The 72,089-nt window shown below is 37.8% G+C and overlaps 3 protein-coding genes across 3 annotated transcripts in view; 1 reads left to right on the forward strand and 2 right to left on the reverse strand.

The window, feature by feature from the left end:
• The window catches only part of LOC109820552 (temperature-induced lipocalin-1), a 2,314-nt gene extending 1,887 nt beyond the window's left edge, over nt 1–427 (reverse strand). Inside the window, exon 1 of the mRNA XM_020386712.1 lies at nt 1–427. This exon is cut by the window's left edge and continues 14 nt beyond it. Within this exon, the coding sequence (XP_020242301.1) occupies nt 1–367 (367 nt within the window). The 5' untranslated portion in view covers nt 368–427.
• LOC109820553 lies at nt 7,700–17,464 on the forward strand. Its single transcript, XM_020386713.1, has 3 exons — nt 7,700–8,065; nt 15,511–15,534; nt 16,859–17,464. The coding sequence occupies exons 1-3, from the start codon at nt 7,855–7,857 to the stop codon at nt 17,158–17,160; spliced, it is 537 nt and encodes a 178-aa protein (XP_020242302.1). The 5' UTR covers nt 7,700–7,854; the 3' UTR covers nt 17,161–17,464.
• On the reverse strand, nt 17,986–25,563 carry LOC109819734 (two-component response regulator ORR22-like). The gene is made up of 6 exons (XM_020385586.1): nt 25,004–25,563; nt 24,328–24,480; nt 23,807–24,187; nt 23,627–23,703; nt 21,434–22,525; nt 17,986–18,412 (listed from the first exon to the last, which is right to left on the reverse strand). The coding sequence occupies exons 1-6, from the start codon at nt 25,128–25,130 to the stop codon at nt 18,380–18,382; spliced, it is 1,863 nt and encodes a 620-aa protein (XP_020241175.1). The 5' UTR covers nt 25,131–25,563; the 3' UTR covers nt 17,986–18,379.

Raw genomic sequence — 72,089 nt, forward strand, 5'->3', positions numbered from 1 at the left:
TCGAGGGCTCCCCAACAAGCGCAACCTGATACCCCTCATCAATATAAAGCACCCAATAGTTTCCGACCACCGGAATCACCGGCAAAAACGGCGGCAGGTAAAACTTCACCTTGAGCTTTGCCTCGTCACTGTTGGGTTCAGCTTTATACGCAGTCCCCTCGATGGAATCCCTCTTCCCATTGCTCCATGTCTCGTTGAGCACGTGCACCGTGGCCTTGTCGGGGTTGAGCGTGTAGGTGGCGCGTGTGTTCTCGCCGTTGCTGGGCTGGAAGAAGGAGGGGAAGGAGGCGATCTCGTACCATCGGCCCATGTATCGCTCTACGTCCAGGCCTTTCACTACTGTCATCTCCTTTGTGTTCTTGCCCATTGTGGATTTATTTTCTTCTTTTTTTTGTCTCTTTTTTTTTCCTTTTTTAATTTATTTGAACAGAGGTTGGATATGGAGTATGTATAGGGAAATGAGGATAAGTTTGGGGAGACGTGGAGGGATTATGAGCGTTTGTGTTGAGAAGTTTGGTGTCGGGATGTTGGTGGTGGGGTTCAGAGAGGAGGTTCTAGAGGTTAATTAAGCATTCAAAAATTACTTATTACCGGCTTTAAAAGGTTTATCTGAGTGGAGTGCTGATGGAATTTGAAGAACACAACACTCTACACAAAGGAAACTTTTATTGATAGAACACTTGAGAATACAACACTTGTTCTTACAAGAACACCTCACTTTCACACAATTCCTTTATTTTGGTGGACACTCACACAAGGCTACACTACACACTCAAGCTCTCAAGCTCACTTCTTGCTTGCTTGCTTGCTTTCCCAAATGAGAGCACAAGACCCCTATTTATAGTTGTTTAAGAGGGCTAGGAAGTGTGTAGAAGAGTTAATCCTAGCCATACATTACTAAGAAGTTTCTAGAAGAATAAATACTAGCCATACACTTGTATCTTCCTAGAAACTTCATGGTAGATATTTTGTAGGATGTTACTAGAAAGAAGTTCTAGAAAGTTGTTCTAGAATAATCTAAGTTGGTGAGGAATTCTAATACTCCCCCTCATCACCAACTTTCATTTCTCTCAAGTCCAAGCTTCTTCTTAAGCTTCAAAAATGTCTCTGTCTTTAGTGGCTTGGTGAAGATGTCAGCGATTTGGTCTTCAGACTTGCAATATGACAGCATCACAGTCTTCTTTTTAACTTGATGTCGGATGAAATGATATCTTGTCTCTATGTGTTTGCTTCGTCCATGTGCTACCGGATTTTTGGCAAGTGCAATAGCTGACTTGTTGTCGATGAGAATCTCTGTCGGTGCTTCTTGTTGGTGTTGCAATTCCTTCATCAGACTCCTGAGCCATATTGCTTGACACGCACATGTCGATGCTGCTATGTATTCTGCTTCGCAACTTGATAGAGCGACGACAGACTGCTTCTTTGATGACCATGAGAATGTTGCTGATCCGATATTGAACATGTAGCCAGATGTGCTCTTTCTTTCATCTAAATCTCCACCATAATCGCTGTCGGTGTAGCCGACTAATCTTGAATCTGCACACTGTGTATAAAATAATCCTTGATCAATACTTCCTCGGACATACCTGAGAATTCTCTTGGCTGCTTTGAAATGCTCCTGTCTTGGCTCCTCCATATATCTGCTCACCAGTCCTACCGCGAACACTATGTCGGGCCTGGTGATGGTTAGGTAGCGCAAGCTCCCGACTAAACTCTTGTATAGAGTTGGATCAATATAGCTTCCTGGTGTGTCTCGCCTCAGCTTCACTCCGACTTCTGCAGGAGTTGCGACTGGATTGCAGTTGCTCATGTTGAACTTCTGAAGGATATCCTTTGCATACTTCTTCTGAGAGATGAAGATTCCTTTCTCTGATTGCGACACTTCTACTCCAAGAAAGTATGACATTTCTCCAATGTCAGTCATCTCGAACTCCTTGATCATATTCTTTTTGAACTCCTCGAACATTTTCGGATTGTTGCCGGTGAAGATCATGTCGTCCACGTAGAGACATACGATCATGATGTCTTCATCCTTCTTCTTGGTATAGAGAGAGTGCTCATACGGGCTCCGATGGAATCCGTTCTTCTGGAAGTATGCATCGATTCTGGCATTCCATGCTCTGGGCGCTTGCTTCAGTCCATACAATGCCTTCTTCAGCTTGTAGACTTTGTCTTCTTGATTCTTCACCTCGTACCCTGGTGGTTGCTTGATGTAGACTTCTTCTTCTAAGTAGCCGTTCAGGAATGCAGACTTCACGTCCATCTGGTAGATCTTCCACCGGTTCTGTGCTGCCAATGCGATAATGAGTCGGATGGTGTCGATCCTCGCGACTGGTGCGAACACTTCTTCATAGTCAACTCCTTCTCGCTGACTATAGCCTTTTGCAACAAGCCTGGCCTTGTACTTCTCGATTCCGCCATCTTGATTTGTCTTTGTCTTGTACACCCACTTTACTCCGATTGGTTTATGGCCTTCAGGTAAGGTAGTGAGCTCCCATGTGTCATTTCTCTTGATTGCCTCGATCTCGTCATCCATGGCTTTTCTCCACTTATCTTCTTGAGCAGCTTCTTCATAGCTGACCGGATCACATTCTGCAAACAAGCAGAATAGTGTGTAGTCATCCATCATCTCGACAGGCTCTGTATCGTCGTACAGATCTCTTAGGCTTCTCATCCTCCTTGTTGCTCCCCCTGAAGAGCTTCCTTCACTTGAGCTGGATGATGTCGGCGTTGATGTTGGGGTTGATGGAGCTGGACTATTAGGTGGACTTTGTTCTGGTCTTCCAACCTCCTGCAAGTCATCATCATTATCTTCAAAGAACATACCTTTAATATTTTTATCTTCATCGGTCCATTTCCAATAATCTTCTTCATCGAACTCCACGTCTCTTGAAATGATCATCTTCTTTGTAACTGGATTGTAGAGCTTGTATGCTTTTGTCCTCCTCTCGTACCCAACGAATATGCACTTTTCTCCTCGATCGTCCAACTTCTTTCTTTTCTGCTCCGGGATGTGTGCATATGCAATACACCCAAACACCTTCAGGTGGTTGACACTTGGCTTGATGTTGCTCCACATCTCCAATGGTGTCTTGAACTTGACGCTCTTTGTCGGACATCTGTTGAGGAGGTAAACTGCACAGTCCACGGCTTCAGCCCAGTAAGTCTTTGGCAGGTACTTGCTCTTCAACATGCTTCTGACCATATCAAGAATGGTACGATTCTTCCGCTCTGCTATGCCATTCTGCTGTGGTGTGTAGGCGGCAGTGAGTTGATGAATTATCCCGTACTGCTTGTTGAAATTGTTGAATGCCTTCGAAGTGTATTCTCCACCTCGATCTGATCGGAGCACTTTGATGTGGTACCCACTTTGCTTTTCTACCATCTCCTTGAATTCTTTGAATTTCTCCAGAGCTTCGGATTTCTCCTTCAGGAAATAAACCCAAGTTTTTCTGCTATAATCATCAATAAATGTGAGAAAATACCTGTTTCCTCCAAGAGAGATGACTTCAAATGGTCCTGCAATATCTGTGTGGACCAATTGTAGCAACTCTGTTGCTCTTCTTGACTTTCCAACTTCGAAACTTCTTCTATGTTGTTTGCCCTTCATACAGCCTTCACATAGCTGGTTCGGATGGTTGATTTGCGGCAATCCTTTTACCATTTTCTCCTTCCATAGAAGATTCAGGCCACTGAAAGCGAGATGCCCGAATCGTAGATGCCAGAGCCAAGTCTCGTCTTTTATGATTGACTTCAAGCACTTGACAGGGTCAGCATGAATATTTAAGGTAAACAGTCTATTTCTAGACATGTTCACCTTTGCAATAACTTCATTTTTATTTTTAATAGTGAGGGCAAGGTCTTTTAGATGTATATCATAGCCTCTTTCAAGGAGCTGGCCTAGGCTCAAAATATTATTTCGTAATGCTGGAACATAGTAGACATCAGAGATGTACCTGTTCTCGCCCGTCTTTGTCTGGATCATTATATTGCCCTTGCCTTTCACTGGAATCTTTGACTGATCTCCAAAGGTGACATCTCCTTGTACCGTCTCGTTCAGCTCGGTAAAAAACTCCTTGATGCCGCACATGTGGTTACTGGCACCTGAATCTAGATACCAGATATCTTTATTCTTGCTTTCGCTCTCCTGGTACGTCAACAGGACTGTTGAAGTGTCTGCCTGCTCCCTTTCTACAAAGTTGCTTCTTTCTGCCACTTGATTTGATTTCTCCCAACATTCGTAGCTGAGATGACCGTATCTCTTACATTTGTAACACTGTGGCTGAGATCTGTCCTCATGGTAACTTCTTCCTTGTCCTCGTCCTCGTGTGCCACGACCTCGTCCTCGATCGAATGATCGTTCACGATCTCTATTTCGATCTTGATTTTCATGGCCTCCTTGGTACTGTCTCCTACGACCTTGCTGGAAGTTTGAGCCACCTCGAAATGAGCCTCTGCCTCTGTAGCCTCCACGTCCTCTTCGACTATCTTCTTTGATAGTCATCTTACTCTGCAAGGCTTGTTCTAGATTCTCCGCTTGATTTGAACTAATGTTTATATCTTGTTCATAAGCTTGCAGAGAACCTTGCAGCTCATCAATAGATACTTCGGAAAGATCTTTAGACTCTTGTATTGCCGGAATAATATATTTGAATTTAGAGTCTAAAGTCCTAAGTATCTTCTCCATAATTCTTACATCATTAATTGCTTCTCCATTTCTCTTCATTTGATTTGTTATTGTCTGAACTCTACTAAAATAATCCGATATTGATTCTGTAGCTTTCATCTTCAAATTTTCAAATTCAACTCTTAATGCTTGGAGGCGTACCTTTTTGGCTCTTTCCGCACCTTGATAGGATTTTTGTAAAATCTCCCATGCTTCTTTAGAGGACAGGGCATTGGAAATCTTCTCAAACGCAGATTCATCTACGCCTTGGAATATTAGGAACAAAGCTTTTTTGTCTCTTTTTCTGACCTCCTTCAACTCACTCTTCTGAGTGGCGGTGAGAGTTGCTTCTGCTGCAGGTGACTCCGGTTCAGTGTAGCCATTCTCTACGAGATCCCACAAGTCTTGCGAGCCGAGCAAGACTTTCATCTGGATACTCCAGTTGTCGTAATTGGTCTTCATCAGCTTCGGAATCTGTGGCTGGATCATGTTCGCCATCTCGTACACGAGCACCTTCGATTGGCCCGGCTAGATCGAACTTTGCTCTGATACCACTTTGATGGAATTTGAAGAACACAACACTCTACACAAAGGAAACTTTTATTGATAGAACACTTGAGAATACAACACTTGTTCTTACAAGAACACCTCACTTTCACACAATTCCTTTATTTTGGTGGACACTCACACAAGGCTACACTACACACTCAAGCTCTCAAGCTCACTTCTTGCTTGCTTGCTTGCTTGCCCAAATGAGAGCACAAGACCCCTATTTATAGTTGTTTAAGAGGGCTAGGAAGTGTGTAGAAGAGTTATTCGGAAAAATTATTGAGAAGAAAGTTATAGGTGCTGTAAAGGTTTTAGATAGCTTCGAGAAGAAAGTTATTCTACCTATGAATATCTTTGTTCAATTACTTGTCCGGTTTAATGTAGTAAGCCCATGAGAGAGATTAATCTAGTTCATCTCCGTTTATTAAACCTCTACGACTATATAATTTTTGAATCGACAAAATGCGAACAATGAAGCGAAACCTTTGATAACTGTGTATTCCTGGATAAAAAAACCAATGAAAATTACAGACTTGGGGTAAAATCACGGACTCGTGTTTCTTGCTTCGATGTGGGTATCTCCACACTCAGGTGCTTTGCTTGATGAGCAAGGAATGCTTTGGGCAACAAGACATATAGTCCACTAGCTAATTTCTTGCAAGTGTGGTTTTCAGTGTTTTTGTGGAACTCTGTAGATCAAGTATCCGTTCTTGTGGAGCAAAGACATTCTAGGGTTGGTGACATATTTTGTTTCTTTTCTGGGTGAAAAAGATTTATGTCTCAAACCTTCACGTTTGAACTATTTTTTTATATCATCTTACCCGCTAAGCTATTTAATTTCGTCCATATTCTATCACCCAAATTATATTTGGTCTCACTTTAGTTGTTGAACCATCACTTTCGTTACCTATTTGGTTCGTCCATATTCTATCACCCAAATTATTTACTAATAAATCTTGAACTATCACTTTCATTACCTAGTTAACTACTTTTTTCATTATTTTGCGGGTATTTTAACTGGATCACGTGTAGTTTAGAGGGTAAGATGGGCTGAAGTAATAACTCAAGAGGTAAGTTGGAACTGAAAATAGTTAATAGGGTAAAAAAAGAACGAATTTATCGGTTCGGGGTATAAAGATGAGACTGAAAATAGTTCAGAGAGTATGGAAGGACAAAACGAATAGTTTATAGGGGCAAGCAAGTTCTGAAGCCAAAGATTTATTAGTAACTATTTGACTATCTGTTACACTCTTAATAAACTTACAATAGATGCTGAGATTGCTTGGGAGTTGGATTTTAAGATGTCCCGGACTACAAGTGAAAACAGACGAATAAGAAGTATCCCCCCCCCCCCCCCAAACCTCGAGAAGAAAAAAAAGCAATAATGTCATAATTTCTCAATCTTAAATAAGTATCTGGTCCCTATTTTATGACTTAAAATTGAACTGCATCCAAACGGCTAGCTTATACTGATTGCTGTTTGTTTTGATGATATAATTGAGAAATGATTCAAATCCATTCCATTTATGTGTTCAAATTACTCCCATTACTAGTACGTTGGGCTCAAGCATGAGCTAGAGTTAGGGGCTGTTTGGTTCTTTTTTTTGGGTGGTAAAAGTGGGGAAATCTGTCAAAAATGTCAGCTTTTTGACAGCTTTCCCCCAAAATCACCCCTTAAAAAGGTGATTTTGGGGGAAAGCTGCCAAAAAGCTGACATTTTTGGCAGCTTTCTTCTCTTTTACCACCCAAAAAAACCTATCCAAACAGCCCCTTAATGACAAAGGTACAAATGGACTCGGGCCTAGAAACAACTAAAAAGGCCCAGTTTTTGTAGCTCGAAATATTTTGAGTTAGAGTTGGAATCAACATTTTAGTACACTTAAAATATTTTTACGCATTCATGACACAGCTGAAAAAAGATGATTATACTTTCTAATGGAGAATAATTGTATTGCTATGGACCCCCTTCTTTATCTACAAACCTATAGTTTTTTCGTATTCAAGTTAGTGGCAAACTACATTATTATTCGTGTAGCTTTCTTGGGCCGAGAAAGAGCCTCAGTGTCCACTAATGTTGGGCTTCAAACCCCTGTATAACTAAAAGATAAGGAGAGAGACAATTTAATTTTGGTCCCACTATAATTTAATTTGCCTGTCGGTGGCCGCAGAGCGCTTATTAGAGAGTTCACATTTAATTGTGAATGGTTCCCTGAAATATGCGAGCTGTTATTCACCAAATTCATAATAATTTATTTAGTTAACTTACTTATCAAGACCAATTATAACTAGACTAACACTAATCTGATTTAGCTTGCAAATTGCCAAGCTCATACTTGTAGTTTTAAGACGAACTTTAAAAAAAAAAAACTACTAGGTATAATTCCCCATCGTTTCAGTAAAAAGTTAGCTGGTTTAAAGTTAGGTCGCACTCCTCAAAGAAGTTAATTAAACATTAAAAAAAAAGGTCTAATAAAGTTTCCACCATATTCTCACTTTATCAGAATTTTCCTGCTCATCAGTCTTCACTTCTCCGCTCTCTGTCTTCTCACTGTAAACTTCTGTTCTAAAAAAAGAGATCAATCAGATCTATCCATCAATCAAATAAGAAAAAAATATAGCAGTAGAGATCAAAGAAAGTGATGACGAGTAGGCGCGCAGACTCTGGTGCTTGTCTGAGATGCTGCCTCGTGATCTTTGCAGTGGCCTCAGCTCTCTGCGTCTCTGGCCCAGCTCTCTACTGGAGATACAAGAAAGGGTTCGGACATAACAGCAAGATTTCTTCATCTTCTTCTTGCGCCCCTTGCATCTGCGATTGCCCTCCTCCTCTCTCCCTCCAGAAGATTGCTCCTGGTAAATTTTACCTTTTCTTGGCCTCTTTTTTCTTGTTGATTCAGCGATTAGATGTAGATCTGAGTCTTTTGAGAGGTACCCATTTTGTGATTTTTTTTTTGGGGGGGCTTGGAATTCGGTTTTTGTTGTGATTGACGAGAAACCCATTATTGGATACGAGGTTATGAGTGGATTTGAGAGAACCCCATTATTGAGTTTTTTTATTTATATTGAATCGATCTGTTTTTAAATTAGATCTTGGAGAACCTGATATGGGTTCTTTTGTTGAGATTGGGGGCTTTGTTTGCTGGCATGGTCCTTATGAAGTACCCTTCTGAATAATTATTGCCTTGTAATGGATAGAAAAATAATGAGAAACCATTTTGGTATTTGACCTTGAATAAAATTGGGGTTTCCGTTTCAGTGGGTTTTGCACTTTGATTCTTTGTTTCTATTATGACTAGAACTTATTAGGATACACGCCAACAAGAACGTGGAATCACAGAATAAAATTAAAATTAGCAGACAAATTCAAACACAGTACTCACAGATATAATAATGTGGTTCACTCTTTCAGAGCTAGTCCACGGTGCAACGACGACGCCTAATTTTTTTATATTCCTTTCCGATGTTGCAAAAAAAAGATCAAAGAGAAAACCCTCTCTTGATCAAAATACTCTCCAAAAATTGTCATACTCTCTCTCTATGTTTTCTCTCTTACTCTTTTGTATTCTCTTACTCTTTTGTATGAGTAATTATTTGTGGGATGAATTTTTTCTTAAAAATTTTGGGCCTATTTATAGTGTTTGGGAAAACACTATACACTAATAAAATAATATTATTTTCATGTGTACTTTTTCCTTTTCAAACTCTACGGCCACTTTTGATGGAATTAATTTAGGTGGGGCCTGCCACTTTTCTTTTATTCAATATTTACGGTTTGACAATCTCTCACTTGAAGATTTGATTGAATATCAATCATATCTTCACATCAATCATGATTACATCATCCGGATGTCTTGTATCTTTGACGTCTTACACGATCCTTAACATTCTTAACGGAGGCCATATGAGGCTGCACACAGCCTCACCTTCTCAAGCAGAATTGACTTGGTCAACATATCGACTGGATTGTACCTCGTATCAATCTTCACAAGTTTGAACTCGTTCTTGCTTTGCCATCTCCGTATGACATGATGCTTCACGTCAACATGCTTGGTTCGAGCATGAAATGCGTCGTTCTCTGACAAGTGAATAACACTCTGACTGTCGCGGTGGATGAAGTATTTCTCAAAACTTACCCCAAGCTCGAAAAGAAAAGTTTTCATCCATAGCAGCTCCTTTGTTGCCTCTGCTGCAAACACGTACTCGGTTTCGGTTGTCGACATAGTCACAGTATCCTGTAACCTGTAACTTGGATCTCCAACTTATCGTTCCACCACCCAAGATAAAGATATTGCCGCTCGTGCTCCTTCTTGAGTCTATGTCCCCGGCGTAGTCTGCATCACAAAAACCCTCTAGCTGTAAATCCGCCCTGCCATACTCAGGATAACGATCCTACGAGCATCTCAAGTAGTGTAGAAGCCACTTGACCGCGTCCTAGTGGTGCTTTCCCGATTGCTCATGAATGGTGAGAATATATGATTGATACTCAATCAAATCTTCAAGTGGGAGATTGTCAAGCCGTAAATATTGAATAAAAAAATAACGGGCCCCACCTAAATTAATTCCACCAAAAGCGGTTGCAAAGTTTAAAAAGGGAAAAGTGCACGGTAAAATAATTATTTTATTAGTGTATAGTATTTTTTCCAAACACTATAAATAGGCCCAAAACCCTTAAAAATTCTATCTTAGAAACAACTCTTCATATAGAAGAGTAAGAGAGAAAACATAAAGAGAGTTTGTGAAAATTCTTAGAGAGTATCTTGATCAAGAGGGTTTTCTCTTTGTTCTTTTCTTTGTAACCTCAGAAAGGAATATAAAAAATTGAGCGTTGTCGTTGCACCGTGAAGTAGCTCTGAAAAAATAAACCACGTTATATCTGTGAGTATTGTATTTAAATTTGTCTGCTGATTTTATTCTATGATTTCGCGTTCTTGTTGGCGTGTATCCTAACAACTGGTATCAGAGCTAGACTTAAAGTACGTATATCTGCTTATCATATGCTCTGTGACTGCTACTAAAAGTGGATCCTCCACATCAAAAAATAAGTTAGATTATCATTTACTCTTTAAAGGCACTGGACACTATTCACGAGTATGGTACTATTCATAACTACTATTATTATTAACAAATACTGTTCGAGAAAAGACGAAATCTTTCGCCATGGAATCTACAGTTGAAGACAATAGGTTTCAGATTAAGAAGTTCGGCGGTCAAAATTTCAGGTATTAGAGGATGCAAATAGAAGACTATTTATAGCAGAAAGATTTCTTCCTACCTCTCCAAGGAGTGGAGGGGAAACCTGAGAAAATGGACGACGATAAGTGAAAGGTGCTCGATCGTAAAGCATTTGTCACCATCAGGCTCAACCTTCACCAGCATGTGATTTACAACGTCTCGCATGTGATCACCACCAAGGAGTTGATGGAGGCCTTGGAGGCGCTGTATGAGAAGTCTGCTTCAAATAAGGTGTATCTGATGAAGAAGCTATTCAATCTAAAGATGCATCAAGGAGCTCGCATGGCGGACTCTTGAACGAATTTCATGTTGTGGTACAACAGCTTGCTACAGTGGATCTCAAGTTCGACAATGACATCTAAGTTCTTCTGCTACTTTCTTGTCTACCAGATTCGTGGGAGAATTTGGTAATGACGGTGAGCAACGCTAATGGCAATGACAAGATGATGCTCGACACGGTGATTGAGGCAATTTTAGAAGAAGAATCTCACTGCAAAGTTTCAGGAGCTGAGGCCTTTAGCGGTGGGAGTGCTCTGCATGTCGAGACACGAGGGCGTGTGCAGAAGAAGGTAGGGGACGACGAGGCCAATCAAAGTCCAGAGGGAAGTCTAAAAGGCCAGACCTGAATAATTACGATGAAGGAAAGTGTTTTAGATGTGGAAAGAATGGCCATTTTGCACGGGATTGCAGAGCTTCTGTTCCAGCATGAGCAGGGGATGATCAGGCTGACGATGCAGCCAATCTCATGCGCGAGACGGACTAGGATGCGCTTTTCCTATCTCTTGAAGACAAGAACGATACATGGGCCATTGACTCTGACACATCTTTCCATGCGACCTCACAACAAAAGTTGCTTTCATCGTTCGTGAAGAAGGACTTAGGGGCGGTCTATCTTGACGGTGATCAACCTTGCAAGGTATCTGGGAAGGGAAATTGTACCCTCAAGATGGAGGGCGGGACCACATTGACGCTGAACGACGTTCAACATGTACCGGATCTCAGGCGGAATCTTATATCAGTCGGGCAACTGACTGACTCCGATTGCAGAGTATCCTTCGAGCAGTGAAGCTAAAATGTGTCCAATGGTGCCCTAGTGGTAGCACACGGCAAACACAAGGGGTCTCTCTACATCGTCAATAGGAAGATCGCCCGCTTGTTTGTCGCAGGACAAGCATCATCATCATCCGTCAACTGTATGACTTGGTATCAACGACTTGGCCACATGAGCGAGAAGGGGATGCAGATTATGGCCACGAGAGAGAGGCTTTCGGGTCTGAACAAGATGGATCTGACTTTCTGTAAAGACTGCATCATAGGCAAAGAGAACAACAAGACTAGGCCGGTTCTAAAACTGCAAAAATTAAAGTTGGTGCACGTCGACGTGTGGAGACTTGCGCAAGTCTCATCTGTTGGTAACAGAATTAGTCTTTTAGCACATGCCAAACACGGTCTTTCTGCCAATTTGCGAAGCTGCTCTCATTTTCAGTCTTCCATTTTCAAAATGAATCTTCAAATGCAATAGACATGCATAAATTGAAATACTTATTGTTAAGTATATATATAATTTATATTTTATTTATATGGTTAGAACTTTGTATCTTATGAACTAAATAATATATATTTAATGGTTAATTTGTTGAACATTTGACTAAATGTTCAACAAATTGAAATAATTTGTAGTTTATTTTATTAATATTATTTTTATCTAAATCAATTATTTTTAAAATAGTTAATTATTAATTTCAAAAAAAAAATACAAAATTTATAGTCTTAGGAATGCACATATTTCAGCATACAATATTATACCATAATAAATTATCTAATCTATCACTAACTTTGCGTAAAATTTACTACAATGCAAACTTTTATAGAAACCCGTAAAATTCACACTTATACACAAAATTGTAGTAAAATTCTTCTTCTCAAAATTTATGGTTTAAATATTTCACACTTATACAATAATTTCCTACCTACCAAGGCTTATTTAAAATCTCACCCTTTTCCTTATATAACACTCAATTGCAGTAGAAAGTATAGACTAAAAAAATCGGGTTCAAATTCCATATAAATAGTAAGTTTTTATTTCATTAGATTTATTATGAAATTTCTTGTATTTTTTGTAATATTTATAAGAACCTTCATAATTAATCTAATAAAATAGTAAGCTTTTATAAGAATCTTACAATAAGAATATTCTTATAAATTTTTTAGAAATAATTAAAACAAATATTTTGAGAAGAACAAGCTTATTATGAAGATTCTTATTATAAAGTAAGTTTTTCATATTTTATCTATAAAAAATTAATATTTTATTAGATTTATCATGAAGATTCTTATAAATATTACAAAAAATATAAGAATCATCATAATAAATCTAGTAAAATAAAAACTTACTATTTATATGGAATTTGAACCCAAAATTTTTGGTGAAGACTTTCTACCACAATTGAGTGTAATATAGGGAAAGGAATGAGATTTTAAGTAAGTGTTGGCATGTAGGAAATTATTATTTAATTTGGTGGTAGGTGGGCTATTTTTTAAGGATATAAATTGGTAGGTATGGTGGGGAATATTATTTAATTTGTGGTAGGTTAGGATTTTTTTATGATAAGTTTTTACAATTTTTGAAATCTTAAGTTATATATTATAAATCTCATTTATGTAGATAAAATATCTTAATATATTAGGGAAATTTTTTCAATTTTTTAGAAATAATTAAAACAAATATTTTGAAAAGAACAAGCTTATTACAATTTTTTGTATAAATTTGAATTTTTCTGGAATTTAACATATTTATCATATTACATAATTTTTTTAAAATTGTAACTAAATATATAAACAAAATTTATGTTCCTATACTATAAAATAAAAAATATTTCTTTTTAAAATGATTTTGAAACCAAAATATATATGAATCAATAAATATACAATAAGATATATATTGCAAAAAAAAACGAATCTTCATAATGAAAAAAATAAAATCATAACTTACTATTTGGATAGATTTTAAGACCAAAAAATTAAAGGAAAATTCTTATTTCAATGATGTGTATAAGTGGGAAATGAATGAGTTCTTATAGAAGTTTTGGTAGGTAGGAAATTATTATTTAATTTGGTGGTAGGTAGGAGAATTTTTTATGATATAATGTGGTAGATATAGTATGGAATATTTGTTTAATTTGGTGGTAGTTAGGGAATTTTTTATGATTATTTTTATCATAATTTTTTCAATTTTGTAATTAAATATTATAAACCTCATTCATATAGATAATTTTTTTAATGTAAATTAGGAACGAAATATTATAGTTTTTGAAGAAATATTTAAACCATAAATTTTGAGAAGAATCTTACTACAATTTTGTGTATAAGTGTGAATTTTATAGGTTTCTATAAAAGTTTGCATTGTAGGGAATTATACAAGTTAGTGATAGGTCAGATAATTTATTATGATATAATATTGTAGGTATGATGATATATATGTATTCCTAAGACTACAAATTTTTATTTTTTTTGGAATTAACTATTTTAAAAATAATTAATTTTGATAAATAATATAAACAAAATAAACTACAAAGTATTTCAATTTGTAAAATATTTAGTCAAATGTTCAACAAATTAACAATTAGATATATATTTTAGTTCATATTATATAAAGTTCTAACCGTATAAATAGAACACAAATTATATATATACTTGATAATCAGTATTTCAATTTATGCATGTCTATTGCATTTGAAGATTCTTTTCATAAACAGAAGACGAGAGCAGCTTTGCAAACTGGAGGAAAGACGGTGCTTAGCAGGGACTAAATGACTAGTTTATGATTAAATAGCTAATAATTATGAAGATGAATGGATGAACGGCTGAGATTGATGAAAGTGGCAGAAGAATGTGAGAATAGAATTGCTGACGTGGCAATCACTGGGAGGGTTTGAGGAGGAGGGTTTGCCTTAAGGTATACATATGGTAAATGATAAAGGATAAGCCATACTGGCAACTGGGTTTATAGGATCAATGAGGCAACGACTGGTTTCTTTTTTCTCTCTTTTTTTTCTTCTTTTTTGGGTGCTTATTTTTCATGAAAAAGAACAAGTACGGAGTTGGAAGTAAATTCAATGGAAATAATTTCTTTTTTTTTCCGCTTAATGTTAGGATCCCTGTTTGTTAATTGTGTATCAGGCTCAGGTTAGACTTAGATTTGGGTTAATTGTCAGATTAGATTTGCTGTGCAGAAGATACCTACTGAGATTAAGGAAAACAGTTATTATTGATTGAGTTTAGTTCCTTTATAACATGAAATAAATATGCTGAAGTTGGCTGCATATGTTATATAGATTAGTCATGAGCATATGCAAATTAAGAGCAGTAGAAACGTAGCTGAAGTGACCATGATCATGAAACTGAAAACTTTATATAAGTACATTTTTTGTTGTTTCTTCACAGACCCTTCTGAATTGTAGTTCCATATGACTAGTTTCATGCTTCCTAAATTCTTTTAAATGCAGCGAAATGTACCTTTTGATAAAAGTGAGACAATGTATTCATTATGGTTATAATGAAAATGCCAATTGAGCGTAGTAATATGATGGCCGTCATGATTGAATATGATGTCCTGTATTGTTTATTGGGTTAAGTGCAAATAAAACCCCCTGTGCTATCACCAAATTTCGGTCCCCTTGGATTCTCAACTCCATTACTTCTTCATTTAGATTAGTTATATGTAATGACCCTATGCAAGTCTGTAGTAGGGAAATCAGTTTTAGGAAGTTCATGTGTTTCACTTTATGAACCCAATCTTAACATGAAACTAACAGAGTTGAGAATCCAGGGGGGCTATCTGCAACAATAGAAGTATAGGGGATATGTCCGCAATTTGGTGATAATACAGGGGTTTTCCCCGCATTTAGCCATAGTTTCTTTGTTGGTTATTTTAGTTGTATAGATTCATATTCATTTGTGCAGATCGGATATGTCGTTTACTTTTGTCTAGACATATCAGAATATACCTTGTGGTCACAGTATTATGTTTACGGACACTGATTTTTTTTCTGCTTGTGTACTTGCAGGACTTCTCAATCTTTCAGTTACAGGTATGAACTAATCCAAAGAGTTTCCTTTCTAAAGTGTAGACAGTGTAATGTACAGTGTATATCTTTTTCATTAACTTCTACTACTAATGTGGTGTTTATTAAGAAATTGCAACTTTCATCCGTGCTATTTTGTGTCATAACTCCATAGTCATTGCCCTTAATATAGCACATCAGGAAAAGACCTTTCAGGCTTAAGCATATTTAGCTCTGGTTTTAAGAATAAGTATGAAACTGCTAGATGCATTAAGAGCTTGACCTTGTTGATCATCTCAGGATGATCCCTTTTGTTAAATATTTTTGCAGTCACATTTTCCAAGAGAAGGTTCTGAACTTCCTGGTGCAAGCTTGGACTTATACCATAGAATTATCATGAAAATTATTCCATCTACTGTCAGTCATTCTTTGCTGTATATTCTAAATTAAGGATAAATTTCAATATCCCATCAATCTCTTTCTGATCCTTTATTCTAAGTCCTATCCAGGTTGATTAGTCCTACTCCTCATCTTAGCAGTATAATCGTGTAGTATTCATCTGCAGAGGTTTAAAGGACCGTAATGGTTTAGTAATAACCATGACGATCTGAGCACTCCAATTTCATTAGTATACTGCTTCTTGGTAAAATTCTGAAAAGATCATCTTAAATATAAACAAATACAATTTCAACCCCTAGTAAAGGACCTTTCGATTGTCTGTTCGATCAAACAATTTATACTATGGAACGAAAATAGCATTCCTAATCTCCCATTTTGCTTCTTTGTTATCTCAAATTCTGATAAATCATCATAAATGTAAACAAATACTACTACGCCTAGTAAAGGATCTTTAAGTTGCACGTTGACACAAGTTATACTAAATAATGAATAAATTGTATGCCTGATCTCCCATTTGATAGTTGCTCCTTCTAAGAACAATGTAAGTTTCTTCTTTGTTAACTAAGTTCTGACAGCCCATCATGAACATGATCCAATTTTATTTAATACCCTAGTAAAGGACCTTTAATTTACTCCTCGATCAATTTAACTTAGCTAAGGAATGAATAAATATCATGCTTAGTCTCTCATTTGATAATTTTACACTTTTCATCTTGAAATTAACTTTTTGGATTTTTTTGTGTTACATCCATTGTGGCTAGCAGGATGACCTAACTACTAATCTATCAGGATGACCTTACTACTAATCTATCTCTTGGTAGCTCTTTAGCAAAATAAGCTGCAGCCTCAAATTAATTTTCTCCATTTTGTTTACTTTAAAATGTACCGCAGTAACAGATATATTTTCCTTGGCTCCTATATTCTTATTACTGATATTTTTGATACATGTTAGATTGTGGGAAGCATGATCCGGAACTGAACAAGGAGATGGAAAAGCAATTTGTCGATCTTCTCACAGAGGAGCTCAAGCTTCAAGAAGCCGTATCAGAGGAGCACAGTCATCACATGAACGTTACCCTTGTTGAAGCGAAAAGAGTGGCTTCTCAGTATCAGAAAGAGGCCGAGAAGTGTAATGCAGCCACAGAGACATGCGAGGAGGCCAGAGAGCGGGCTGAGGCAGCCCTAACCAAGGAGAGGAGGATCACTTACATCTGGGAGCAAAGGGCTCGTCGAAGTGGTTGGCAAGATGACTAGTACTTTCCGTTTTCAACATTATATCCTCATACTGTCAACTTAGACCTTTACTAGAATTTTTCCTAGCATATTGTCATGAAATTGATGTATGTAATTTGCTCTTGGGGGAAAGTCCTGGCCAAAATGTATCGTAGTTTATTTTTTAGCTGAGCATCTGCGTACAAGCTTGATTATTTGCTTAAATTGGCTTCTAGCTGATTAACATTGTTGCCCCCATAATGCACTTAAGTGTCTAGCTTGGATGCTTCAAGATTGTATTATGTGGTGTGAATCGGCTGCTTGTCTTATGACGTAAAGGTGAGAATCCGTGTTATTTACTTGTCAAACTTGTGAATTTATAAGGTTTAGTTCAACAATTAAGAATATATGTGATTGAGCTTGACCTAGTTCATTCGGATTCAGGATGTAAAGACTAAATTTTCGGAGAAATAGGGGGGTAAACTACAAGTGACAAAAGCATAAGGCCTACCTACGTAGGTAGCAAAGTTGTGATAACTGCCTCCTTTCATCAGCTTGGATGAAATATAAAAAATCATTATAGTTACATTGATAAACATCAGGGATGAAGAACAAAGAACTAAAAAGGTCGATTTTTCCGATGGTTCGTGAGAATAGTAGGTAAGATCTTGAACCCTGAGATAATTTCTGAACGTTCATTTGCAACTACTCGGTAGATAACGCGTCTTCGATTAAATTTGATGATCGGAGGGATAGAATCATTGAACTCTAAAAACACAATATATTGCCAGGTATGACTGAGAATCACTAGACCAAATAGAGAATATAAGAAAATCCAAGCAACGTACTTGGAAAAGTATCCTTGTGATAACAACACAACACCAGTTCATTGGTCAGTCATAAATTTTCGATTTGAAAAAAAAAAACCAGTCAGAAGTTGTGAATCCCTATCCTCATTAACCTTTACAATTCAAATATCCAACCTAAACTAATCCAACTCCCTTCACTACAGTAATCTCTGCACATTGAAACCACACAGGAAACCGAGATGATATAACTAAAACCAATTACATCAGACAGTATGTTGGTCACAAGTATCAAACTTATATATCCTATTCTAGGAAAAAGGAAAGCACAACCAAACAATGGTTAATTTAGAAGCTGCCTACATTATAACATGAACTTTTCAAGGAGCGTTGAGACTGATTTGAGGCAGAAACACTCATAAGATGGACTTTAACGTTCGATGCCTCACACAACTTCACCCATCCCAGAAGAGGGTATCCTCCCGTTCCTGCGAATTCACATGAAAGCTCAATTTATATACAACAATGAATCTAACTTTCAAAGTTCGACATTGACTCAAATGGAACAGTGATAATACTTTTAAAAAAGTAGACATCGGTAGAACATAACTAAAGTGCAAGAGGGTTAAAGAGCATAGTTATTCTTTGAAGATAAAGGAAGTCAACATGCTTGCCAACTTGCGTGCACTTCAGTGATATATCAATCTGTGTTAATTGTGAAGCATGTTTATATAAAGAGGAATCTTAGAAAGTAATGTAAAAAAAGCAAATTTTTTTGCCCACCGTCTTTCTCCATTATAGTTATATCTGCATCATGTATACTTATCTGATGAATATAAAGGTAAACAATAACCAAATAACAGAATTTCTGCAGTGTCATGTCTAAACCAAAAAATAGCTCTACCTTTCAATCATATATCTAATATTTTATTTCTTTAATGTTTATCTATTGCAAACAATAGCCAACTGCACAAAAGAAAATAAAAAATAAAGTGGCAATTGGCGAGAGAATCACCTAGCAGATACCTAGAATGCAAGAGGCTTAAGGGCATGGTTGTTCTTGAAGATCAACGACCAAAATGGCCATTTAATAGGATATGATTGAAAGTATTTGTAATGTCATTAGTAACAAATAATTGAATTGTGCCAGAGGATCTATCACCCGACCTTAGAAATACAACATGAACAAAGCCTTTACTCAATATTTGAGCCAGTGGATCCATTCAGAACTTCATTTAATTGATTGGTTATTATTGTCAGATTAGAATTGCAATTATTTGATTTTAGACTATCTCCAGGTCGAGGGACTCCTCTCATATAAATATTCAGTACAAATACAAAAAAAATGAAAATGAGAAGGGTGGTAAGAAAAAATATCATGTAATTCTTTTATCAAAGGATAAATTAGAACTTTTTTCCCTCATATTAAAGGACATTAAAAAAGCATAGTAGTAGGAAATGTGACCACAACTCTACATGTTGGTCTGCAGGTCGTAGACGTGAGGATCGAGTTTTAGAAACAAAGAACATGGGTTAACTAGTGGCTAGAGACTTATATTTGGCTAAAAGAATCAGAAATCAAAACGTAGCAGAGACAAAATAGAAGTTTCAAGAAAGTAATCAACAGATGGTATTCTAGAAGGCAAGAACACATTTTGAAAGCAAACAGATATTGGAAGTTCCATTAATGTGATCCTATTTCCCCAAAAAATACTCAAATTATAAATATGACCAGTTAGCTTTCATTGCCCATAGAAAAGTTGTTTACAAGTACTCACTTTCAGTTGGAAATTACTCTTCCTTCTGAGCTATGAAATCACATTGGTTATGCAACAAGATACAATTCTCAAGAGCTTAAAAGTGAATTCAAATATGGAGAGTGCAAGACGAAAAAATAAGAAGCCATCACCCTAAGGTATTTCATCGACATTCTTCAGCTTCAAGAATTTTGATCCTGTCTAATCCTCTTCAAATAAACAAAAAAGAAATAATTTTTTTTTAAAATTAACACCTTATAAATAAAATATAAACTAGTGTTAGCAAGGTAACGAAACAATACAAAGATAGTACGAAAAATAGTTGAGCCACATATTGCTCTGACCTTTCAACACCCACGTATCTATTAGAAAAGTCATATACAACCACAACAAAAAAATAAAAAGATAGCCATTTGGGTTGGATCATGCTATTTATTATTAAAAACAGAACATTCAACATAAAGATTATCATATTAACTAAAAAACCCAAAAAAACTAAAAAGTATCAGATTACACAAAAGGTAGCAAATTTCACTAGAAGGTGACAGGATCAACTAGTATGTAGTAACATAAAGTAAAAAAATAAACTAGATTAATAAAAAGTTGGCCAAATTATCTAACACATAGTTAAATTAAGTAAAAGCAATCAGATTAAATAAAAAGTAATGATATAAACTATAAGATAGTTAGATTAACAAAAGAACTAATAAATTAAGTAAAATTTAGTCAGATTAACTAGACTATTGTCAGATTATAAAGTTTTCAGACAAGTTAGTAGGTAGACAAATTAAGTGAAACTAGAAAGACAGTAAAGTATGAACAAGTTAATTAAAGATGGACAAATTCATGTATAAAGATAGATATTTCACTGTATATTTCAGATTGTAAAAATATTCGATCCAAAAAAGTAAATTAATTAAAAATAGAAATTTTACCTATAAAGTTAATCAGTTTATGAATAACGTGAGGTAGTTTATTGCATATGCCAGATGTCAAAAATATATAAAAGTCAGAAAAAGATAATGAATCCACGAAAAAATACCAGATAGCTTTCATACAAAGGTAGCCGAACTATAAAGATAGATAAGTTGCAATATATGTATAAGTTTCCAAAATACTCAGCAATCAAATTAGGGAAGGCAACGTACATGTGAATGTTGACAGTTTAGTAGGTCGGAAAACCATCATACCATGCAAAGGTTTGAAGGAAAAAACAATTTCTGTAAAACTCTTTTCTTCACATGCTCCATATTTTCATCCTACTGAAAAGAAGATGCTACTTCATTAATTCTTGACAATTAAAATCCCTTCAAAAGATAAGTTCTACAAAAGAAAGGATAAATATGGAAATGGTTAATGTTTATCTACTCTTCATATTTCTGATTACAATGCAAGGAAAATGTCAACACCGCACATGGGCACAAAAAGTCAGAGTGGAACTTTTCCTCTCTCTCTCTCTCATCAAGGAGTTTGGCATTTAAGATTTCACATTATCTCAGGCATTGTTGAACAATAAGAAAGACCCTAGTGAGATACAAAGATAGAAATCTGGTTGTATCATTTCTAGAAGGACTTGTCCGATTGAGTTTGCAAGAAATATAATGTGTTTACTGAAAAAAGTCCATAATGGACTAGCAGTAGAAATTACAAGATTGAAGACTTTTACATTCGTAAACTAGAACCACATGTAAAATCAGTAGAAGACAAATGGATGTAATTAAAACAATTAAGACATATAGAATGAGCACTTACCGGTTTGATCATATTCTCAAGTTCATCAAAGTTGTACCCATTTAAACTCAACCCCCCTTGTAATGTCGAATTCTCCAAACAATACCCATCCTTCAATTGCCCATCCGCCATTGACTTATCATTCTTGCATTCTTGAGAGAGAAACATATTACCATAATTGGTCAGTCCGCTCATATTATTAACTGCGTTTTTTCTATACATTCCATTACCCAATCTCTGACTGTGAGAAGCATTATCAACTATAGATTGAGCTGCCATTGAGGGATTCAAGGAAGAACTGAATGTAATATTTAGTTCATGATTTTGCTGCTGACCATTTCCCATGCTCTCAAAATTTAAGTACTTTGATGAATCTTGATTAGCCCCCTTCAGCATAAGCATCATATTTCCAATTACAGCATTACTCTGAGGTGTCATCATTGTACCGCTTGGAGAAAAAGTTGAGTTGTCGCTTAATTGGGAGACAACAGTAGAAACACTAGAACTCATTGGCAATGTATTTGCACTACTAGTCAAAGGAATGGCAGGAATGGGACTTTGCCATGTATCATTACATCTAACAGAATCAAGCACATTGGACAAAACTCCAGAATTCACCTGAAAAGGTCCTGTGGATGATAATCCTCTAGGAGAGTAGTTTGTTGGTAATATTTGAGGGTTATTAATCACCGATCCAATAGAGATATTGGAGCTACAAGTTCCCATGCCACCAGCAGGAAAAGTACCAGGAAACCGGTTGTTTTGTTGTTGAATTTGGTTCAAACCCAAAGTTGCTGACGTGCTCTGAGGCAAATTCCCATGTTGGTTTCCTGTACTGAGATCACTAATAGGATTGATTGTATTTTGCATTCGGCGTGCTTGAACTAATCCAGGAGAAATGCTGTTATGTCCAAACACAGAGGGAGCTTTTCTACTAAACCCGGCATTTTGTTGAAGAGAAGGAAGCGATGTTAGTGGACTCGAAGATGCGAATGAATGGAAATCTCCAAAGGTATCCACTGTGGCTAGAGGTAGATAGGAATCTCTTACTCCAAAAGCAGCAGCAATATTTGCCTCCTGGCTTGCAACCTTTTTTAGGTATAGCCTATATTTCTGCAGGTAGTAAGTTGAGAGTCAGCTCCAACAGAATACATAAAAAATAATAAAGTAACATCAACCATAATATTGAAATCAGAATCAATAATTTTAGTAGTCTTCTCAAGTAAATTGATATTGAATAGGTTGGTTCTAAACACAAAGCTTAAATTAATTTCATGAGGACTTTGGCTGGTGTGACCGGCAAAACAAGGAATTCCAAGATATATAATTGTCAACAGTTGACAGAATATGTTTCTTCAGGAAAAAGGAAAAAGGAAAAAGGAACTAAAAATTTCTACGAAAACTAGAAACCATGATTTGTGTCCTCTAATGGTGACCATTTAATCTAATATTTCTCATGACCGGATAACAACTTGAAAAGTCTAAGGTTTGATATGCCATAGTCTCATATTGATGGAGAAAAATAGGCCGCTATGTTTCTTGAAAGAAAGAATCCAAAGAAGCATTACAGGATAAATGTACTTAGAATATTTTTATGGTTAATGTCAAATAGGACAAGATCTATTAGGTTCCAATATTTTCAGAAGGCGAAAATTATTACAACCTACCATTTCAAAATCCCAATTTTATAAATCAAAACGAACACTAACATTTCATTTCAACACTCTTACACACTTCTGTTACATGTAATGAAGTTATTCCCCAAATAGATAGTTCTTTTATTCCTTGAGCATCAACATCTTAGTGAATCATCAGGCAACATTCATAAAATTCTGCAGAATCTTAGTTTCATAAAGAATAAGACAGGTCCAGGGTCAATTCAGTGGCGAGCACTGTGGAAGAAATAGAAACTTGCAACACGAACTCTAAGAAAGTACAGCAGCCACAAACTAAAGATGACATTGACATAATCCAACAATAAGAGGGGAAAGCACAACAACACAGCATAAACACAATCACTCGCTTAGACTGAAAAATGTCAAACATAAAAATCGAAAAAGTTAGGATACAAGTCTTCTGTATTCACAAACAATAATCATAGTAAAAGCAATAGGAGGCAAAAATAGATGTCAATCCAAAACAAGCTTTCTGATAAATCAGATTTAATTTTGTAACAAATGAAAACATTTTGAGAATCCAGGATTAAAGACATGCCTGTAGATGGCTTGCAACATTTTCTCTTGTTAGCCCGTCAACATTCATAAGGTCCAGGATTCTTTTCGGTACAGCTTCTGTAGCAAAAACCAACATGGAAAAATTATAGGAAAAAATTCTCTTGAATTTATATTGAAGCCAAAAATTCACAAGTTTCAGTAAACAACAAAAAAAACTTACTGTTGATTCCCAAATGGTTAACAGCCGCCATAAACTTTCGGTGAAGATCAACTGACCAAACAACCCTCGCCTTTTTCTGTTGAGATGAATTTTCGGATTCATTCACATTCTCCTCATCTTCATCCTCTTCCTCCTCATTCTGATCCTTCCTCTTTCTATTAACTTTGTGATCTGAGGACTCACTGTTGACAGAACCTTGTCCTGCCTCAGATGGTCCTTTATCAGAATTATTATGTTCTCGTGGAACCGACTTCTTTTTCCTAATAACATGCTGCCATATATTTTTGAGTTCTTCCATTCGAACTGGTTTTAAGAGATAATCGCAAGCTCCATGAGTAATCCCCTTCATTACAGCTTTTGTATCCCCATTGGCAGACAACACTACAATTGCAAAATTTTAAAATGGGTTGCATTAACACAAATATTGCGATAAATTGGAGTTTATCACTAAGTCGACTATATCTTCCTTGCTTTCTGATCACAGCACAGAAAGTGGTCGGGAGACGATGTAAGTGACTTACTGATAACAGGGAGGTCCATTTCGAGGCCAACGAGTTCCAAAAGCTTAAAACCATCCATATCGGGCATGTGGACATCAGTGATGATCAGATCAAATTTGTCTTTGTTCTCCCTCAACATCTTCAGAGCCTTAACTGCCTGATTAGTTATTGTTACTGAAAAGAAGTAAAATTAACATTCAGATTCATCCATTGAGAAAAAGAAAACAGGAAGAGAAATAAACACCCAAAAAACTCTAAATTTCACTGGGGCAAGGGGAAGTGATAAATTCATACGCGAGTCAACTGAGACAAAACTGTCCATTAAATAAAATCCAGACAGAAGATTGACCATGAACTATAAAAGTACACACATTACAGACTCAATTCAGAGTGAATTCATGGCAGAATGTCAACACACAAGTCCAAATTTATCAGAGTACTTAAATCATTAACTTAGGAGGCCGAAAAGAAATTTTGAACATTTTACTATTTTCAGAGCAATTAACACATAAAACATACCAATCAGGTCAAAAGGCAACTTAGACTCTCAAATACCCATCATAATTAAACAAACACTTATCCACATGCAAACAAGTAACCATCCAAAACTAAAGTAAATCCTAAATACCCCCATTGACATGTTTAGATAAAGAACCAAACTTTGTGGTAAAAAAAAATCAAATTGAGAGGAACAAACCATGATATTTGCACTGGCGAAGCATAGCTTCAAGCACTTTCAGGCAAGTTTGATCATCATCCACAGCAAGAACTCTCATTCCCACAGGAAACTCATCTCTCTCTTCCCCCATAGCTTCAACTGTCATCAAAACAGCAATTTTTTTTTTTAATTCATTCCACCTTTCGACGTTGAACTGCCTCAAAAAAAAAAAGCCCCCAAATTGAATCAGAAATCAACTATGGGTCATCAAGAAATAGAGAAAGAAATATATGTAGAGAAAGAGAGAGGGGAGAGGCTTTGAAAGGAATCAAAGGACAGTTGCGCTGGCAAGAGCAAAGAAGGAAAGAGTTCAACTAAAGGAATGTTTTTGAAGAGAATTGGAGGTAATCAAATGAGGAAAGCTATCTCAAAGAGATTTACTTCTTAATTCTGGGTCTTAATTATGAATCAGAAGGAGCAATAATTTCATGGGAGTTTATGGAAGGTTTGGGATCTAGAGAGAGCTAGGGGAGGATGAAAGTAAACAGAGTGGAGGCGGCCTTTGGGAGGTCATATTTTATTTTATTTTATTTTATTTTATTTTTGACAGAATTCTGGATAAATTTAATCTGCATGTTTGCAGACTTTTAATGGGCTCATATATTAATGGTGGAGAAATTTAAAATAAACAAATAAATAAAAGGGTAAATAGTTTAGCAAACAAGTGAAGGCCTGCTGGGTTAATAATGAGATACGTATCCTTTTCTGTGAATGAAAATTTTGGGCAACTTTCAGGAATCAGTAAGCTTCTGACATTTTACAGCAATTTGCAACTTTGCTCTGAAATGGAAAGTTTTGGTTGGCTCTTGTATAGATTTGGAGTGTGCAGTGGCTGTGAGCTTTTGAGCGAGGAATTTCCAATTTACAAGATCATCAGATTTTTCTTAAGTTCGTATTTGATAATATAAGTATAATAATTAGCTGCTTATAAAGTTTTGTTTTTATTTTTAGTGAAGCTAATACACCTAAAGTATGTGGCTATGGCATACACTCTACTAGTATAGGGTTATATATTCTATGTTATTAGCAAATACACCGTACTATATGTAGATATACATTTTGTATTGTATATTTTGGGTTCAATGATAACAAAAATTTGTATCTAGAGATATGAGAACGTATAGAGTGACATGGATTTTATAGTAAATGAGGCTAAAACTTTGGGTTAATAAGCAATAACCTCTTTTTTCTCTTATTTCCCTGAAATTCTACTAATTCTTCATTTGGAATAATCTCCCCATCTCAAGGAACTATTATACGTGACATGCACACAAAATAGAAAATAAATTTGTAGAAAATTTCTATTTTTCTTTTAAGTGCTTCTCCTAAAGTTCGTTCGTGAGAGAGTGACGGCAACATTGAATCCATTTTGCCCAAATTTTAAAGTATTATTTTTTGCTTATCATCTTTTTAGTCAATATTAGACAGCTCATCAAGTAAAAAAGTTATTAGAGTGAGTTAGAAATTATTTTTACAACTAAATTATTGTTTTTGCTTCTTACGTAGCACTTCATTTGTTTATTCAAAAGTATTGGAAATTTCTAAAAGATTATAGAAGATTAAGAGATTACCAATCTTTCCCTTTGTTTATTATGATTTGGTTCCTCTATTAAAAATTTCAAACTCCTATAAGGGGCTGTTTGGTTCATTTCCAAAAAATTATGGAAATGGATTCCCACATAAGAAACCTATTCTGTAAAAATTTTAGGATATCAAAGGAATCCAAAACTTTTGTTTGATATGGAAGGATAAAATAAGGTTTTAGGAAATGGTATCCAAAACTGCTGTTTGTTTCACCCTAAAAAAATCGGAAAAGCATCATGAGAGAAAAGCACCATGAGGAAAAGCACCATGAAAAGCTGAGCTGGCACCCTCATTTCTAAAAAATTGCCCATTTCCGAGCTTTTAGACAGGAATTGGCCGTTCCAAAAAAAACACTATTTGACAAGGTTTTAGGAAACCATTTCTTAAAAAAATATGAAACAAACGCAGTTTTTGGATTTCTAAAACCACAAAAATGTTACTTTTTGTTCCAAAAACCGGGTTTTCCAAAAAAACACCCTCAAACAAACACGCCCTAAGAGGACAAACCATAATCCTTTTTGCTAAGCATATATTTAACCATATAATCATGCGGACACTTCAGCAGTCACTTTCCTTTGTGTACCAGCTCCAAGTTCCACTCAAATTTTAGCCTCCATTTAGGTTCATGTCCATGTAATTGTTGCTGTTTTTTTGCACTTTTGTAGCCCAACTTTTCTGCGATGTGGTCATTTTCATAGCTTCATGGCCAATCACTGTATGGCATGCTACACCCAAAGTTTGAGGATATGTGGATACTTTTATTTTATCTTTTTTTTTTTATTTTTTTTGGGAAGAATATTGTATAGGTAATCAATTTAAAACACATGATTGAAAGATTGATTAGGAACTAAACTTGTTTAGGTGGTTGCTTATCCAAAAAGACAATCCACATCTAATTGACGAAATTGACCTGTGCATTTCATTTTTTAAATCCTCATATAAACAAGCTTCCGTGTGAAATAACGAAGCCGTAAATCTTTGAGAGAAAATCCAATTGACCATTTTACACGCGCATACTTTTTTTTAGTCTATGAATCGGAGTCATTACGCATTAGCCGCTTTCACATAATTTAAAGAATTAGTGGGGGAAAAACTTTATTATGCATAAAAAGATATGAATCCATAACTCGTAGGGTGTTGCGCCGGAGTAAGGCCATGTTGTGCTCCTGTTGGGAGATAATCCATAACAGACTAGTCCCGTTTCGAATTTCTCGGCAGGTAAAAAACTATTGAGCCAGTGCCGGCCACAAAGCACAGGGGGGGGGGGGGTCCACGAGGTATCCGCACGATTCTTATTAATGGATGACGACTAATTACTATCCTCGTCTTGTGGCCGGCACTAGGCTCAATAAGTTTTTACACTGCCGAGTATTCGAACGCGAACTAGTCTGTTAGACATTATCTCGCCAACATGAGCACTAAACATGGCCTTACTTCCTGGCGCGCACACCGCTAACGAGTTTATGATTCATATTTCTTTATGCATAGATAAAGTTGTTTTCCCACACAATTCTTTAGAACTTACTGTAAAGCGAGCTAGCTGCGTCAATGACTCGGGCGAATTCATAGACTAAAAAATAAGATGCGCGGTGTAAAATGGTCAATTGGATTTCTCTCTCAAAGATTTACGCTTCGTTATTTCAACAACGGAAGTGTTTATATGAGGATTTAAAAAATGAAATCACAGCGTCAATATTCGTCAATGTAGTATGGTGATTGTTCTTTTGGATAAGCAGCAACCACGCTAACATAGTTAGTTTCCTAATCAATCTTTCAATCATGTGTTTTAAATTATTAACCTATCACAATATGTCTTCCCCAAAAAATATAAAAAAAATAAGATAAAATAAAAGTATCCCAAACATATCCTCACAACGCTTTGGCTGTATCATGCCATTACCATTGATTGGCCATGAGCTATGAAAAATGACCAACGGTCGCCAGAAACAGTTATGGCTATCAAAAGTGCAAAAAAACAGGCAACAATTACATCGGACCATGCCAACCTAAATGGAGGTAAAATTTGTGGAACATTGGATGCTGTACACAAAGAAAGTGACCTGCTGATAGTTTCCGCATAGGATTATACTGTTAAATATATGGCTGTAGCAAAAAAGGATTTATGGTCTTTCTCTTAGGCGTGTTTGTTTGAGGGTGTTTTTTGGAAAACCGGTTTTTGGAACAAAAAGTACATTTTTATGTGTTTAGAAATCCAAAAACTTGCGTTTGTTTCACTATTTTTCTAGAAATGTGTTCCTAAAACTTGTCAATATAGTGTTTTTTTGGAGACAGGCCAATTCCCCTGTCCTAAAAGCTCGGAAATCGGGCAATTTTTAGAAAATGCAGGGTGCCGCTCAGCTTCTTTAGGCTTTTCCTCATGTGCTTTTCTCTCATCTGATGCTTTTCCGATTTTTTTCAGGGTTGAAACAAATCACAGATTTTGGATACATTTTCCTTAAACCGGCTCTATGCTTTATCCTTCCATATCAAACAAAAGTTTTTGGATCTTCTTATATCCTAAAATTTTACAGAAGGTTCTTATGTGGAATCCATATTCCAATAATTTTTGTGGAAATGTAACTCAAACAGGCCCCTTATAGGGTTTGAAATTTTTAATAGAGGAACCAATTCAATAATAAACAAAGGAAAGATTGGTAATCTCTTATGCTCTATAATCTTTTAGAAATTTCCAAATAAACTTTTGACAAAAACAATGAAGTGCTCGTAAGAAGCAAAAACAATAATTTAGTTGTAAATAATTTTCCTAACACACTCTAATAACTTTTTTACTTGATTGTTAGGAAAATTATTTACAACTAAATTATTGTTATTTGCTATCTTACGGCACTTCATTGTTTATTTCAAAAGTATTTTTGGAATTTCTAAAAAGATTATAGCAGCATAAGAGATTACCAATCTTTCCTTTGTTTATTATTGAGGTTGGTTCCTCTATTTAAAAATTTCAAACGCCTATAAGGGGCTGTTTGGTTCATTTCCACAAAAATTATTGGAAATGGATTCCACAAAGAACCTTTCTGTAAACATTTTAGGATATCAAAAGAATCAAAACTTTTGTTTGATATGGAAGAGCATAAAATAAGCGCGGTTTTAGGAAAATGTATCCAAAATCTGTTTTGTTTCACCCCTAAAAAAATCGGAAAAGCATCATGAGAGAAAAGCCACATGAGGACAAAAGCCCTATGAAAAGCTGACGTCGGCACCCTCATTTTCTAAAAAAATTGCCCATTTCCGAGCTTTTAGACAGGGAATTGGCCTGTCTCCAAAAAAACACTATTTTGACAAGTTTTAGGAACACATTTCTAAAAAAATATGAAACAAACGCCAAGTTTTTGGATTTCTAAACCACAAAAAATGTTACTTTTTGTTTCCAAAACCGGTTTTCCAAAAAAACACCCTTCAAACAAACACCGCCCTAACGAGAAAACCATAAATCCTTTTTTGCTACAGCCATATATATTAACCATGTATAATCGCTATTGCGGAACACTTCAGCGTCACTTTCTTTGTTACAAGCCTCCAATGTTCCACCAAATTTTAGCCTCCATTTTAGGTTGGCATGTCCATGTAATTGTTGCCTGTTTTTTTGCACTTTTGTAGCCAACTTTTCTGCGACCTGGTCATTTTCATAGCTTCATGGCAATCACTGGCTATGGCCTGCTACAGCCAAAGCGTTCTGTGAGGATATGTGGGATACTTTTATTTTATCTTTTTTTTTTTATTTTTTGCGGAAGAATATTGGTATAGTAATCAACTTTAAAACACAATGATTGAAAGATTGATTAGGAAACTAAACTTTGTTAGCGTGGTTGCTTATCCAAAAGAACAATCACCATCTACATTGCACGAATATGACCTGTGATTTCATTTTTTAACATCCTCATATAAAACAAGCTTACCGTCTGTTGAAATAACGAAGCCGTAATCTTGAGAGAAAATCCAATTGACCATTTTACACCGCGCATCTTATTTTTTAGTCTATGAATCGCCCGAGTCATTACGCATTAGCCGCTTTCACAGTAAGTTTAAAGAATTAGTGTGGGAAAAAAACTTTATCTATGGCATAAAAGAAATATGAATCCATAAAACTCGTTAGCGGTGATGTGCGCCGCGAAGTAAGCGCCATGATTTCAGTGCTCTGTTCGGCGAGTAAGATCCATTAACAGACTAGTTCCGTTCGAATTTCTCGGCAGCTTGTAAATAACTTATTGAGCCCTAGGCCGGCACAAGCACGAGGCATCGTAGTTAGTGTCATCCATTAATAAGAATCGTGGCGGCTACCTCGTTGGACCCCCCCCCCCCCTCCCCCCACCCCCCAACCCCCACCCAAAAAAAGTATATGAATCCACTTACATAGAAAAAAAAAGTAAGTAGTAATTGCATCTGAATTAAGCTCTGATTATGTTTACTGTCTTTTACCGTTTCGTTCGATGAGTTATGTAAGCTAGATTCTGAATCTTTCCGTGTTATGTTAGTTCGCATATTATGATTGTTTTATATCAAAAGATTTTAATTGAAGTTTGAAACTATGTTTACTTCGGTCATCTAATTAAACTGTTTTGTCAATATGAACATCGAACTGTAATTTTTTATTAAGCTAAAACTAAAAAGAGTAACCACATATTTTTGTTAAACGTAATTGGAATATATTCAGAATAGAATTAAGTTAGATTTAATAATAGATTAAATAAAATTTGATGGTTAAAAATTCTAAAATTAACATGACAGTGTGACGTGGGAATTTTCAGTCAAATAGTCTCATGTTCGCATGACAAAAGATATTAAAATTTGCATGATATACACAAGTGCTGCAAAAAACATCTGAAAATATTACTAGTACAAAGTAGGAGAAACCATAAAGAATTGAAGTGCTAATTAGCCTAAGATTCAAACAATTATTTACTCCGCGTGACAAATATCCAAATGATTCCTCACTTTGTTACTCGACGGATGGCACTTCCGTAAATATCGGTAAAATAGCATGACCTTCTCGTCATTCGTTACGTACGCATGTGCAGTTCGTGCGCCAGACTCCACCGTTCGTCCTCCTCGCGACGTAACGCGCTCCTATTGGCTGATAGATGGACAGTAAGATGACGTAAGGTGACGTGGCCGTGACTGTTGAGCGCGGCTCTCGACGTGGCGATCGACTGGAGGTTCGCCGTAGCTGGAGGAGGCCCTTCCGGGTTGGATGTTAGCGTTGGACTGGGGCCCACGACGACTTTTTGTTCTCGGGAAGCGGGGTTATTAGAATCATCCGTACACGTGTGCGCTTCTTCCGAAGTTAACGGTCACCCTTGATCTCAGCCTCGTCCTCGGTCGGTGTGAGTTTTAACTTTTAAGGATCTACCAAGATCGAATTCTTTGCAATTTCTAATTAAGGTATTTTTACTGTAGTAATTAGCCGAGTAATCGTACTTTTTATTTTTATTGTCGAATAAAAATAGCCGTCTATGAAAGTTGTTATCTTGCTCCATCTACTCCTATGTACTGAAAAAAGAATCCAATGATTTACTATTCATACTATAGTAAATTATTATAACATCAACAGTAAAATTTTTAACTTCGGTAGTTGTTTATGCTGTAGTAATTTACTGTATTATGAACAATACCCTTTTAAATATAGAACGGTAGATATTACTTCTAATTTTAACAAAACAATAATTAAATCAAATATATTAAATCTTAGAGGGAAGCATTGTTGATGTTCAAATCACACAGGATAATCCAGAATAGGATGATTGAGGAGTGATGAAAGATGATGGAGGGGATCGCTTCCTTCCTCGACTTTATGTCTTCGCCACTGAGTTAGAGTGAACGATCTGCACAGAAGAAGGTCGTGAGAGGGCGGGGTGGTGATTCCACCGTGATACCTCCGACGATCAAGTCAGTTGATGAACTTGAGCTTGAGTAGAGTAATAGAACTATGTGTTCTTATGTTATGAGCATTAGAGATGATGATCTCTGAGATTTAGGTCAGTAGGAGAGTTTAGATTATGAATTTTTTGCTATGCCGAATAGCATATGTATATAAAGATAATGTCAATGGCAGATTGATCACTCCGGCCATGCAAATGGCGGTGAAAAAGTGTTAGCTGGAAGGTGAGTCATCATTTACTCTACATGTGTCGGCTGACGACAGGAGAAAGATCACTTCAGCCTCGATTTGAGGAGCGATCGATGCGACGTGGGCTGATAAGCGGCGTGATGACGCATGGTCTTTGAGTAGACATGATATGACTTGTTGTCAGGATGGATAAGCTTTGGTGAAGTTATCTTCTAGCTTCACTGAGAAGCAATATCCATCATGATGGGACTTGCGAGGAGAGTCGACTTGTTGAAAGGAGTGACGACTCGAGGAGCGCTGGTTGAATGGATTCGGGTGACGACTCGTCCCGCCTTTCGAGTCGACATGGAGGAGTATCGACTCGACTGGGTCGACTAGGCTCTTGACGAGTTATCTACTGTGAGAGGGCCGATTGGTACCGTATTTCATTTCAACATTGATGAATGTTGACTCGTCTGGTTAGCTAAGTCGGACTGCTAGCTGATCTCTGACTATCTCTCCTGTCGGTCGAGATGTTGACTCGTCTGGGAGGTCAGGATGTCTCGTGTCGATTAGAACCACTCCTCGTGTCGACACTAGGGTGTCGGCTTGCCTGGCTAGATGGAGATGGAGACTCATCAAATTATATATTTAGAAACAGTTGTACCTCATAACAGTTGGCCCATTTCGCTTGGAGTCGGCTTTAGCCGAGTCTAAGTGAAATGAATAAAGCTCTGGAATGAAGTTAGGGCCGCTGATTGCTTTGTAGCATTACTCTAATCGAGCAAACCAAATGGAAATTCTTGAGTTAGTCGTGTTGTGTTGACCCGAATGTTGCGAGTCGACTTGACAACTGGCTCATATTGCACTTATTGTGGGCAAGATGCTCGGGTCTTGTGTCAACAAAGACGAGCAAGTTGAAGTGCTTTAAGTCTTTTTTCCAAAGATAACCGGGCAATTGAAATTCATTCCTTGGGTTTACTCATGATGATACCAAGGTCTTAATGGTAGAATGATGATTCTGAGGCTAGGTCTCATGTTGGACCTAAGTCTTCATAATCCTCGTATGGTCAAGAGGTGACCGTGGGAGTCGACCATAGAGTTGTACCTTGGGCTTACCTAAAAAGGAACCAAGGTCTTGACCATGATGATCGATGAGAGCCGCAGGAATCGACCATATGTTGTGCATTGGGCTTACCATGATAAAGAGCTAAGGGCTTTTGACACGTCAGCCCGGAGGTTGGGTCGTCTAGGACTTTTTTGGTGCCTAGGACTTCACCATGATGGCTGGTGAGAATTAGAGGATCCAACCACATGTTGTGCCTTGAGCTTACCCTGATAAAGAGCCAAGGGCTTGGAATCCAACTAAGGAGTCGAATGCCTAGAACTGTGAGGAGAGTTGACTAGGGCTTCCCCTCCCCTATGGCCGAGAGACGACTGTAGGAGTCGGCCAAAATGGTTGTGTCATGGGTTTATTCTTGATAAGGAACCAAGGGTTTGCTCTAGAGTGCCTAAGGCGCGGCTGAAGAGGACTATGTGGCCCTGGTTGCCACCTTGTAGGCTCGGGCATGTTCCATGTCCATGTATCCATGGGCTATGATCATCAATTGCTCATAATTGGTGACTGGCTTCTTAGCCAAAGAATCGATCAATGCATGACTTTGTAGGCCGGTTACGAGTGTTGACATGGTGACCACACTCCCTGGGTCATCGACTTCTAACCTCTTGGCTTGGAATCTCTTGAAGTAGGCCCAGAGGCTCTCTTCTGGTCCCTGCCTCATTTGGATCAGCACACGAGGGGGAAGCTCCTGCTTGGCGTCAGCTAGAAAATAGCAGATGAACTTTCGGCTAAATTGTTGAAAGTTTCTGATGGATCTCTTCTCGAGAGTGTTCCACCAGAGCTTAGCACTCCCTAAAAAGAATGATAGGAAAGCATCGACAGAGGATTGCTTTTGATGCTTGGAGCATACTGATCATATCATAGTAATTCTGAACATGCTCGGAGGGGTCTCCCTCGCCCTTGCATGGCTCCATGCAAGGCATCTTGATCTTCTCACATGGAACATTCATAAGGTCATCTAAAAGGGGGTTGTTACTCCCGAAGACGTTTGAGATCGGTCTATTGACTCGATCGTATCCAGAGGCTCTAATGGTAGGACTTTCGCCGATGAGTTCCTGATGAGGAAGGAGACATTGGTGAGTTGACCAATGGGGTGCAAAATTTACTTGTTGCGGCAGTGGAAGCCGGCTGAGAAGATCACTAGTGAAGGCAACAAATTACTCTTGGCAAGATTGATGAATCATATGAGCTATTGATTCAAGCTGGGCTTGAGTAGCATAGCTCTGATGAGTTCCTTTAGGACGAGATCGCTCAGCTCTATCTTCAGAACTATACATGTTCTCTCAAAAAAGAAAGAGGGTCCCATAGTGGGCGCCAGACTGTTGATGTTCAAATCACACAGTATAATCCAAAATAGGATGGTTGAGGACTGATGAAAGATGATGGAGGGGATCGCTTTCTTCCTCGACTTTATGTCTTGGCCACTGAGTTAGAGTGAATGATCTGCACATAAGAAGGTCGTGAGAGGGCGGGTGGTGCTTCCCCCGTGGTACCTCCGACAATCAAGTCAGTTGATGAACTTGAGCTTGAGTAGAATAATAGAACTATGTGTTCTTATGCTATGTGTATTAGAGATGATGATCTCTAAGATTTAGGTCAGGAGGAGAGTTTAGATTGTGAACATTTTGCTATGGCGAATAGCATCTGTATATAAAGACGATGCCATTGATAGATTGGTCACTTTAGCCATGCAAATGGTGGTAAAAAGTATGAACTGGAAGGTGAGTCATCCTTTGCTCTACATGTGTCGGCTGGCGACAGGAAGAAGATCACTTCGGCCTCGATTTGAGGAGCGGTCGATGGGACATGGGCTGATAAGCGGCGTGATGACGCATGATCTTTGAGTAGACATGATATGACTTGTTGTCAGGATGGATAAGCTTTGGTGAAGTTATCTTCTAGCTCACTGAGAAGCAATGTCCCTCATGATGGAACTCGCGAGGAGAGTCGACTTGTTGAGAGGAGTGACGACTCGAGAAGTGCTGGTTGAATGGAGTCGAGTGACGACTCGTCCTGTTTTTCAAGTCGACATGGAGGAGTATCGACTCAAGTGGGTCGACTAGGATCTTAACGAGTTGCCTCTTGCGAGAGGGCTGACTGGTACCGTCTTTCGTGTAGACATTGATGAATGTCGACTCGTCTAGTTGGCTAAGTCGGACTGCTAGCTGATCTCTAGCTATCTCTCCCGTCGGTCGAGATGTTGACTCATCTGGGAGGTCAGGATGCCTCGTACCGATTAGCACTACTCCTCGTGTCGACATTGGGGTGTCAGCTTGCCTGACTAGATGGAGATGGCGACTCATCAAATCATATATTTGGAAATAGTTGTACCTCATAACAGCAAGTACAAAAATGTAATGCTTTAAAAAAACAGGGGGTCGTGATTTGTAGAAAAAACATCAATTAGACGGGAAGGAGACAGAAATCTTTCTGAAGTTCTTGCAAACTGGAAAAATAGAAGCATATTTGATTAGCATTTTGGAAAAGGACATGATTCTAAGAATATTGTGAGTTAACACTCTTAAGAGGCTAAAATTGAGTTATAATGGTAATACTGAAACTGAAAATAAGAAAATTTGGGTTCATCATCCGAAAGCTATGGAATTATCTATCTTGATCCCTAAATTCGTCATGTTTTGTACTAATTTAAAAGCTCTCGTTGGAACATCATGTATCTGTTAGACGCAATTGTAGGCATTAAAAATTGTCTATGAGTTCACACACGTAGATCGAGACGAAGAGAAGACGATGAACGTCATTATCCAAATCAAGAAGGATTATTTGATGTCATAGAGAAGCTAACAAATGCACGAAGCGAGTTGATAAAGCATACAAATCAACGGGATGGTACAAAACGAAGAAGCGACTCGACCTGGGGTTACGTTTTACCCACAAAGGAGTAAGCACCGCTCGTGTCTTGCTCATCCCATGGGTGTCTCGCCCATGGGAGGTTATAGAAATCTTCGTAAGCTTTCTAACGTGCCTTCGGAGGAGGGAGTTAGAGCCAAAATACCCGAGACAGTCCAGACTATTTAACACCTGTGAGATACCAATTGTGTCTCGCACATTTTGGTCATGATACGATTCGAATTTGAAAAATCTCAAAAGACAAAAGTTATATGACTCTTTGTCATTTTCCCAACGCATCTGAATCATCTCATTCTGATGTCGTACGAAAGAGTTAAGACCAAAATACCCGAGATAGTCCAAGCTATCTCGGACATGTGCGAAATAGTCAAAGTGACTCGCAACCAGGTCAGCTCCCGACTTGTTTTCTGATAAGATTGGCTTCTAGAACTCTTTAGGGTCATTCATAAACATGTGGGGTTATCCTTAAACATATGAAAGCTGTTACACAACCAAAAACCCACCTAAACGGATAATAAAGGCAGATCTGAAGGGAGTCATGAATTTCAGAGGAGCTAGGGCGATGTTCTGACGAATTTGAGAAAGGCTAGCGAGATCTTGGTGAACTCCAGCATAAAGAAGGAGCGTTTCGAAGGATCTGAGGTCTCCCCTATTCATTGAGGCCAGGTTTGGTCTTGATCTCGAGAAGAGTCGTAATCTCGCTTGGTCGAGATTATCACTTCAGCGATTACTTCCTTTTTAAAGTAAGAGCTTTAATCAATCTTCTGTCAACCGGATATGATCCGAGACGGTTCACGGATAAACCCTGACACAGATAAAGATCTCATGTAAACAGAGACTAATAAATATGATCTGTGTGTTGTTTGAAGGAGATTGTAATTTTTATTTTTATTATGTAAAGGTCTTATAAAAAGACCAATTAATCCTTTTGAACTTGTTGTAACGCTCAAAGTTGTAACGAGTTATACAACGAAGAAAACAATTTCTGATCCAAACAGTAGTATACAGATATATATCGTTATCTTACATATTACCAAGTAAGCATCACTTACTTTCTAATTTTCCAATAAAATATTTATTAAAAAATTCTAAAGTTGCCTCCAAACATGAACCTTCCGAGAGCTTTTTGGTTAAATAATTTGTTAACCAAAAGTTGCGTTTTAGCTTATCAAGGAAACCAGATGGAATAGCGCTCTCTATTCTTTGACGAGTTAAAACTATATTGATCGTCATATGTGCCTAACAAAAGTAAAACAGGTTCATGTGTTCCTCCATATTGTTGGTTGGTGTATATATCACTAGTTAATGTGACACACATTTATTTTGTCATTTACAGTATGAGTATATTGATAATCTAGATCGTAGCCTATCTCGATGCATATCCTTAATTAAATAATAATAATAATCATATCATACTCCCTTTAAAAGCACGAGTTCGGAAAATCTTTTTTAGACAAATATACCCCTTTATAGTTTGAACTACCTTATCATAATCAAATTCTAATTTTCAATGGTCAATATTACCCTTCACTATTTTGAATATTTTATTTATATCTTAATCTATCCTAATCATAATCATATCTTATCCTAATCCTATGTGAACCATGTTTAACTTAACAATTTAAAAAAATTAATATTAATAAAATATATAAAACATAAAAATGATATTAGTTTGTTAAGATAAAGAAATTACAAGTAGATAACATATTATAATACATGAAGTATTACAAAAAAACCATAAAAAGTTTTAAAATTACAGAAAAGACCCTAAAAAGTTTAAAATTATAAAACTCATCCAAAATGTCTCAAAACTTAAAATAAAAAACATGAAATTAAAAAATTAACATCAGTTTGCAAAGAATTTAAAAGTTACAGTTAACACCTCAATGTCTCAAAAATTATAGAAACACCCTTAAAAGTTTAAATTACAAACAAGCACATTAAAATTCTAAAATTTTAAAACTTACAAACAACACAGATGAATTCAAGAGATTACCATGATACACCTAAAATTTTTGACATTTAAATTTAAATTTTTTAATTAACACCCTCAATATCTCAAAAATTATAGAAACACCTTCAAAAGTTCAAATTATAAAAAGCCACCCTAAAATTCTAAAATTTGTAAATAAAATAAGATGAATTCAAGATATTACCCTTAGACACCTAAAAAATTAAAATTTTCCAAAATTAACCTCAAAATTTTTTAAAAACTCCTTTAAAATTTAAAAATCGTAAAAAAAAACTCTAAATTTTCAAAAATTTTAACTAGCACACATCAAATTCGTCGATTGGTAGACCGCTAAAATTTAATATTTTTCAAAATTAATCTATAGTTTTAATAATTACAAAAGACACCCTCAAAATTTTAGAGTTACAAGAAATATACTAACATTTAAAAAATTACCACCAACACATGAAACATAGAATTTACAACTACCAAACTTAAAAGTAAATTTTTTTAAAAACTCTTTCAAAATTTTAAAAATTATAAATCACACCCTCAAAGTTCAAAACCACAAAAATGGGCTAAAATTTTAAAACTTGGCAAAGAAAAGTGTAATTGTTTGGTATTTTTCATATATATATATATTAAAATTTCTAATTTAGGGATTTACTATCCATTTTCAGCATCTAAGAATAGTCTAATATATATATATATATATATATATATATATTAAAATTTCTAATTTAGGGATTTACTATCCATTTTCAGCATCTAAGAATAGTCTAAGTTGATACACTGGTAAAAAAACAATAAGAATTGATTAAAAACATCCGGTTAATGGATAAATTTTTTAAAAATATTATAGATTAAAAATTATCGACACTATATAAATTAAAGTAATTTTATATAATTTTAGTAATAAGTTGGGGTAGCCAAAATACATTCGTAACATTAATTGATAGATGTTTAAATCCATAGAAATGATAAAACACTATAATATTATACCTTAGCATTAATTGATTTTAATTTAGAAACTTTAATCTTTGACGTTAATAATATTTATAGGATAAAAGAATACAAGGAATTACATATGGAGAAACTATTAGAATATTTAGAGATAACTTTAAAAGAATTGAGTTATTTCTATTGCAAATGGGAAAGTGATGGAAATAAATCTAAAATTCAGAAAACATCAATGAATCACTTGAATTGGCATTAACATAAGACATATTTATTAATGAAGTACTGAATAAGTTACATTAAAAAATAATTTAATAACTTTATCTTAATCAAAGAAAAAATCTCCATGGAAGACATAAGAAAAATTTGTAAGTATTCATAAATTCCATATTGTGTTCTTCAAATTAAATATTAATATTATAATCTAAGAGAAATTGGTAATGAATAATGCAGGTATTTAGTTTAGATCTTTATAGAAAATAACAGGGATAGAGCAAAGGTAATATTATTGAAATAACAGAAATTCTTATTGGATGCACATCAGAAGAATTCATTTTAGAGGAAAATAAAGAGATAGCTTCTAATTTATTTAAGTAATAAATTAGGAACACAAAGAATTTTATATATATGAAATTAATATTTATTCTCATTGAAATTAGAAAAAAATCAAAGTCTATATTTTGAGCAGTTTGTGTTGAACATCATAAGTACATTTGACTTCTTTGTAAAGTTAAATGAGATGATAAAAAATTAACGAGCCTAGGAAAGATAATAGCATAAAAAATACAAAATTAGCCTGATGTCACAATTGATGTAGATGATGAAAAAAATACTCTAGAATTGTCCGAGAAATGATAAATGATAAACCTGAAGAAGGATTGATCTTAACTCAATAAAAAATAAAATAGAAAAAACAAAAATAATATTTATGAATATTTTATAGAATAGTTTAATTATTTTGAGTGAAATTAGGAATCTTTATAAGGGAGTTTCATGAATTTTTTTTAGTACTTTTATATTCTTATGTGGATGTTTTTATCATATAAAAGTATACTAGAGTTAGCATTAATCTTTAATTTATATTTTTTTATAAAGTCTATCAATGATTAGGAATAAACTTCATATTCTCTTTTGCATCGTTTTAACATACTTTAAGTCAATCATTTTGCCATATTGGTTTTAAATATTCACCTTCATTGTATAACACTATTTTAATATTTTTCACTTTGCAATGCTATACTTTCTCAAATAAAGCTTAGTTTCATATCGGTCAAAAATAATATGAAAATTCAAATTATTTTTAAATTATATTTGTTTTTTGTCAATTCAAATATCAACATAAAAATTTAAATTGGGTGTATCCCATTTAAACAAACATAAAAAAATAATCAGGATGTAAGAGTTTAAAGAAAAAAATGAGCACAAACTGCCAAAAATACTTAATCATGGTATTAAATCACGTGCATTGCACGTGTGTAAAAACTAGTAATAATAAAAGACGATCATCATATAAGGAGACGCATCAATAATGTTCTTTTACTCTGTCTAATTACAATGGTATACCCAGCTAGATTAACCAAAATCACATGGAAAAGTGGATTTGAAACTTTTATGCCGCTCTTAATTAGGCCATAAAAATGATAGAATTAAGCTTAATTTCTTTCTTGTTTTGTTGACCCTACACGCTTCCATATGTTGGTACTTGTTTCTTTGATTATTAGAAAGATTTGGCTACATGCATATCTTTGTGACCTCAAGATTCCTTGGAAGAAAAAGAATTAGTTAGTGAATCGACCTGGACCTCATTTTGCATGATCATGTTTTGGGGCTCTTATCCTCCGAAAACTATGAGGTGGGTTTGCACATCAGGATCTTTTTATTGGGTCTTAACAAGGACCACCAAAGCATTTTTAGCTGGAATATTATCAACATGTTATATGCCAAGTAGTTCAACGGATCACATGGAGAGTATTGTTTGGATAAAAATGCTTTTTTGTAAATTAAGCTATTGTTTATGAGGTAATACTGATATGGCATGAGAGTTGGATGGGAGATTTTGAGATCAAACCGCATGGGATTATCATCTTGCTATACCCTTTCTTTCTCATGACTTGTAAGGGTAATACTTTCGGTAAAACATGTTTTTTGTTAATAAAATTTAGAGACGTGAACTAAGTGAGTGTTTGACAACTTTATAAAATTGTGCCAGGACTGAACCTGGCCCAATTCTAGGCTAGATCTGACCTTTTTTTTATGCCCAAACAGTATCACTAAATTAGTTTTGTTTTGGACCAGGAGGTCTAGTCCAAAATAAAAATAGTTTAGCACAAAACTGGGTCAGGACCGGTCCCAGCCCAGTTTTGCTCCGTTTGCCAAACTGGCCCTAAAATTTAATCTCATTAAGTTTAAAATTGGAAAAAAGGCTAACAAGGTCAGACCAATATTTCAAATCTATTTGTTAATCTATAATATTCTTCAGTTTTTAAGATAACCCCCTAAACTTTAAAAATGTCAGTTGACCACTAAAAAAAGCCCAAATGTTGAGTGGATTTGTGACATATTTCATGTTAATTAAGTGGGATTATCTCGAAAGTGGGCAAATGAGGGAGAGAGTTAGTTTTTTTTTTTTTTTTTTTTTTTTTTTTTTTTTTTTTTTTTTGCGTTGTGAGGTTTGGTTTGCTTCGTGTGGTGTTTACCCACCCAAATTGAAAATTACAAATTCTTGCCCATTCTTTCTTCTGAGGTTACACCCCCTGCTCAAACACAAACTTCACGTGCTGACTAGGCCAGGGCGAGAGGATTGAATCTTCCTTGGGCTTTTCATAGTGCTTGTCTCTACCATCACGAAAGGTACGTACATCAAGCTAACTCAAAAAGCAATCGATCTTGATATAAGGAATTCCCGAATAGGTTCAGAGTGGATGAGTTCTGGGAACATTTATTTGGTAATAGAAGTGACAGTTTGGTCCCACAAGCTTAGACTGTCCTACTCTTTCCTAGACACAATGTTCTACGTATATAACTCCTTCCTTTCAAGCCATTATGATGCTATTCTCTTTTCGCAATCCTTGACGTACCTCACTAGGTGGATATAGCTAATCATAGCTCCGCGACAAAATAAACAAGGGCTATTTTTGATATTACTCCCTCAAACCTTTGCATGCTCTTGAGATGAGTCCCTCAAAACATTGAAATTGGTACGGGGTATCCCAAATCATACGAGATGTTTCAAACTAAACCTTTATACAAAATTCATCCAATCTATTCACCGTATTTGGGTTAGTGATTAATTATGCATAAGCTAAGTTATGACCCTCTAACACAAGCTCTCCCTTCTAGTTTCCACATCATCTCCTAAAAAAGGAAAAAAATTCTCCTCTTGTCATCCCCACTGTTGATGTCAGTTATCAAACACGGGGTTTATATATTTGTGAATTAAAGTAGAGTTAGGATCATCAAACTCGTTCATATGACTGGCTCTGTAGATCGTTGTTCTTTCCTGCACACGAAGAACTCGTAAGAGTCCGGAGTTGGGTTTTCCGGTTATTTTTCCGACAATCAAGTCAATATATGAACTTGAGCGGGAAAATGTGAGATGAAGAAAATCTAAAAGTTGCGTGGAAGACCCAGACCATTACCCTGAGTTGCATGGTTTTCATTTATAGCGGATTAGAAGGGCAGATAGGTAACTTGAGCTGAATCCAGGTAGGCAGCTGACTCGACAGACAGCTAACAGGTGTCAACTGCTTACGAAGATGGGTCATCCAGATGGTTAGTGCCAAACGACAGAAGCCGTTTGGTGCTGATGGAGCTAGATAAGTCATAAAGACTTTTGGGGCTGGAGCAAGGATGATTTTTTACCATGCATTTAACGTGATGGTGAGTGGCTGTTGGTGGGGGGCTCGAGGAAGACCACCTTTCGACTCGGAGTGGCGAGAAGGGACAAGTCGAGCTATCTGTCGAGAAGGGACGACTCCTTGTAAGAAGGGCGAGAACTACCGCCTCTTCAGTCATCTGGTGGAGGGCCGACTAACACCGCCTTTTTACTCTGTTATGCGAGTTGTCAGCTGAGATAGTAGGCTGAGTGTGGAGGCTTGTGGGCTCGATCTAATAGGTATGTCGAAAAGTACCGCCTTTCGAGTCGGCTATGTAAGTTGTCGGCTTATGGAGTCGGCCGCAGTTGTAGTTCGAGTCGTCTCGGCTCTGATCATGTCTGATCTGACGTGGAGTAGGACACGTGCTGACAACTCAAAAAAGATTAGCACTTAGTTATTTATAGGCTATAACAATGGCCCCTTTCATTCAAACTCGGATGGACTAGTACAGGTGAAAGTTGAATAAAAAGTCAGATTTTTGCCTTATCAATTTTTGTATCTTTCTTGCTTGCAAATTCATGCTTTGTTTGAGTCCATGTTTGTTATAAAGTTATTGATATTAAATGATCACACGGTCAATAATATCTATGGTTGGATAGGGGTAAGGTTGATGAGGGGTCGTTTCCTTCCTCCAATATTCGATTTTGAGTTAGGTTGCTAAAAAGGCTACACATGTAGAAACACTTGAGAGAACGGGGACTGGTTCCCCCGTGGTTCCGACGACGATCAAGTCAGCTAGTGACCAGGTGGTTAGTGTCAAACGACAACAATTGCTTAGTGCTGACAGAGCCTGACAAGTCATAAAGACTTTTGGGGCTCGAGCAATGATGATTTTTGATAATGTATTTAATGTCATAGTGGTTAGCTATTAGCGAGGGGCTCGAGGAAGATCGCCTTTCAACTCGACCTAGCAAGAAGGAACGATTCAGCCTAGTGAGAAGGGACAATTCAGGCTACCTATTGAGAAAGGACAACTCCTTACAAGAAGGGCGAGAAGTACCATCTCTTCAGTCGTCTGGTGGAGGGCTGAGCGTGGAGACATGTGGGCTCAATCTGATAGGTAGGTCAACAACTACTGCCTTTCGAGTCGACCATGTAAGTTGTCAGCTTACGGAGTCAGTCGTGGTAGCGGTTCGAGTCGTCTAGGCTCTAACTAAGTCTAATCTAGCGTAGAGTGGGACACATGTCGACAACTCAAAAAAGATTAAGGATATAACACCCATAATCAACCAAATCCTTCTCTCTCTCTCTCTCTCTCTCTCTCTCTCTCTCTCTCTCTCTCTCTCTCTCTCTCTCTCTCTCTCTCTCTCCTCCCCCTGTAGGCAATAAAAATTACCTTAATTCCTAGTAAAGAAGCTCAAAACTGATAAAAAATGCTAATATCTTTCAAACCGTAAGGAATTTGGCGAAACGGATAGGAGCAAACCGAACCCTTTTGGGGTAGGTTAGTCGGCTCTGTCTTGTCGAGATAGTTGATTTTTATATATAATTCGTCCAATTCTGACTTACGGTTTGAAAGTTATGATCCGTTCTTCGCAGCATGTTCTGAAGTCTACATGCAAGACTGGACTTCGCCTGAACTGATTGAAGCTCGCCTGACAACTTCGCCTACGAGGTTCGCCGTGCAGCAAGGCTCGATATCAACAGACTAGGTTCGTTGTCTCGTGAAGTTTGACATCAAAGTTCATCATTGTAGACAAAGCTACTCTGGAAGATGAAGCTCGTCATTGAAGACAAGGTTCAAAGCTCATCATTGGAAACGAGGTTCGAAACTCATCATTGGAAACGAGGTTCGAAACTCGTCATTGAATACGAGGTTCGAAACTCACCACCAGACGTAAAGCTCATTAGTGAAGATGAGACTCGTTAAAAGGAAATTCACAAGACTTGCTACGTAGTTGGACTCAGCTATCAAAGACGAAGTTCGTTAGTGAATACAAAGCTCGTCAGACAGCGTCAGTAAAGACAAAGTTTGCTATACTATAAAGTTAGCCTTAGAAAACGAACTCCACAACATATTGAGGCTCCTTCAATCAGATGAACTTCGCCATGCAGCGAGGCTCGTCGTCCGTGGGAGATCCAGCTGTAATGTCTCCGAAAATCCAGTCAGTCATGTGGGCTAAATCCAAGGAGTCAGTTACATCACGGCTCCATGATTTTAGTGCATCAGTTATGCCACGACTCCACAATTTTAGCGCATCAGTTACACACTAAAGGCCTAAATAGCTATGAGTAGCTATAAAAGGAGGAGGAGCATGAGAGGCAGAGCTAGGGCATTCAAGATTGAGATCCGAACCTCGGTTTTAACAATCTAAGCCATCAATAAAGTCTGATTCTCTTCTCGAGTTGAAGAGATCTTAATCTGATCATCAACGGGAAGCAAGCTCGACTCAAGCATCGAGTGAGGCATCCTTTCACCACCAAGAACCCACTTTAAATAAAAGAGAAGTCAAATTAATATTTTCTTCCTCTATAATCGAGAGTGAGTGATTGTAACAGATTCGTACTAAGCGATCGAACCCATTCTTAAAACAAAGAATTTAATCATCAATTTTTTAGCCCTACAGAAGATGGCGACCGTAGTGGGAGAAGCCGTTCTTTCCGATGAACTAGTGGTGGCACAATCAGATCAGATCGTGGTGGGAACCGAGGTCGAAACTTTCGTCATCGAGTTCGACCAATCCAAATATGAGGAGTTCCTCTCCTTTAGGACTTTGAGTCCCACGAAGGCACGCAAGTGCCGTAGAGTCTCTCATGAGACTTCAGCCCACGAGGTTTCTGATAGTTCAACTCAAGTCAGTCCCGAGGAGAAATCTTTGTCTCTGAATAACGAGGCTTTGAAAACTAGTCATCGGGCTAAGAGGTGGGTTGTCAAGCAACCTCGCCAAACTTTGGTTGCTTCTACGGAACAACCTAGCCAGAAATTGGCTGTTGTAAAACCTGCTTCTAATTCGCTCTCAAAACGAGCAAGACAACATCGACGTCAGAACCAGGCTCACCGCAAGGCTCAAGCCCTGGTCTCGTCGGACGGTTTTCACTATCGGCCACATGACAACATGTCTAAGGCCCACAAGCCTACTGAGGGTTAATTAGCTGAGGAACGTCAAAATGACGAACTTCACCCTTGTACCCAATTAGGTTTGAATGACGAGCTTCAATATGAGGTTCGTCCAACTCAACAAGTTTTCTCTATTAAGAAAGATAGCCAAATCCAGGCTCGTCAGGAGGACAAACCTCGCTCAAATGACAAACCTCGTCTTCAACATGAGGTTTGTTTGAAACAACCGTTGTAAGCTCGTACTACTATTCGAGCTGGTCAAATTTAGTCCTGTCGAAACAACAAGCCTCACCAGCGTATTCAGATGTGTTCGACTGACGAACCTCATCTTCAACATGAGGCTCATCCAAAACAACCAGTACAAATTTGCCTTGCTGCTCAAAATAGCAAGACTCAGGCTCGACAAAGTGACGAACCTCATTGAAAAGACGAATCTCGCCTTCAATCTCAGACTAGCATTGTTACAGAGAAACATTCAAGGGTCCAAGACGAGTTTCGACTCAGACGACAAATCCGTCCTTGGAACCAAGTTCGTCTGATTGACGAACCTCACATGAAATACGAGGTTCGTTCCCTGAACCAGGTTTGTCCGAATATCAGAGCTCACATGAATGATGAGGCTCGCCTAACCGATGAACATTGTATCACACATGAGCCTCGCCCAAGCGTCCGAGTGCGCCCAGACGACAAACACCGTCTTCAGTATGAGGTTCATCCAGCCTACCAGACTCACCAATCTCTAACACTTAGAGATTCTTGTGCATGCATAAAAAAGCTACCTGAATTAACAGGGGGTGATCTTGTTACTGATCTTCATGATTACCTGGTTCGTAAGCACAATATGAGCCAGATAAAATCTAATTACAGTTGTGAGAAACTTATCTCTGCAGTGCTCTCCTAATGCCCATGTGGGGTATGAGCACACAAGTCTACAGTCTTTGAACGACTGTCAGAGCCTTCGACGATTCCTTCGTCCAGAAGAAGACGCTTTCGTCCTAAAAAGCAAGCATCCAAAAATCGTCATGTCAAAGTGACAATCAATATGGTTGGTAAAGGCAAGGGTAAAACCCAAGACGATTCTTCTCGGTCCTTCGATCTTGAGTTTTCCCCAGGATTACGAGAAGCACTCATTGAAAGATAGGGTGTTTACCAACACACCCGTACCCATACCGGAGTAAGGATCCTATTGGATTATCGAAAATTAGTGGGTATATCCTATGATGTCCATGAAGAGCCTGAAAACTCTGTCATTGTAACATCCCTACCTTCCAGCACCGATCAAAGTGAGCAAGTGAGCGCTCACATGGCCGAGAATGAAGAAGAAATGGCAAGAAGGCTGGAAGAACAACAAGCTGCTCTCCTTCAACAACAAGAAACCATCAGACACTTGGAGGATATGGTGGACAAACTCCTCAAGGAGAAGAATAAGAAGTAAGCTACCGCCGAATTCTTAGGATCAAGGCACCAACGACCTTCATCCAGTGCTTGGGAATCTAGCCGTCAAAATCAAGATGGCGATAATGAAGAAGATGAGGAGAAAAATATTTTTAATATTCACTCTGAATCATCTGAAGCTGAGTCCAACCCTCGCAAGAAAAAGCGAGACCATAAGTTGGACGATTTTCAAAAGTAGTTGATGCTTAGAAGCTTCATAGAAACTTCAGAGAACTGGGGGTGGTTAGACCGTACCCTACTGAATAAGATGTCGTCCCCTATCCTCCAAAGTTCAAGCCACTCAATCTCCTATAGTTTGGTGGTAATGGGTCTCCTACCCAGCACATATACTACTACCAGGCGCAAACTGGATACGTAGTGGGGAATGATCCCATTATGACTCGACTGTTCATAAGCACCCTCAAAGAAGTCGTTTTTAATGGTTTTACAAGCTAGAATCAGGCTCCATCAAATCTTGGGCTGATATGGAAAAGCTCTCACAAAGAAGTATCTATGGTCACCCTGCTAACTGAAAAGCCGAAGAAGACAGAGTCTATCAATAACTTTATCAAGAGATTTAGAAATTGGTCGTTGCATTACCGTGATCAAGTTTTTGAAAGTACGTTGATCAAGATGTGTCACAATAATTTCTTGATCCATATTTTATCCAAGATTGGACCGGTGAAGACCCGAACTTGAAAAGAGCTTGTTCGTCAAGGAGAACAGGTCGTAAGCATGCTCAAAAGGCTAGATGATGAAGAGCCATGTGATTTTCAAGGAGGTGATGACCAAGACAACCTCACCCCTTTGACTTATATAAAAGGGAAAGATGCTTTGGCGGTGAAAACTACTTCAAAATATTCATCAAAGCAGAAGGGAAAATCTTCCGATAGTCGCTTTCAGCAGAAGTATGACTTTCAAAATGAGCAAGTCATCCCGATACTCAAATCCTTGATCAAGGCGAAAAAGATCAAGCTCCCAGAATTGATATGACCTGAGGAGATGTCGAGAATGGATGATCCTAACTATTGTGTGTACCATAGGATAGTTTATCATCCCACCTCTAAATGCTACACCCTGAAAGATAAGATCCAAGCCTTATTGGATGCAGGAGTCTTTACCCTTCAATCTTGATTTACAGCTATCACTGGAGTAGGGGTAGTCATGATTTCTCTGCAAAACAATGTACTACCTCAAGCTTTCTCTCTGATGAAGCCATGATGACCCGAAGCTCGTTGTAAATCAACTCCAAGGTGAGTCTGAAGTCAAACGTGAGCATCTGACCCCTTACCAAAATACTATCATGTTAATGACTACCTTTGATAGTCACTTCCTCCAAATTCCCTCAACAATCCTCTTCAATAGGATGACGGGACCATAAAATTATCATGTTAATGATTATATCTGATAGTCACTTCCTCCAAATTTCCCCACCAATCCTCTCCAATAGGATGGCGGGTGCACAAAACTATCACGTTAATGATTACCTCTGATAGTCAATTCTTAACCCCCGTTGAAAATACTTTATCAAGTAGTGTTCTACCATGCGATGAACACTTACTTGTCACTTGATCAAGATAGTGATCTACCATGTGATGATTCACTATCTGGTCCTTTCCGAATGTTCTATCTCCTTAGAATGATCGAAAATAGTAACCTATCACGTGATGTGTCACTATTCCAATCACAGTCGTTATACTCCCATGTCACTGAACGACTTGATTTTTCTTGCCAAGTAGTGTTCTACCATGCGATGGATACCTACTTGTCACTCAATCAAGATAGTGATCTACCATGCGATGATTCACTATCTGGTCTTTTCCGAACATTCTATCTCCTTAGAATAATCGTAAATAGTGGCCTATCATGTGATGTGCTGCTATTTTAATCACAGTCGTTATACATTCACGTCACTGAACGACTTGATTACCTCCACACCGTCATTCCTACAAATGGCGTTGTTCATTGAGAGTGGCTTACCAAGAGATGAGCCCCTATCTACCCCTTATTCCTAAATAGTGACATACCATACGATGAGTCACTATTCATCAATGATATCACCATACCCCAGCAGGCCTACCATATGATGAGCCTCGCTTTCAAAACACCAGGCCGAGTTGTTATAACAAACGACACAACCAAACTTGATTACAACTTAATTGTTATAATAATGCTCAAACACTTAATCCAACACTTTGAATGGCTAAGGATAGAGGAGAAATCTTAACATTAAGCCTATGAAAAACTCCTCGACGACTTACCATGTTAAGAGCAAAAACATGTCTAGTCCAACTCAAATAGCAATTGGTAAAGACACATCAAGTCCGTTGATAGCTGAGAGTTTGCTAAAAATCCTAGATGACGGTTATTAGCTGCTTCTGAAGAGTTCAACTCTACCAGAATAGACAAGTTCGCTGGAAGGCTCCTCATTTCATATGAATAGTGCTTATTTTATAGGCATTAAGATACAAAGTATTTCAGACCCCATACAACCTGATTTGGGTCTGAAAACTTTGAAAGGGGTTTTGTAGGCAATAAAAATTACCTTAATTCCTAGCAAAGAAGCTCAAAACTGATAAAAAACGCTAATATCTCTTAAACCATAAAGAATTCAGCAAAACGGACAGGAGCAAACCGAACCCTTTGGGGTCAGTTTGGTCGGCTCTGTCTTGTCGAGATAGTCGATTTTCATATATAATTCGTCCCATTCCGACTTATGGTTTGAAAGTTATGATACGTTCTTCTCAGCATGTTCTGAAGTCCGCATGCAAGACTGGACTTCGCTTGAACTGATTGAAGCTCGCCTGACAGCTTCGCCTACGAGATTCACCATGCAGCGAGGCTCGACATCAAAAGATGAGATTCGCTGCGTTTCGAAGCTCGATATCAAAGTTCATCACTGTGGAAAAAGCTACTCTGTAAGATGAAGCTCGTCATTGAAGATAAGGTTCGAAGCTCATCATTAGAAATGAGGTTCGAAGCTCATCATTGGAAACGAGGTTCAAAACTCATCATTGGAAACGAGGTTCGAAACTCGTCATTTGATACGAGGTTCGGAACTCACCACCAGACGTAAAGCTCATTAGTGAAGATGAGGCTCGTCAAAAGGAAATTCATAAGACTTGCTACGTAGTTGGACTCATCTATCGAAGACAAAGTTCGTTAGTGAATACGAAGCTCGTCAGACGGCGTCAGTGAAGACAGAGTTCGCTATACTACAAAGTTAGCCTTAGAAAATAAACCTTGCTGCATATTGAGGCTCGTTCAATCAAATGATCTTCGCCATGCAGCGAGGCTCATCATTCATGGGAGATTCAGCTGTAACGGCTCCAAAAACCTAGTCAGCCATATAGGCTAAATCCAAGGAGTCAGTTACGTCATGACTCCACGATTTCAGCGCATCAGTTACGCCACAACTCTATAGTTTTAACACATCAGCTACACACTAAAGGCCTATAAATAGCTATGAGTAGCTATAAAAGGAGGAGGAGCATGAGAGGTAGAGCTAGGGCATTCAAGATTGAGATCTGAACCTCAGTTCTAACAATCTAAGCCATCAACAAAGTTAAATTCTCTTCTCGAGTTGAAGCAATCTTGATTTGATCGTCAACGGGAAGTAAGCTCGACTCAAGCATCGAGTGAGGCATCCTTTCGCCACGAAGAACCTACTTTTAAACAAAAGAGAAGTCAAATTAATCTTCTTTTCCTCTGTAATCGAGAGTCAGTGATCGTAAGGGATTCATACTAAGCGATCGAACCCATTCTTAAAACAAAGAATTCAATCATCAATTTTTTGACCCTACACCCCCCCCTCTCATCTGAAAATAGATTTGAGTGTGTATTGCAAAGGGTATAGTTTAGATTCCATCTAAGAGGTTAAAGTTGAAAGAATTTTCCTCTCAATTCAAGCGGATGCTATTTGGAGGGATTGATTCGAAATATAATAGCAAATTCAGCAAATTGGGGGACTACTTTCAAAATATGAAAGATTTGAGGGACAAATATCAAAAAACCAATTAATGAATAGACAAATAAAGAATATTAGAATATAAAACTATATCCTTCAACTCTCTGCACAACTTTGAAGTTTTGGTATAATTGTTAGAGAGACATTAAGATAGTACCAGAGCACCACATGCTCAAATCCCACCTATTTGATACAGATTTTAAAAAGGTTATCACTGTGTAGGTCCAAGTTTTTGGCCCATTAAAATGCCGCTCAACCTACATGCCCTCTCAATTCTCTGTGCAGGTGGGGACCACGAGCTGAACAATACTCGTGTATTGAAACCGTGTGAATGAAGAGCCAGCGGATAACCAATTTTACACAGGGGACAAAACCCAAGCCCACGCGGAAACCCAAGGCCCACCCGACAACTCATATATATATCATCAACTTTGATTTTTAGGGTAGGAGGCAGAGGGGAATCTTTGCGGCTACAGGTGTGCGGCTACAGGGGTGCGGATGCAGAAAGAGATAGGCAAAGTATTGAGAGAATTTGAGAGAGAAATTGAGGAGATTTTGAGCAGTCCCTTCTAGGGTTTTGTACATCTCTTTGAGAGGTATTTGTGAGGGATTTGAGAGTTTGTTTGAGGGTTTGGATTGTGAGTGATTGTAAACCCTAGTTGTATTCTCTCCCTCTATTAGTGGATCTCCCCCCTCCTTGCCCCGTGGACGTAGGCAATTTGCCGAACCACGTAAAATTGGTTGTACTGCTATTTGGGTGATTTGTAATAGCTTTTTAGGTTCCCTCGAAGAGCCCAGATTTCAGATCTAGGGTTTTTTGGTGGAGGAAGATTCTTGTGTGAAGCTTAGTTCTTGGAGTTCTCGGCTTCGGTGGAGATAGCATTAGGAGTTGCCGTTGGAGATTTCGCTTTCCTCGTGTGGATAGGAGATCTATTTGGAATCCGATCTAGGGTTCAGTTGGGTGGTTCCTAATTCTATCAAATTTGTTCTTTCTCTACAATTTGGAGTTAGTTCGCAATGGGAGAAGAAGGTGAAAGCAGCAAATCGATGGCGGGTACGATACAAGTTGGTTTTCAAAACACCAAAATTAGTGTGGTGAAATATGACGGAAAAATCAACTTTGGTTTGTGGATGAGCGACGTACAGGATGCGTTAAATGCTCAGAATTTGGAAGAGACCATCATGGTCCACGAGAGGCCACCTAAATATGAAGAGGCGGTATGGGAGAAAATGAATAGGAACGCTTGTGGGGTGATCAGGTCCTGTTTGGAACAGGAGCTGAAGTATGATGTGATTGGGGTGACGTCTGCGATGAAGATGTGGGAAATTCTCAACAATAAGTACCTTACGAAGAGTGTTGAGAACCGATTGCACTTGCTGCGTAGGTTATTCAGATTCCAGATGTCCAGAGGCACCTCGCTTGCGGCTCATGTGAACAACTATACGAAGTTGTTGTCGGACTTGGCGAATGTTGATGAGAAGATATCGGATGAGTACAAGGCGATTATTTTGTTGGACTCCTTACCGGATGAGGAGTATGATACCTTCGTGCTCACTTTGTTGAACGGGAGATCTTCTATCAGCTATAGTGAAGTGACTAACGCTTTGACAATTTACGATTTGAGGAGGAAGGACAAGGAGACTTCCCGTGCTAGCACTTCAGGGGAGGCCTTGTCGACGAGAGGCAGAAGCCCATATCTGAAAGGTGGTAACAGAGGGAGGTCAAAGTCTAGAGGACACCACCAATTAACAAAGAACCAATGTGCATTCTGCAAGGAGCAGGGACATTGGAAGAGAGACTGCCTGAAGCTCAAGGAGAAAGAGAATGGCAAGAAAAAGGGCCCGAAGGCCAATGAGGTGAACGTTGCGAAAGGCGATGATTCCGATGATTCGTGCTTTTCTCTACTGATTACTCCGGAGGTGAACCATGTGGATGCATCAGATTGGATGCTTGATTCCGGCGCTACCTTTCATGTGACCCCTAGGCGAGACTGGTTTGCATCTTTTGAGAAAGTCGACGGGGGCGTTGTTGTCATGGGAAATGATCAATCCTGTGGCGTTTGTGGGATAGGTACCGTACGGATTAGGATGCACGATGGAGTAGTCCGTGAGTTGAAGGAGGTGAGATTTGTTCCTCAACTGAAGAAAAATCTTATCTCAGTTGGAGCTTTGGAGGCGAAGGGATTCAAGGTGACTTTCGAAAACGCTGTAGCGAAGGTTACTAAGGGATCATTGGTGGTGATGAGGGGAGTTCGCAATCGAAATTTGTATTATCTGAAGGGAAGCACCGAGATTGACCAGGTTGCTTCGGCTATTTCAGAAGCGGACATGAGCAGACTTTGGCACTATAGGTTAGGGCACACAGGTGAAAAGTCACTGTAGGCATTGTGCAAGCAGGGGCTATTGAAGGGAGCCAAGAGTGGGAAGATTGAGTTCTGTGAGCATTGTGTTCTTGGCAAGAAGACGAAGGTGAAGTTCGGGACTGCCATTCATCAGACGAGGGGCATTCTGGATTACGTGCACACAGACGTTTAGGGTCCCACCAAGACTGCATCACTTGGTGGTCGACATTGGTTCGTCACTTTTGTAGATGACTATTCTAGGCGTTGTTGGGTGTACACCATGACGAAGAAGAGTGAAGTCCTAGATTTGTTTGTGGAGTGGAAGAAGAGATTGGAACTACAGACTGGGAGAAAGATCAAGACGTTGCGATCCGACAACGGTGGTGAGTATACTTCTGACCCCTTTCAGCAGCTATGTCGAGACGAGGGCATAGAGAGACACTTCACAGTTAGTCATACACCGCAGCAAAATGGGGTGGCAGAGAGGTTGAATCGGTCTTTACTGGAGAAGATCCGATGCTTATTGTCGCAGAGTGGTTTGGAGAAGATCTTTTGGGCTGAGGCACTTACATATGCGAGCCACCTCATTAATAGGCTGCCTTCATCTGCGATTGAGGGGAAAACCCCTATGGAGATGTGGTCGGGAAAGCCAGCACATGATTATGACCAGCTCAAGGTATTTGGGTGCCCTGCATATTATCATGTTAGAACTGATAAATTGGAACCTCGAGCTAGGAAGGCCGTATTTGTAGGATTCAAGCGTGGTGTCAAGGGATACAAGCTTTGGGATCCAGTGGATAAGAAGATTGTGCTGAGTAGTGATGTCACATTCGATGAGGCTTCTATCTTGAAGCTTCCTAGCTCTCATCAGGTGGAGAGCAACCCGACGGAGGAGATATCACAGGTGGTGGAGATCGATGCAGCTCCACATTGTCCAGATGGTACAGTATCCATGCAGGTGCCAACTGAGGTAACACCAGGCGAGCACGACGGTGACACGGAGGATACGAGTACAAATGTGCAGGATCAGGAACCGACGGCTCAGGTTCAGGATTCAATTGCGGTTCGGAGACAGAGGAGAAACATACAGATGCCAGCACGGTATGCCGACACAGTTGCGTATGCACTTCCGGTGGAGAGTATCGATGAGTTAGTACCTACTACTTTCAGAGAGGCCGAGCAGAGTTCGGAAGCTGATTCGTGGCAGGGGGCTATGCAGGAGGAGATGAAATCTCTTCATAAGAACGATACATGGGAGCTTGTTGAGCTTCCAAAGGGGCGGGAGACAATTGGTTGCAAGTGGGTATACACGAAGAAGGAGGGTATTGAGGGCACTCCATTGAGGTTAAAGGCTAGGTTGGTTGCAAAGGGCTATGCACAGGAGGAAGGTATTGACTATAATGAGGTTTTCTCTCCGGTGGTGAAGCATTCTTCGATTCGGATTTTGCTAGCTTTGGTGGCACAGTATGGATTGGAGTTAGATCAGTTGGATGTGAAGACAGCATTTCTTCATGGTGATCTTGATGAAGAAATATATATGACTCAGCCATTGGGATTCCGAGCTGCAGGGAAAGATAAGTTGGTTTGCAGGTTGAAGAAATCGCTATACGGTTTGAAGCAGTCTCCTCGACAGTGGTATAGGCGATTTGATGGTTTTATGCTTGGTCATTCGTACACTCGGAGCCAGTTTGATCCTTGCGTATATTTTCGCAAGTTGAAGGGAGGTGCGTACATTTATTTGTTGCTCTATGTCGATGACATGTTGGTTGCCTCTATTTCCAGGTCGGCTATAGATGAGTTGAAAGTTTAGCTTTCAAATGAGTTTGAGATGAAAGACTTGGGTGAGGCGAAGCGCATTCTAGGGATGGAGATCGGCAGAGACAAGAAGAAGGGCAGAATTTGTTTGACACAGGTGGCTTATTTGAAAAAGATTCTACAGCGATTCCATGTTAGAATGGATACGAAGCCAGTTAGTGTACCATTGGGAGCCCATTTAAAGCTTTCAGTTGGTCTTTCACCGAAGTCAGTTGAAGATAGAGAGTTGATGTCGAAGACTCCATATGAGAGTGCAGTTGGGAGCTTGATGTACGCGATGGTATGTACGAGGCCGGATTTGTCACAGGCGGTAAGCATGGTTTCGAGATACATGCACGATCCAGGAGTGGGTCATTGGGACGCTGTGAGATGGATTTTGAGGTACATTCGAGGTACGCTCAATGTTGGTTTGGTTTATGAGCGGGACACTACAGGTGGGCAGTTATGCATCGGTTATGTTGATTAGGATTATGCCGGGGATTTGGATAAACGCCGGTCTACTACGGGGTATGTGTTTACTTTGACCCGTGCGCCGGTGTGTTGGAGATGCACCTTACAGTCGACGGTGGCTTTGTCTACGACGGAGGCAGAGTATATGGCAGTTACGGAGGCTGTGAAGGAGGCTATTTGGCTTCGAGGACTTTTGGAGGAACTTGGTATATCGCAGAGGTCCGTTACTATTCATTGTGATAGCATGAGTGCTGTCTATTTGGCGAAGAATCAGGTTTTTCATGCGAGAACGAAGCATATTGACGTTCGTTATCACTTTGTTCGGGATATTCTTGAAGATGGTGATGTGAAGATTGTTAAAGTTCACACGAAGGATAATCCGGCGGATATGCTCACTAAGGTGGTTCCGAGCAACAAGTTTGATCATTGTCGAAACTTGTTGCATATTCGTGATTGTTGAGGCCGTTGATGGCCATTTGGATGAACTACGTTCGGCTTGATTCCTTGGGCAAGAGGATACGTAGGCAGGCTTTCAGATGCAGCCGGGTTTGATTAGTTGATGGGGGTGAGATTGTTTAGACTCTCGTTCGGGTTCTCGACTTGTTGTGGATTGAGTTCGTACTGGGCACAACAAGTGGGACATTTGGATGCTTTGGTGTCGGCTCAGTTTTGGAAAAAATTTACCGAGGTGGAGAATTGTGCAGGTGGGGACCACGAGCCGAACAATACTCGTGTATTGAAGCCGTGTGAATGAAGAGCCAGCGGATAACCAATTTTACACAGCGGACAAAACCCAAGCCCACGCGGAAACCCAAGGCCCACCCGACAACTCATATATATATATCATCAACTTTGATTTTTAGGGTAGGAGGCAGAGGGGAATCTTTGCGGCTACAGGTGTGCGGCTACATGGGTGCGGCTGCAGAAAGAGATAGGCAAAGTATTGAGAGAATTTGAGAGAGAAATTGAGGAGATTTTGAGCAGTCCCTTCTAGGGTTTTGTGTATCTCTTTGAGAGGTATTTGTGAGGGATTTGAGAGTTTGTTTGAGGGTTTAGATTATGAGTGATTGTAAACCCTAGTTGTATTCTCTCCCTTTATTAGTGGATCTCCCCCCTCCTTTCCCCGTGGACGTAGGCAATTTGCCGAACCACGTAAAAATTGGTTGTACTGCTATTTGTGTGATTTGTAATAGCTTTTAGGTTCCCTCGACGCACAGTCCTAGAGCTGACGAGAGGAAGAGCAAATATCCCACTTTGATGGGATATTAGGCTTCAGATTCTTGTTCCCTTTGAGAAACAAGAATTCTTATTGCGACCTGACTCTCTTGTTATGCTGCCGAAGTGCTGCCGAAATTTCCGCTGCGCGCAACATTCTCATCACAACTATGAAGTTTTGGTCAAATGATTAGACACACTCTAAGAAAAAGCATTGCAGTAGAAATGAAGCGGAGCAAGAAAATATTCAAGATTATCCTTTAAATTTCCACTCACCAAGAAACTTTCTTGTCCTTGACTCCAAAAACCTAACTGGTAACCTTTGAAAGACAATTCATACAAAGTGTTAGTTTTCCTTCATGTAAACAAGCGTTATGCTAGTGCTCGCATAGATTGTTTTAATTTCTTTGGCTTACAGATGTTGATTTATACACCCTTCGAATGTGTTAAGCTACTCTAGTGTGATGACGATTGATTATATTTTTTTATAAACTATAAATCATATATAATCTATCAAGTAGTACATTAAACGGTTATGAAGGAAGAGACAAATTTTTTTTTTTTTTAATATGTTATGAGAAGAAGAGTAGATACTTTTTTATCGGTTAAAGTAGATGATTTGAGTGGTAATTTTTTCTTAGGAAAAGTAAATTTTCTAATTTGAAATTTAAAATTAGATAGCTTCATGATGAACGATGATAATATTTGTTATTTTGTAGAAAGAGATTAGAAAATAATATAAGCATTATTTGGTCCTCTAGAGGAAGGGGTTGGGATTTCAATGTCCCAAGATTTTCAATCAAGTCTCATGTTTGGTTCACTAGGGATTCAGATTCAAATGAGATCAGGACATTCCTCTAATCCCTAAAATGGATTGTATGAAGTTCCTCTATTTTCTAGTACTAACGACATGGGACTTTCCATTATTATTATACCCTCCAACCTGATCCCTTCCTCACGGCAAGGATATATTATAATATTATAATATTATATGTTATAGTGGACCATTTGTAAGTTTAGAAATTTTTATGGTAATGTTTGTAACTTTAAAGCTTTCAGAGGGCTCTCTATGGTCTTTAAAATGGCTAAGATGTTGCTTGTAGTTTTCTAATTTTTTTTTAAAGATTACTTATAATTTTCAAAACTTTTAAGAGAATGGTTTTAAAGTGTTCAGGGGGTTGTTTTATATAATTTTCTTAGGCTTATTTGTATTTTTTAAAATTTTAAAGGGAAATTTATAATTTTTAAAATTTATGTATTGTTTATAATCCTTTGATTATTCGGGGTTTTTTTTTATGATTTTTGAATCTTAAAGGTTTTACTGCAACTTCATGGGGGGAAATTTAAACTTTCAAGGATGTATGTAATTTACGAAACTTTTAAGGGTTTGTGTGATAAGTAGTTGTTTATAATATTTTAAAATTTTAAGTAGGGTATTTGTTATTTTAGTAACTTTTAAGGTGATAGTTGTAAAACTTTCAAATGGTGATTTGTAAAATTTTTAATGGGATATTTGTAACTTTTGAAACTTTCAAAAAGCTAGTTGTAAAACTTTTTGGGGGACTGTTAGTAAAATTTTAAGGGGGTTATTTGTTATTTTTGAACTTTTCATGAGATTGTTTGTAAAGTTCAAAATTTTAGGTGTAGTTTGTAGTTTTTGGACTTTAAGGCAGATAGTTTATAATTTTTTGAGTTTTATGATGTTATTTCTAATTGTTGAATATTTTAGCGATTTATTTGTAATTTTTTAAATTATAATGGGGTTGTATCTAATTTTTTTAATTTTTCACAGGCCTGTTTGTATTTTTAGATTTTAGGAAGTTGTTCTTAATTTTTGAATCTCAAAAGGCTAATTTTGGATTTTGAAGGAGTTGTTTGTAGTTTTGGGATTTAAAGGGGACATTTGATAATTTTCTAATCGCAAAGAACCCTTTTAAGTATAGAAGGAGGTATTTGATAATTAAAATATTTTTTAATTGTAAATAGTTTTAATTTAATGAGGATTCTTAAGGTTAAGATAGGATTAGAAAGGATGACTTTGATTATTAGAATTTTCTAATTATGAGTTTTTTATTTGATGAGAATTTTTAGATGAATATGTTGGGGATTCGTCCTATCGACAACCTGTCAAATGAACCCTCTCAAGGAACATGTCCTCCGGATCTTGTGTTGAAAGAATGTAAGAAGAAATCACAGCAAATAAAAAAACTTTGCAAAGAAAAAAAATAGAAGAGAGAACACTAAAATTATAACGAGGTTCGGCAACTTGCCTACATCCTCGGGAGTCACACAAAAAAATTTTCTTTGAATATTAAAGAAGACTAGAAAGCTTGCAAGAGATGACCTCAAACTCCTTGAGATCATTCAAAAAAAGAACTCTCTTTTTATTTCTTAATGCGCAAGATTTTTCTCTAAAAAATCGCCGCTCAAGGCGTTGTAAAAATCACCGCCAAAAAACGCTCTAGAGATCGCTTTGGAAAACTCGCATTTAAGTGGTGGCCAGGGTTCCCTATTTATATGGAAACCCTATGTCAAAACAGATTAGGAATCTGTTTTCTACGAGTTCGTCTAACTGCAAAGCTTGCCTGTATGACTTATGTTCGTCTGAACATAGTCAAGCTTACTTGAACTCCTTCGCCTGCACTTGGAGCTCGCATGTACTTGGAGCTTGTCTGCACTTGGAGTTCGCCTGAACCTCCAAAGCTCGCCTGATCTTCCCAGTTCGCCTGAACTTCTAAAACTCGCCTGAACTACAGGTTCGCCTGAACTCAGCTTCGAGCTTCGCCTGAACTTCCAAGTTCGTCTAAACTATCAAGTTCGTCTGAACTATCAAGTTCGCCTGATCTCTTAACTTAAAAAAATCTTTGCTTTGCATGCTTGTTCTAAGGTTTGGGTCTACGCCCGAAACTAACAATCTCCCACTTGGAGACCAAACTTCCGTCAACAAGCTCTATTCAACTTAGCAAGCACCTTCTCCTACTCGAAGAACTCTTTCTTCAATTTAATATATTTCTCATAGTGTGTCTCCGCCCTCATTTCCTACGCATGAAGGCTAACTGAAGTTACGCACAATTTCAGTTTCTGAATGGTCACTACCTTTGTCAACATATCTGTAGGATTTTGGCTGCCCAAAATCTTCTCTAATAGTAATTTCACATCTTCTATCAGCGAGCGTATAAAATGGTAACGTACATCAATGTGCTTCGTTCTGGCACCATATACTGAGTTCTTGGCAAGGTGTATAACACTCTGGCTATCACAATAAAAAACTTTGTTCACCCGTTGCAGACCCAACTCGTCCAGACACCCGATTGACCAAATCATCTCCTTGCTGGGTTTAGTCACTGTGATATACTCTGTCTCAGTCGTGGACAAAGTCACTATCTTCTGCAAACATGATACCCAGCTCACTGCTGTCGACCCTAAGGTATAAACATACCTCGTGGTACTTCGCCTCGTATCATGATCACCGGTAAGATCTGCATCCATGTATCCCTACAGTACCAACTCCTTTCTCCCAAAACACAGTGGTGTATCCGTAGTCCCCCTTAAGTAGTGTAATATCCACTTTACAGCCTCCTAATCCTGCTTCCCTAGGTTGCTTGCAAACCTACTCACAACTCCTACTACATGGGAGATATCCGGTCTCGTGCAAACCATTACGTACATAAGACTACTATTATATCACTGTCTTGGAGCATGTTTCAAACCGTACAAGCTCTTCTTGAGCCTGCACATTATCTCTTCTTTACCTTCCTTAATGAAACCAATAGGTTGCTTCATGTAGATTTCTTCATCCAAGTCATCATGAAGAAAGACAGTCTTCACATCTAACTGCTCAAGGTAGAGATCTTTAGCAGCTACTAAGCTTAACACTACTTTGATGGTTGTAAGGTTCACAACGGGGAAAATATCTCCGTATAATTCTGGAATCCTTTCACAACTAATTTGACATTGTATCTCTTGCTTCCATCACTCTCCTGCTTTACCCGGTAAACTCACTTGTTATGTATAGCTTTCTTCTACGCAGATAGATGGGCTAACTCGCATGTCTCGCTCGAGTGGAGAGAATCCATCTCTTCTTACATCGCATGCTCCCACTGCTGAGATTCACTCACTTGCATAGCCTCCTCATAGCACTCCGGTTCTCCGCTATCTGTCAAAAACAAAAAATCTAGTGATGAGAGATATATACGATTCGGTTTGGGTACCCTGGATGACCTCCTAAGTTCCTCACACTAGGTAGTCATCTCTGCACCTGGAGTCTCCTCCATTCTTCAGTCAGAACTGACATTGTCTCCCCGATCTGAAAGTTCCTCTAAATCCATGTACTCGGATACACCTGTATCCTTAGTACTGCTCCCACTGCTTTGGTTATCCTTGGCATTTTCCCTATCCTTGTACATCACCTCTTCATTGTATATGATGCCTCGGCTCCTGATAATTTTTTTGTTCTTCTCATCCCACAGACGATATCCGAACTCATCAATGTCGTATCCAATAAATGTACACTTCTGTGACTTAGCTTCTAGCTTATCTCTGACATGGTCACTAATATGAACATATACCACGTAACTAAAGACTCTCAAGTGAGAGAGATTAACCTTCTTGCCACTCCAAACCTCCTCTGGAATCCCAAAGTCTAATGGAACTGATGATCCATGATTAATTAAGTAAGCTGTTGTATACACCGTGTCCGCCCAAAATATTTTTGGCAGACCTACATGTAGACACATGCTCCTCGCACGCTCTGTTAATGTTATGTTCATTCTCTCTACAATGTCATTCTGTTACGATGTTCCTAGAGTAGCCCTCTCTAAACAAATCTCATTTAGAGCACATAACTTCTTGAACTCCTCCAGCTCGTATTCTCCACCATTGTTTGATCTCAGATACTTCACTTTTAGATCTGTCTCGTTCTTCACCATGGCTTTCCATTTCTTAAAGATTTCAAACACCTCTAACTTGTGCTTCATAAAGTATACCCACACATTCCTCGAGTGATCGTCGATAAAGGTGACATAGTATGTCGAACTGCCAAGAGAAGATACGCTAGCTAGACCCCATATATCTGTATGAACAAGCTCTATCTTATGAGTTTTAGGTGGTCTTCCACTCTTCTGAAAGCTGACCCTCTTCTGCTTCCCGTAGACGCAGTCTTCGCAAACACCAACTTCAACTGAATCGATGTCGGTTAGCTTTCCTTAAGAGTGTAAGATATTTATACCCTTCTTGCTTATGTGTCCCAACCTATTGTGCTACAGATCTGCACTTTTCTTGCCGCTACAATTACGAAGGTGTCACTCGCATGTGAAGTTAGGTAGAGTGTTCCTGTCTTGTTGCCACGGGCAACCACCATAGTACCGTTAGAAAATTTTCATGAATTCCCGGTAAATATCGTAACATAGCCTTCTGCTTCAAGCTGGCCAACCGAAACAAGATTCATCTTCAGCTTCAGTACATGTCTAACATTCTTCAGATTCAACTTAGAGCCTTCATCTGTATTTGCACGTCACCTCTTCTAATAATACTACAAGGCTCGTTATCCCCCAAGTATACTTTTCCAAAGTCCCCTGCTATATAGTTCTGAAGAAGCTTTCTATTTACAGTGGCATGGAATGAGACTCCCAAATCAACAACCCATGAATCAGAATCAATATCCATAGCAAGGATCAAGACATCTTGCACGATATGAGCATCCTGCTTATTCGTATCCTTCTTTGGTACTTTACAGATTGAAGACATATAGCTCTCCTGGCCGTAGTTTCAACACTTCCCTCTGATAGGTCTTACCTTCGAGTTCGACCTCTTCTTCTTCGACTTTGATCGATTCCTGTTCTGGTTACCCTTATTACGGCTTTGGCCTCTTTGCTCGAGACTTAGGGCTGAACCTGAACCTTCTGATTCATTCAATTTTCTTCTAACCTCCTCGGATAGAATCATACTAACAACCTCGTTCAGCTTCAACTTCTCCTTCCTTACCGAGTTGCTGATTGCGGTCATGCAACCTGCCCAACTATCTGATAACTATGATAGTATCAATAGGGCTTGTACTTTATCATCAAACGTGATGTCGACTGAGATGAGTTGATCAACAATCATGTTGAACTTGCTGAGATGCATCGTGAAGGAACATCCTTCTGCCATCTTGAGGTTGAAGAGCATTTTTGACGAGATGCATCTTATTTACAGCTAATAGTTACTCGTACATCTTTATGAGCGCTTTCATAAGCCCCACCGTCGTCTTCTCCTTTAATATATTATGTGTGACTGGTTTTGCGAGCGACAATTGGATCTGCCCTAGAGCATTTCAATCCAATATTTTCCAGTCCTCGTCAGTCTCATCCTTCTTCTTTCCCTTCACTTTACCCATCAACAGACAAGTAGAGATCCTTCTGGTACAGATAGTCCTCCATTTGTAACTTTCACTAGGCGAAGTCTGATCTGTCAAACTTCTCAATCTTTGATTTGCTTTCTTCTGTCATTGCTTACACATAGATCTGAACTTGGCTCTGATACCATTTGTTGGGGATCTATCCTATCGATAACCTGTCAAATGAACCCTCTCGCGGAACGTGCCCTCCGGATCTTGTGTTAAAAGAAGACAAGAAAAAATCATAACAAATAAAAGAAAATTTTGTAAAGAAAAATAGAAGAGAGAACACTAAAATTTTAACGAGGTTCGGCAACTTACTTATGTTCTCGGGAGCCACGTAAAAAGGAACTCTCTATTTATTTATCAATGCGCGAGATATTTCTCTGAAAAATCACCACTCAAGGCACTGCAAAAATCTCCACCAAAAAACGATCTGGAGATCGCTCTGGAAAACTCGTGTTCAAGTGGCGGCCAAGGTTCCCTATTTATGAGGAAACCTTATGTCAAAACAGGTCAAAACAGATTAGGAATCTATTTCTGCAAGTTCGCCTGACTGCGAAGCTCGCCTGTATAACTTATGTTCGCCTGAACATAGTCAAGCTCTCCTGAACTGCTTCGCCTACACTTGGAGCTCGCCTGAACCTCCAAAGCTCGCCTGATCTTCCAAGTTCGCCTAAACTTCCAAAGCTCGTTTGAACTGCAAGTTCATCTGAACTCAGCTTCGAGCTTCGTCTGAACTATCAAGTTCGCCTGATTTCTTAACTTAGAGAAATCTTTGTTTTACATGCTTGTTCTAAGGTTTGAGTCTACACCCGAAACCAACATAATATAGAATTAGGTGTTCGTATGTCAGTTTCCCATAAAATAATTAGACATATAGTAAATTTTTTGACACATGATATGTTTTTGTGCCTGTAAAAATAGTTGACCAATTTTTCTTTATATATAAAGGAGGGATATCAGCCAGGATTTATTGTGTTTTTGGGTCAAGAACTATGATGATATAAATGAGAAAGATGAGATATCATCGATTTTGAATTGCCTTTTGATTATGTAATAATGATGGAGGTCACATGTTTAAATTAGAAAGCTAAGGTACACAAATAGATACTAATGAAAGAACTATACATGAAGATTGGGATAGTGGATTTTTAAATTTTGGTTGCATCAAATGTAGAGACTCAAATAATGAAAGATTTGTTTCCTTGTGGAAAGAGACAAAGGTAACTGAGTACCAGGCCCTCCGGTGGGATAATGGATTTATAAATTTTGGCTGCATCAAATGTAGAGACTCAAAAAATGAAAGATTTGTATCCTTGTGGAAAGTGACAATGGTAACTTGAGTACCAGGCCCTCTTGAGTTTTAATTTAAGTTTTTAGACAAATCTAATATATTATAATCTATTTTTAATGGCTGAGTATTTGTATATATATATACAAAGGTAACTTTGAATTATAATCCACAAATAGCTTATATGTCAAGTGAGTTTTAATTTAAGTTTTTAGACAAATCTAATATATTATAATCTATTTTTAATGGCTGAGTATTTGTCGAATGAGCGGATTATAAGCAATTCTTATTGTCAAAATGACCTAAAAGGGGATGGAGATAAAGAAAGAGGGCTTTGGAATTTTCTTAAATACTAAGGAGTAAAGTGGTATTTTACTCAGTCAAACTATGTAGTTTACAAGCCACCAAAAATAAATTGGGTTATCCCAGCTTTATTTTGGCTTATAACCCTTTTTAAACTGTTCGTCAAATATTACTCAGTGGCTTCTAAGCCACTTTAACTAGTTGACAAACATGCTCTAAAAGCTCTACAAAAGCTTCTTATTCGCATGAAAATATCCCAAATCATATGGATGAGCAATTATCAAACTACCCCCACTAAATAATGACCCCCAAACACAAGCTCTCCCCTCTAGTTTCCACTACATCTTCTAAAGAAGGGAAAATTTCTCCCCTAGTCATCCCCAAAATAACCAAATTCCCCTTTCTCTCACCGGAAAATAGATTTGAGTGTGTATTACAAAGGGTATAATTTAGATTCCATCAAAAAAGTTAAAGTCGGAAGAAATTTCCTTGCAATTCAAGTGGATGCTATTTGGAGGAAAAACAATTTATTCGAGAAATCTAATAGCAAATTCAGCGAATCGGGGACTACTCTCAAAATATGGAAGATTTGAGGGACTAATATCACAAAAGAAATTAATGAATAGACAAATAAAGAACGTTAGAATATACCCTCAACCCTCACCACACCTTTAGAGTTTTGGTATAATCGTTAGAGGGACTTTAAGATGGTACCAGAGTAACACATGTTCAAATCACATCAATCACATATTTAATACGGATTTTTAAAAAGTTATCGTTGTGCGAATCTAAGTTTTCAGTTCGTAAATTTACCGCTCAACCTACATGTCCCCTCAATTCTCACTAGGGGTGGAAACAAACCAAATAATTAATAAATAGTTCACTAATTATTTGATTAACTATTTGGTCATATTCAATCCGATAGTTTATTTAACACTAAACAAATAATATTTAATATTCGAGTTCATTAACGAACAGAATTTAACTAGGGGTATATTCGATTCATTTGCTTATCAAATATTCATTTAAAATTTGATCGCTTATAATGTGTATCACTTATGATTTTATATTTTCAACCTACTTATATTTTCTACTTAAGTTCTTTATACTAATTTTGTGAAATTTAAAGAAACTTAAATTAGTTTTCTACTAAATATTTGAATTAAATATAAATACATCATAAATTTAAAGAAATAATTTTTATTTATAAATTTAAATACTATTTAAAAATTACATTCTTTAGCGAATGAATATACTTTGACATTTGATAAATATTCATGAATATTTACCAAATACCGAGTATTCGAGTTTGAATTCAAAAATATACATACATGAATATTTAAATCGTGGTTTAATTCGAACAAATACAAATATGAACATCTCAATATTCGATTCGATTCGTTATTTTACCACTCCTAATTCTCACTACAAGTTTGGAGTATTGGTCTATGTAAAAGTGACGAACACGACGAAGAACAACTCAGGAAACAAGCAGGAAACTGTCAGGCAGCTTGCTGGTCGACCGCAAGTTAGCTGCGGTCGACCGGAAACGTTCACAAGTCGAAGGCAAATTCTGGAGTTGGAGATGGTCGACCGTCGCGGTCGACCGCCAGGGAACGATTGACCACCGCGATCGATCGCCAAACCTTGTAGTCGATTTATATCTCTGTCGTTCCTGGGAGGTCAACCGCGATGAATTTGGCGGTCGACCGCCAGTCGGATCTAAGTCAGGTTTTGGTTTTCTGACCCGTTTTATTTTGTGTTGGTATATAACCTTAAACCTGAAAGGTTAAGCAAGGATGATTTGAGTAGACTTTTGAGAGAGAATTGTGCATTCTTTGTGGGAGGATTTGTGAGAGATCTAGAGAGCTTTGTTCTAGGGTATTATTGGTGAGATTTATAACATCTATTTGTATTCTCTTGATTTCTAATAGTAAGAACTCCCCCCTCCTTGCCCCGTGGATATGCCTGTCCATCCGGGCCGGGCCGGGCCGGGCAAAATCAGAGCCCGGACTCGGGCCTGATCGGGCCGGCCCGAGTTTTTGGGTTTTTTTGTTTTTTTAATTTTTTTTTAAAATTTTTAAAAATATCTTTAAAATTTAAAATATGCATAAAAATTTAAAGAAAATTATTAAAAAATAAAAATAAAAACAATCATATTATTAATAACTTGAAATGACATAAATTACAAATACAAAAAAATTAAAAATAAAAATAAAAACAATCATATTATTAATAACTTGAAATGACATAAATTACAAATACAAAAAAATTATAAAAATGAAAGATGATAAAAATAACTTCTTTATTAATAATCAGTAAATCTTTTACAAGTATAAATTTATTTTGAAATTAATTGCATCATAATAGATGAGTACATCCCAACTAGGTTGGCACCTACTCACCTATATCACTATCATTTGTAACTGTTTTCAAAATAATTCATTATAAATTTAAAGCTAGTAAATAAAAATTACAATTTGATGAATATTATTTAATATTTATATCTATCTGCTAGTCCCAACTCTTCAAATTTATCTTTAATTCGAGCCATCCGATCGATGTCTTGCGTTCACTTCTCGTACCTCCACTAATCTTGTAAGCACATCACCGCTTGTACAGTATATGGATCTAAGCATATCCCGTGGTCGTCAATCAAATGTCTTGCTGTGCTGAAGGCGGATTCCGAAGCTACCGTCAAAACCTGCACTGTTAGTAAGTCACGAACCATAGTGGAAAGTATAGGATATGAAACTGATACATATACTCTCCACCATTGCAAAATATCTAAAGTATTTCCTTGACATTTAACTAAAGAGGCAGATAAATATTCATCTATTTCAGAAACCTCCAATGATGATCCAAGTCGAGACCCACCAATTAGCTCAGCTACCATTACATGCCTATCATAACTTACACTTTTACCTCGGCTTGAGCTCGAAGGCACCGAAGCTGCAGACTGTTGTGCAACTACACCATGTCTAGCTGCGTACTCATCATATAAGGTTTGAAAATAATTTCTAATATCTAAATGATGAGAAGTAGCAGTAATGTTGGATCCATCATCTAAGTCTATAACATGTCCACCATACAATGATTGTAACAAACTTCATAGGCCAATATCTTTCAAACATGGATCAATAAGAACCCCCAAACCAAAAATATGAGGAATAGACCTAAAATACTTATTAAATCCCCAAACCAAAAATATGAGGAATAGACCTAAAATACTTATTAAATTTGCTCTCCATTTGAAAAATTATACTTCCAAAAGTATCATTCAACTTATTAAATTTGCTCTCCATTTGAAAAATTATACTTCCAAAAGTATCATTCATACGATATTTGTTAAATTTTTTTAAATATTTAAAATTTGTAAAACGGCTAAAGTAATAGTTGGGTAATAACAACCAGATAATAACATAGTAGTATCATAAAAAAACTTGTAATATCTTATTTAAATTACATATAATTGTCTATTAATCTTCAGTTATTCCATAAGAGCTACCAGAGCTAGAACTAGAAGCAAAATAATTTATAAAATTATTTATAATTTTTTTATATTCTATAGCTACACTTAACATTGCATAGGTGGAATTCCACCTATGGTCAACATCTTTTGAAATTAGTCTAGCCTTAATATTTTTTCTTTTATACATTTGTTTTCATCTTTTAAGTCTTTGTTCAGAAGCAGTATGCATATAAGCAACTGTTCTAACATTTTCTATTGTGAGTTTAATTTCAGTAAATGCACTTTGAACAATTAAATTTAAAATATGGCATATACATCTAATATGAAAAGTTCACCATGACAGGGCAATGACAGAGTTATTTTGAGAAAATCTATAGCTACATTGTTATTACTTGTATTATCTAGTGAGAGAGAAAATATTCTTTGATCAATTTCTAGTTTTATAAGTTCTTCAACTATTAAATTGGCTGCATTAATACCAGAATGTGACTCTCCAATTATAATAAAAGAAACAACTCTTTTAAATATTTGCTAATTTTCATCAATCCAGTGTGTTGTGACACATAAATAAACTATTTGTGCTCTAAATATCCAAATATCAGAAGTTGAAGAAAATTTACAGTTTAAATTTTTAAAATAAGAAATCATTTTTCCTTGTTCTGTTGATAACGTTTTAAAATGTCACATTGACAGGTTTGACGAGAATTTTTTTAAAATCGGGATAAAAACCATCTCTAAACAAATCTTCAAATTCATCATCTTCTACTAATTTAAAAGGAAGGGTTTTAAGAATGATAAACCTGATGACACATTTCCTGGCTCGGGCAGCGTCATAATTTTAAGTACCGAGACTACCAGAAGAGGAGGATTGAGAAATCATAGATTGTTGGATATCACCTTGAGGAGTCTGGCCTTTGTTGTGTTTTTCTATATGGCGTTTGAGGTGGTTGGTGCCGCTCTTATGATGAGCTTGGAAAGTCCGGCCGCACAACGCACATTTAGCTTTCTGGGTGAGGATCCTACCGTGTTCATCCTTGGTGACGTCTATCTTCTCAAAAAAATTCCACACATCGGATCTTGGCCTTTTAGGAGCTCTTGGTGCAGATTCGTTACCACCGAATTCGGGATTACCACTGGTAGGATCGGTAGAAGGAGTAGATGTTGTTGTAGGAGGACTCATTTTAATATCGGTAGGAGATAGATTTTGCACTTTATAATCAGATCCAGAAGCCATTTGATGAAAGGATTAGAAAGTATAAGAGATTATAAGAGAGTATAAGATTGTATAAGAAAGTATTAGAGAGAAGTAGATGAATTTTGGTATGAGGAGAAGAAGTGAAAACACCTCTCTATTTATAGAGGCAGCCTCCTAGGCAAATGACCAAAAAACCCTCACCAAATAGTCGTTTTTTGACCGTTTTAAGGTGCAAAACGATCAAAACGTAAAAAATGACCGTTGCGGGCGGGCAGGGCTCCTAGTTTAGGCCGCCCGACCCGGTTTCGTTGCCCGATCGGAACTGTTCCGAGCTTGGCCGAGCGCCAGGGAGAGGACCCGGACCGGGCCGGGCCGGGGCCCGATCGGAACTGTTCCGAGCTTGGCCGAGCGCCAGGGAGAGGACCCGGACCGGGCCGGGCCGGGCTTTTTGGACAGGGCTACCCGTGGACGTAGGCAACTTACCGAACCACGTAAAATTTGTTTGTCTTACTATGGTTATTGTGTTTTGCTGGTGTGGTTGTGATTTATCTCATTCTTGTTCGTGCACTTTCATGTGATTCGAGTTCCGCTGCGCATAACAAGTGGTATCAGAGCTACGGGTTTAGCTTGGGGCTTGTTTGAAGGATTCGCTGAAGGATTCTTATTTGGAGAGTTAGATCTACAACATGGAAGAAGTAAACACATCAGATTCATATTTTATGAAGGCGATACAGAGCCTGAGCATCAATAATACGAAGATTGATATTCCAAAGATTGATGGCAAGATCAATTTCGGTTTGTGTAGGTGCCAGGTGATGGATGCGTTGGATGCACAAAATTTAGAGGAGACTCTTGAGGTACAAAAGAAACTAGCTGACATGGAGGATAAGGTTTGGAAGAAGATGAACAGTATGGCTTGTGGAGTTATTCGGTCAGCTTAACGTCGGATCTTATTTATAATGTGATGAACGAGACATCGGCGGAGAGATTGTGGAAAACGCTCAATGAGAAGTATCTTACGAAGAGCATTGAGAATCGGCTTCACTTGAAGAAAAGGTTTTACCAGTTCAAGATAAAGAGTGGAGTTTCCATTAGGGAGCATGTCAACAACTTCACGAAGTTACTTTCAGATATAGCCAATGTGGCCATCATAGTTAAGGATGAAGACAAGGTGATGCTACTTTTGTGTTCGTTATCAGAGGATGGTTATGATACATTCATTCTCGCTATGATAAATAGAAGAGCTACTGTTAGTTACAAGGAGGTGACATCAGCGGTGGTGAATTATGAGTTGAGGAAGAGTGATGACGAACCCTCCGAGAAGGCATCGTGAAATGCATTAGCAGTTCGAGACCGTAGTCCAAACCGTCGCCAAGTCAACCGCTCAAAATCGAAGAATAGAGGTGGCTATAAGAGTATTGGTAGAAATTAATGTCGTTTTTGTAAAGAAGATGGACATTGGAAGATCGACTTTTCATAGTTAAAGGACAAAGCCGGGAAGAATAAGGGAAAAGTTGTACAAGCTTCTGAAGTGAATGTTGCAAAAGATGTTGACAAACATTTAGATTCAGATTCTTCAGGCTATTCGTGCTCTGCACTATCGTTGGTTTGCTATGCCGACTCTACGGAGTGGATGTTGGATTCGGGAGCCACATATCATATTTACCCTAGAAGAGATTGGTTCTCCAACTTTAAGGAGCTGGAAAGAGGGGATATCATGCTTATGGG

Source organism: Asparagus officinalis, chromosome 8, assembly GCF_001876935.1.
Source record: "Asparagus officinalis chromosome 8, Aspof.V1, whole genome shotgun sequence".
Lineage (NCBI taxonomy): Eukaryota > Viridiplantae > Streptophyta > Magnoliopsida > Asparagales > Asparagaceae > Asparagus > Asparagus officinalis.

Bases quoted from the DNA above. Each gene is read 5' to 3' on its own strand.
- LOC109819734 (XM_020385586.1), bottom strand. From the start codon at position 25,130: ATGACAGTTGAAGCTATGGGGGAAGAGAGAGATGAGTTTCCTGTGGGA. The intron at 23,704-23,806 runs GTAAGTTTTTTT...TTTTTGCTACAG, and splicing joins TAACCATTTGGGAATCAACA to AAGCTGTACCGAAAAGAATC. The intron at 18,413-21,433 runs GTAAGTGCTCAT...GTGAATTCGCAG, and splicing joins TTGAGAATATGATCAAACCG to GAACGGGAGGATACCCTCTT.
- LOC109820553 (XM_020386713.1), top strand. From the start codon at position 7,855: ATGACGAGTAGGCGCGCAGACTCTGGTGCTTGTCTGAGATGCTGCCTC. The intron at 8,066-15,510 runs GTAAATTTTACC...GTGTACTTGCAG, and splicing joins CCTCCAGAAGATTGCTCCTG to GACTTCTCAATCTTTCAGTT. The intron at 15,535-16,858 runs GTATGAACTAAT...GATACATGTTAG, and splicing joins TCTCAATCTTTCAGTTACAG to ATTGTGGGAAGCATGATCCG.